The 72,089-nt window shown below is 41.8% G+C and overlaps 2 protein-coding genes across 4 annotated transcripts; one reads left to right on the top strand and one right to left on the bottom strand.

Annotated features, from left to right (window-relative positions):
• Positions 1-33,275: 33,275 nt before the first annotated feature.
• YTHDF3 (YTH N6-methyladenosine RNA binding protein F3) lies at positions 33,276-65,463 on the bottom strand. 3 transcript variants are annotated; one of them, XM_053243399.1, is made up of 7 exons: positions 65,078-65,463; positions 64,080-64,110; positions 63,276-63,300; positions 51,738-51,823; positions 49,246-49,312; positions 46,853-48,427; positions 33,276-34,412 (listed from the first exon to the last, which is right to left on the bottom strand). In XM_053243399.1, exons 5-7 carry the CDS (start codon positions 49,306-49,308, stop codon positions 34,389-34,391), a joined length of 1,662 nt encoding a protein of 553 aa, XP_053099374.1. In that variant the 5' UTR covers positions 49,309-49,312; positions 51,738-51,823; positions 63,276-63,300; positions 64,080-64,110; positions 65,078-65,463; the 3' UTR covers positions 33,276-34,388. The 3 variants fall into 3 exon arrangements, with proteins under 3 accessions (XP_053099374.1, XP_053099375.1, XP_053099373.1); XM_053243400.1 differs by lacking the exon at positions 49,246-49,312; XM_053243398.1 differs by lacking the exons at positions 49,246-49,312; positions 64,080-64,110 and having other exon boundaries at positions 65,078-65,462.
• Positions 65,464-65,497: 34 nt separating this feature from the next.
• LOC128322328 (E3 ubiquitin-protein ligase RNF4-like) lies at positions 65,498-70,338 on the top strand. The gene is made up of 2 exons (XM_053243401.1): positions 65,498-65,806; positions 66,195-70,338. The coding sequence occupies exon 2, from the start codon at positions 66,241-66,243 to the stop codon at positions 67,105-67,107; it is 867 nt and encodes a 288-aa protein (XP_053099376.1). The 5' UTR covers positions 65,498-65,806; positions 66,195-66,240; the 3' UTR covers positions 67,108-70,338.
• Positions 70,339-72,089: the final 1,751 nt, after the last annotated feature.

The raw sequence follows: 72,089 nt of genomic DNA, 5'->3' as shown, positions 1-72,089 counted from the left end.
CACGCACACACTCCTCTGCACGCACTTAGGCACTCCACAATTGGGAACTCTGCATTATTTGGCATTCCCAATTGTGTAGAACACCGTATGTGTTTCTGGGTGCTTTTTTCCAGTGTCCTGCATTGGGGTGAAGTCAACAGGCACAATCCTGCATCCCATTTACTCTACATATGGAGAGATCTTGGGAAGAGAGCTCAAGAACTGCAGTAACTATAAAATCTGAACTGTAGAATAAAAAACCTGGATAGAACCTGGGTGGTAGGTAGTTGCAGGATGCCTATGACTATCCTGCCCACCTCTCAAGAACTGGAGGAGAAGTTGGGAAGTATCCTGCTCTGAACTGCTACTTTTGTCTACATCCTTGCAGACAAAATAAAAATACAGCCCCTGGATTTTTGAGTATCTGGGAGTGAGCAAATAAAAAGCAGTGATAGTTAAAGAAACTTCGAGTGGCCCAAACCCCTTCTGGTCCCCTTGGCACAAGAAGCTTCAGACCCAGGGGCATAGCAAGCTTGGAGGGGGCCCAGAGACAAGATTTTAAAATGGGCCCCTCGCTGATATACACACACAAACACACTTCACAATAGATCGTGCACTCACACTGGCATCCCCATTATGAATACGGTGAATATCTAGTTCACATTGAATCTAGTTTTTTTACTCTCTGCTCCTGCCGATCTCCAAGAGACTCAACATAATTCATAGGGGGTGCAACATGGGCAGGTGGGGAGTCATGTGATGTGCCTCTGGGGGGCCCCTCGAGGCAGGGGGGGCCCCAAGACGACTGCCTTCCCTTGCCTAATGATAGTTACGCCCCTGTTCAGACATCTTCCCTAATTTGCTTTGTACAAGTATAATATCTATATTCTCATGAAAGGATATTCATTTTCACTGAAAGGATAGGTAAAACATCACCCACTGCCATTATTTCATAAGGACCTACTTATGCTAAGAAGACAGATGGTCTATCCTAGACTTGCTCAATCCCATTTTGTGCCTGGGGCAGATGATACTGAGCTTTGCCCCTTTATCTTCTTCCTGCTTTCCCCAATAGTTTTAAACAGTACAGAAATGAACAGTACAGAAATGAACACCCAGTGAAAAGTATAAAACAGAGGCAGATGATAATGTTAGAGAGCTTGGAGGGTAGATTTCTTTATCTCGCCCAGCTGCAGCAGAAGAGCATGAGAAAGGAGAGCACTGCTAATTAATATTGTCTGGAGACATGGAGTTGAAGTTCTAAATAAAGTAGTTTGTTTAGGAAATCCATCAGGGAAATAGATAAGCCTACATGCTTAGCTACACAGAGGAAGAGGGAAGGGAGAAGAAGGAAGTCTCTCTCTCCAGGGTGCTTTCCAGGCTAGCTGCTCAACAGCAGCAAAATGCCTCTGTTCAGGCAAGTCACATTGAAAACGTAAATAGTAGAGGGAGCAGTCTCAAGCAATTAACAACCCGAAGAAACAGCAACTTACTTACACCAGATATACAATGTCCTAGCTCTATATTGCAGCTATTAAATTCAAGACAAGGCATTGGCAATGAGAACGGCACCCTGCTGTCGGTGTAGGGACTGCGCTGTCACAACACAGGAAGTGTGGAAGTGAGATCCCGTTGCAAGAATCTGGAAAGCACCCTAGTGAGAGAATGGAACCTGAGGCTATTGGTCTAAGTATAGAAAGCATGGTCAGAGAGGGAATGCCCTTAGTGGTGGCCTCTAACCCCCTAGTGGTCAATAGGGCTGCTGGTGCTAAGAGTCGATGCCCTCAGGAGCTGCATCTCCAACAGATAACTGGGAGGGCTGTGCATTGCATCAAACCAATAATCAGGTCCAAGGTGATGTATGCGGTATAGGAGCATTTTTCTCCAGAAATGATTCCAGAGGCATTCTAATATTGGCGTTCTATTGGTATGGTCATATAGGATCAGTGTATGTGTGTGTAGTTGGGTGGGGCTTACCTTAAACATGGATCTGGATTCTGCAAAGAAGGCAGTTCTTCCAGCAACTGCAATGGCAGCATTTCAAATTGCCACTTTTCCCTCCACTGTACTGCCACAGAATGCAGGAAGCAACATCATGACATTGTGTCCTTTTCCTGATGCCTGACTGGGAACAAAATATCTGCTGCCTGCAACTATAGCATGCAGCTATCTTGCCCCAGCAGTGCACCAGGAGAGGGTACAACACCATGATGCTGCTTCCTGCCCTGGGGCATTCAAGGGCTATAGTGGAGGAAAAGGCTGCATTTTGAAATGCTCTCTCTGAGACTGCTGAAGACAGCCACTTTCTCTGCAGAAGCCAGCTCTTTGCTTAAGATAAGTCTAATCTAAAAAAGGGCATTGTAGAACTGGAAAAGGTGCAGAAGAGGGCAACCAAGATGATCAAGGGCCTAGAGCACCTTTCTTATGAGGAAAGGCTACAACACCTGGGGCTTTATAGTTTAGAAAAAAGATGACTGCGGGGAGACATAATAGAGATCTATAAAATCATGCATGGTGTGGAGAAAGTGGATTGAGAGAAATTCTTCTCCCTCTTCCATAACACTAGAACCAGGGGTCATCCCATGAAATTGATTGCCAGGAAATCTAGGACCAACAAACGGAAGTACTTTTTCACACAACGCATAATCCACTTGTGGAATTCTTGGCCACAAGATGTGGTGACAGCCAACAACCTGGATGGCTTTAAGAGGGGTTTGGATAACTTCATGGAGGAGACATCTATCATCGGCTACTAGTTGGGCTAAAGGCCACCTCCAGCCTCAAAGGCAGGATGCCTCTGAGTACCAGTTGCGGGGGAGTATCAGCAGGAGAGAGGGCATGCCCTCAACTTCTGCCTGTAGGCTTCCAGCGGCATCTGGTGGGCCACTGTGCGAACAGGATGCTGGACTAGATGGGCCTTGGGCCTGATCCAGCAGGACTGTTCTTATGTAAGTCCTCCAGCCTGATGCATCAAGCTGATACCAATTATTAATTGCGTTTTAATAGTTTTAACATTTTTAATTTTAATAGTTGAAATGCTTTAATCTTTTTATTGGTTGTTTTTATTGTCTTGTAAACTGCCCAGAGAACTTGCATTGTGGGAGATATATATATATATATATATATATATATATATATATATATATATATATATAATCAGCTCAAAGACCACCTTCTGCATCATTAGCACAATGAGAGACTGGCCAACTCAGCATGGAACAGCCCCTTGATGGGAACACTGACCCAAGGAGATGGGACTCAGGTCAAACCTACATCTCTGCAGGGTGCACCTTCCAAACTCAGGAGTGGTAAACAAGTAGGTCACCTTCATTTATTTATTTTTTGTCTGTGGACACAGAGATGATGTGACTTGCCAAAAAGCTCCAGTTTTGTCATTAAAAAGCCAGACTAGAATTTGCTAAAATGCATATTGACAAGCCACAATGCTTCTGGGAGAATGTCCTTTGGACAGATGAAACTAGAGCTTTTTTGCAAGTCACATCATCTCTATTTCCACAGACAAAAAATGAGGCTTTCAAAGAAAAGAACACCATACCTACTGTGATACATGGAGAAGGCTCGTTTATGTTTTGCAGCTGCTTTGATGCGTCTGGCACGGGATGCCTTGAGTCTGTGCAGGGAACAATGAAATACTCTAATTAAGACATTCTGGAGCAAAACGTACTGCCCAGTGTCAGAAAGCTCTGTCTCAGTCACAGGTCATGGATCGTCCAACAGAATAATGACCCAAACCACACAGCTAAAAGCACCCAAGAATGGCTAAGGACAAAACATTGAACTATTCTGAAGTGGCCTTCTATGAGCCCTGATTTGAATCCTATCAAACATTTATGGAAAGAACTGAAACATGCAGTCTGGAGAAGGCACCTTTCAAACCTGACACAGCTGGAGCAGTTTGCTCAGGAAGAGTGGGCCAAACTACCTGTTGACAGGTTCAGAAGGCTCATTGAGAGCTACAGGAATCGCTTGTTTGCAGTGATTGGCTCTAAAGGTTGTGAGACAAAATATTAGGTTAAGGGTCCCATCATTTTTGTCCATGCCATTTTCATTTGTGTTATTATTTGAAATATTCTGTTGCATCAAAACTCTAAAGCAAAGTCTGTTTTTTTTGTTAAATACGGAATAAACAATGATGGGTGCCAATTACTTTTGTCAGTTTCAAGTTATTTCAGAGACAATTGTGGGTTCTTCTTTTTTCGGCGAGGAGTACCAACACATTTGTCCATGTCTGTATATACATACTATATACTATATACATATTACATACTATTTACACTATATACTATTCCGATAGACTGGGAAACATACCAGTGTGGATTCGAACTGGCAACCCCTGGCTTGCTAGACAAGTCATTTCCCCACTGCGTCATTAGGTGGCTCCTATGTCTCTAGTTAAAGTCAAATTGAGTAAAATATTCTTAACATTGTTATCTGATAATCCTTTGCTGTTTTCACAAAAGACATTAGTGATTTGGTCATTACGGAGGGTTAGGGTGCAATTGCTGGAGAAAAGTAAAAGGGCTTCAGTGACAGCCAGGCTCTTTTCTCTTGCTTTCTCTTCAGCCTGGCCAGATAAATTGAAAGGAGTTCATTTCCTCTGTGAATCTGAAAAGGTTTTACCTTCTACCAGAATTTATCTTAAACTGTACCTTTTTCATTTGTTCATTGTTAAATTCAGAACTGTAATAATATATACCACTATATTATCCATTGTCGGTATTTCTGTCTGGCTTTTCTTTCTATTACCTATCTATTTTGATTGTAAGAGTTTAAAAATTTATTCTGAATTCATTGTACTCCAACAACTTGCAATATACAGTAAAATTATATACAACCTATTCCTGGTGTCAATCTATTACCTTACAATGCCAATCCAAACCTAAAAGGAGGAGTTCTAAAACCCTCAGTACTGAATTTGGGATTTCGTTTATTTGAATGGCATTTCCAAGTCGCTCTGCTTTTAATGGGCAAGATAAGCATGTCCTTAAATCTTCCTCATTCAAATCACAAGGGCTTCATAATCCTTAACTATGATAGGATGGTGCTTTTGGTGTTGTTTGAGTGCTTTATTGCACAAGACAGGATCAATGTACTCTCTGGTCGTTTTTATTTTCTAGACAGACATTTTTGACGTAGCCCTTTCAGTGATTATAGAAACTCTAGAACAGAAACTGTAGACAGCAATTCCCCTTTTTCTTGTTGTCTTGTTATTTAATGTAGCTGACAGGGGGGAAAATTATTTATATGTATGCATGTGTGTATACACACACACACACACACACACACACACACACACACACACATTTTATATCCCACTCTTCCTCCAAGGAGCCCAGAGTACTACAAGTACTACATACTTAAGTTTCTCCTCACAACTACCCTGTGAAGTAGGTTAGGCTGAGAGAGAAGTGGCTGGCCCAGAATCACCCACAGGAGCATAGCAAGGTTGGAGTGGGCCCAGAGACAAGATTTTAAAATGGGCCCCCCCTCACTGAAGCTCAGCTCATGAAGTAAAGAAATCTTAAATGAGGCTGAATAGTGGTAAAAAGCATATATATATCATTTAGGATGATGTTCTATTGTGGCACATAGGAGATATATATATTGTGGCGCGCGCGTGTGTGTGTGTGTGTGTGTGTGTGTGTGTGTGTGTGTGTGACAATAGAACATCATCCTAAATGATTTTTTTTAAGGTTTTGTAAATTGTGGACGATGCAAGTCATTTAATGGTACTAGAGAAAGACATGCTGTTCTGGTAGCTCCAGGTAACACTCACATCAATTTTGGAGGATGGATACAACTGAAGGAAGCCAGGGTGGGTGTGTGGCTGGGGGAGTCAGTCATGTGACTTGCCTCTGGGGAGGCCCCCAAAGAAGTGGGCCCCCAGACAACTGTTTCCCCTTGCCCTATTATAGTTACGCCCCTGGTCACCCAGCAAGTATCATGGCTGAATGGGGATTTGAACTCAGGTCTCCCCGGTCCTAGTCCAGCACTCTAACCACTACACCACACTGTCGTAAATCTGTTAGCTCGGCTACCCAACAAGATTTACAACCCCTTCAGCTCTCCCCCATGAGTTAAACAGAAAGTAGCAGCGAAGCTGCATGAAGGAAAACGAAAGACTCACAAAGAAAAATAGTAGTAAACAAAGTCCCCTGAACTCAACTAGGTACCCCCCTCTATGATAACTGAGTAATAACTGAAAAGAAAACAACAGAGCAAGGAATGAATAGAACAAGGGACAACAGAGCAAGGAAGTAATGGAACAAGGGACAACAGAGCATGTAAGAACAGAACAAGGGCAAACTGGAACTCGGAAGGTTAAGGAATTCTATATAGGAACACGGTCTGAGGTAAGTGAAAGTTGCTGACAGCAATCTGTGCAACTAACAGACTGCTTAATAAGGGCTCAAGATAACCAGCAGCCAATCAGGCTTTCCTGAGTCAGCACTTCTACTTCCTCTCCTGTGATATCCTGTGCCTGCATGTCTCCCTCTGAGCCTTCCTCTTGAGACGTCTTCTCAAGACAGGCGAAATCCCCGCCTCCTCCTGATCAGCCTCCTCAGACCTCTTCTGAGTCAGTCTGAGCCATGACACACACTGGCTTTCATCAGCGTAAATATCAGGAAATATCAGGAAATATCAGGAACTAATGAATGAAGTGAGATAAATAAAAGGTAAAGGTAATATGTAACATTTTATGATGCTGGAAGCAATAATTATTGGGCCGGTAAACTTAGCAATGAAATAGATTCTTCATAAAGTTAATCTCCAAATAGATATTAACAATTTATGAAAAGATTATATACAACATCGCTTAATTAAATCACCACCTGACATCCTAAGGAAGTGAGGACATGGTGGGATGAGGTTCCTAATGCATCCGGAAGCCCCCCCTTTTCCGCAGCATGCACGGGAGTAAGTTGCTTATCTTCCCTTCCAGAATTGCTTCTGTGCCTTCCCCCCCGCCAAAATGGAAATCCTTTGTAGATAGGGCAGCATCTCTTGGTGAATTTACTTGGATCCCAAACCAGATAATATAATTGGATGTAAGTATACTAGACCATCTCCTTCCAGATGAGGAGGGCAGAAAATTAGCCATGCAAGGAGAAATCATCTGTTTATGATCTGCTATGATCTATTTATGTTTGCTCATTCTATATGCCACTTTTCCATCTTATAGTCTGCAAAGCATTTCAGATAATAACATCCATGGGGATATTTAATTTAAAAATACTAAAACCTAGTTAATATAATCATAAACCTAGAAAGAAATAACAGCAGCAAATGAAATAGGACAAACAACCAATGCCATAAAGAACAGAATATTAAGAGTGGCAGCAGATCATTAAGTAGATAACAGTGGCAGTAACAGTGGCAGCAGATCATTGATCGGCAGGCACTAATGACAGTGACTCATGGCCTTGCCATCTCCCACTTAGATTACTGTAACGCGCTTTACCTAGGGTTACCTTTGAAGATGATCGGGAGGTTCAACGGGTCCAGAATTCAGCGGCTTGCCTACTTATGGGTGCCAAAAGATATGATAGGGTAACACCTCTCCTGCAGTCGCTGCACTGGTTACCCATTCGCTTCTGAATTCAATTCAAAGTCCTGGTTCTTACCTTCAGAGCCTTGTGGGGCTTGGCGCCTGTTTACCTACAGAACCACCTCTCCCATCCAGTTACATCCTGTCCTGTTCGATCATTTCAGATGGCCCTTTTGTCGGTCCCTGATTTTTGAGAGGCTCCGAGTTCTAGGACCCGTGAAAGGGCTTTTTCAGTTGCTGCCCCACTTCTTTGGAATTCTCTTCCCCTTCAGATTCATCTAGGCCCCTCTTTACTGGTCTTTAAATCCTTACTGAAGACTTTTCTTTTCCGCTGGGCATTTGCCCTGTAGTTTACTCTATTTCCTTTCCATTATCTATTTTAGTTTGCAATTTTTAATGTAATTTTTGATTGTAATCTTTAATGTTACCTTATTTACATGTCATTGTACACCGCCCGGAGTCTTTGGAGTGGGCGGTATATTAAATGCTTCTAATTAATTAATTAATTAATTAAGTGGTCATTCAAGGGCCTTCACTATCGTTTTAACCTGGTACATGAATGGTGCTAATGTAGATGCCTCCCTTGTCCAGAGAGGGCAGTCCACTGAAAGGGTTCTCTCCCCCATTACCAGCCATCTCACCTATAAAGGCAAAAGTATTTGGAGAAAGGCCTCTCTGGCAGATCTTAACAATCAAGAAAGTTCAAATTGAAAAGGAAGTCTTTAAACATCTATGTCCCACAATATTTGGGACTTCAAAGATTAAATCCAGCATTTTGAAATCCAGAAACAAATCTGTATCCAGTGCAGGTTTTCTTTTAAATCTGGGGAGAGAAGGTCAAAGTGGCAAGCCCCCACCAATATTCTGGCGGCTGTATTCTGAATGAATAACTTTCCAAACAATCAAAAGGCCAGCCATGTATAAGGCATTACCATATTCTAGCCTAGTTGAGGGTCTGGAAAGCAGTGTGTAGCCTGCTTAGAACTGAAGCAGAGCAATTTGCATAGGACCTAACTGACCAGAGAGAAAAAGATTTGACTTGAAATCCATGGAGATGGGAAAGTGTCAAGATTTTGAATCTTTGTCAAACTGGAGTAGAGACACAGAGAAGCTCTTCTCACAATCAGTGAGAAGAGCTTGGGGGCTAACTGCGGGAAAGGAGGGCTAACCTTCCCTTCCCCGCAGATGATCCGCTCTTGATCTCTGGGCGGGCGGATCTGGGGATTGGGTGCAGGGCACCCCTCTCCCCAGAGCCCCAATAATGCACCATGCAAGTGCACAGTGAATTACTGGGAGTTCCCCTCCCGCCCCCAAGTGCCCCTGCTGCAGCAGCAAGCAGCTGTGGCAGACACACGATCATTTAGCCCAGTTTTGGGGCAAGCTCGCACCCAAACCCAGGTTAAGCGGCTGGCTAATTAAGAGGGTCTCTGCTGCTAGCTACAGGGCTCCCAGTGGTTCTTACGTACAGTAAAAACCGGGCTGGGCTTCCCTAGCCCCGTTTTCACTGCTCATGAGAATAGCTTCTTTGTATAACTGATCCTCAGTACTTGCATATAACATTAAGATGTATACAGAGACAGAAAATCCAAGCTTTAGTTATCTGTTTGTTCCATCTTAGGAACATAGGAAACTGCCATATACCAAGTCAGACCATTTGTCCATATAGCTCAGTATTGTCTACACAGACTGGCAGCAGCTTCCCCAAAGTTTCAGGAGAAGGCAAGAGTCTCTCTCAGCCATATCTTGGAGTTGCCAGAGAGGGAACTTGAGACTTTCTGCATACAAGCACTCAGATGCTCCTCCCAGAGTGGCCCCATCCCATAAGGGAATATCTTACAATTGTCCCCCATAAGGGGACAATTCATGCTTGCTACCACAAGGCCAACTCTCCTCCCTAACACTTTCTAACACATGGATATTTTTATAAATATACTTTTCATATCTGGTGAGTTTTTAGCTTTTAGCTTTTTAAAATTTGTATCTGTTAAATGTGGTTTTAACTAGATCAATTTCTATTAATTTTGTTTTTTTGTTTGTTCTATTTCTATACCTCCCTTCCAAAAATGGCTCAGGGTGGTTTACACAGAGAAATACTGTAACAAACAAGATGGACCCCTGTCCCCAAAGGGCGCACAATCTAAAAATAAACATAAGATAGACACCAGCAACAGTCACTGGAGGTACTGTGCTGGGGATGGATAGGGCCAGTTACTCTCCCCCTGCTAAATAAAGAGAATCACCACATTAAAAGGTGCCTCTTTGCCAAGTTAGCAGGGGTTTATATTTAGCTTTATGTTTTATATGTTTTCCTAATTTTGTGAGCTACCAACTGTAGTAGTGTCTTGTAGAGGCGAGATAATAAATAAATAAAATAAATAATAAATAAAATATGCTTTTCTGTGTAAGGCTGTCCAAGAAAACTATTCCTTGTGAATCACAGTTTAGAGGATTTGACTGTAATTTGACATGCTATTCCCCTCAGATGTGAAAAAGACTTTAGACAGGGAGATTTAGCAAACTATGGTTGTAGGAGGCATTTTCTACAATTCCCATTGATGACGACAACAAAGATTATTAGCATTAATCTTACAGAAACATAAAGAGGAAATGTACCACTCTATTTATTTCCCGTTAGTAGTCAATTATGGTTTTCTTTACACTGCCAACAAAACATTCAAAAAGCTTGTACAATTATTCAGGTATTTTCCATCAAATAAGAAGTGATGGATTTTCCAAAGAAATCATCTATTATTTACAGCCAGAAACTAAGGCAAAGAAATGGCTACCATCAACATCTTTACAAAATCTCATATAAGAGGTTGTAAAAAGACAATCAAGTTAATGTGCCCATCTACTAACAAATTATTTAAAACTGCCCATGCAAAAAATGGTATGCTCTAAGATATTATCAGTGCAGCTGATGCTATCATAGCTCAAATTCTATCAGAGTCCAGCCATTTAATTGGGTAAGAGAGATTGCAACCTACTCAGCTGGGGAGAGAAGGCATCAATGCAGAAACAATAGGAGACACAACTTCTAAGGTGCATTTAATTGGGTAAGACAGATTGCAACCTACTCAGCTGGAGAGAGAAGGCATCAATGCAGAAACAATAGGACCCCCAAGGTAGCATTCTCAAAAATGCTACCTGTTCCACACACAGGTACAGTGAAACAGGCAGAGCTGAGAGGTTTCAATGCATGGATGAGACATTGATGCCAGGAGGAGGGGTTTAGATTTGTTAGGCAATGGGATACATTTGGGGGCAAGCAAGGCCTGTACAAAAGGGACGGGCTGCACTTGAACAAAGATGGAACCAGACTGCTGGCGCTTAAAATCAAAAGGTTGCAGAGGTTGCAGACACCAGGGAAGAGATTCAGTATATAGGTGCTTATATGCCAATGCTAGAAGCCTCCGAGCCAAGATGGGTGAGATGAGTGCTTGGCTGCTAACACAGAAATAGATATAGTGGGCATAACAGAAACATGGTGGAACAGTGAGAACCAGTGGGACACTGTTCTCTCTGGATATAAAAGCTATAGAAAGGACAGGGTGGGGCGCTTTGGAGGTGGAGTAGCACTGTATGTTAAAGAAGGGATAGAATCTAACAAAGCAGAAAACCCAGAGTCCTCCACAGAAACCCTGTGCATGACAATACAAGGCCTGAAAGGAAATGTGCTACTGGGGACATGCTATTGCCCTCTGGATCAAAATGCTGACAGTGACTGGGAGTTGCAGGAGGAAATCAGGGAGGCTTCAAAGAGAGGCAGGGCTGTAATAATGGTCGACTTCAATTACCCACACATAGACTGGGTAAATTCACAATCAGGTAATGACAAAGAAGTCAAATTTCTAGATAGGCTAAATGACTGTGCCCTAGAACAATTGGTCTTGGAACCAATCAGAGAGAAGGCGACCTTGGACTTAATTCTGAGTGGCACCGAGGACCTGGTGCATGATGTCAGTGTCATCTACCCTTTAGGAAACAGTGACTATAGTGCGATCAAATTCAGCATACATGTGAGGAGAGAATCACCAAAAAATTCTAACACAGACACTTTGAATTTCAGAAGAGGAAACTTCTCCAAAATGAGGAGTATGGTGAAAAGAAAGGTGAAAGGGAAAATCAGGAGAGTCACTTTGCTCCAAAATGCATGGAGTTTACTCAAAACCCCAATACTAGAAGCCCAGTTAGATTGTATACCCAAAGGGAGGAAAGGTACCACTAAGTCCAGGAGGATGTCAGCATGGCTAACAGGTAATGTCAAGGAAGCCATAAAAGGGAAAAAGACTTCCTTCCAAAATTGGAAGGCCTGCCCAAATGAGGAGAACAGAAAGGAACACAAACTCTGGCAAAATAAGTGCAAGGTGACAATAAGGGAGGCAAGAAGAGAGTTTAATGAACATTTAGCTAAAAGCATCAAGGGGAATAACAAAAACTTCTTCAAATACATCAGACTCAGGAAACCAGCCAGGAAGGCGGTTGGACCATTGGATAATGAGGGCGTGCAGGCTCAGAGCCTGACCGCCAGCAGTCCATGTGCCGCCGCGGCCCCGCTGACCCCTTCCCCCGCATCTGACGTCAAACCCGGGGGCTAGCCATGCCCCCACGGGGGCATGGTCTGGCTCCCAAATGGAGCCTTGAGGCTCCATTCGGGAGTTGGAATTCAACTCCTGAAGGAGCTGCACAGCCCCCGCTTGGGAGCTAAACCAGCACACCCATGTCTGATGTCAGACGTGGGCAGGGGGGGTGTTTGGGCTGTGAGGCACGGCCCCTGCCTGGTGGCTCAATGGTGGCTCCAACCCAGAGGGCGTGAAAGGGATTATTAAGGAAGATATGGAGGTTGCAGAGAAGCTAAATGAGTTCTTTGCGTCTGTCTTCATGGCACAGGATACTGAGTATATACCTGTTCCTGAACCAGCCTTTTCAGGGATGGAGGCTAAAGAACTGAGTGAGAGAGAAGTGACAAGAGATGATGTTCTAAACTGTCTGGAAAACTGAAAACTAGCAAATCACCAGGTCCAGACAGCATCCATCCAAAAGTCCTCAAAGAACTTAAATGTGAAATTGCTGACCTCCTTGCTAAAATATATAACTTATCCCTAAATCAGGCTCTGTACCAGAGGACTGGAAAGTAGAAAATGTAACACCGATTTTCATAAAGGAATCCAGGGGCGATCCAGGAAATTACAGGCCGGTTAGCTTAACGTCAGTTCCTGGCAAATTGATGGAAAGCATCCTCAAGGATAAAATTTTAAATCACATAGAAGAACAGGTCCTGCTGGGAGAGAACCAGCATGGCTTCTGCAAAGGAAAATCTTCCGCTCACACTACAAGCACGCTACTAAAGGTACAGTTTGCTGTCAAGTCAGTGTTGACTCCTGGCGACCACAGAGCACTGTGCTTGTCTTTGGTAGAATACAGGAGGGGTTTACCGTTGACATCTCCCACGCAGTATGAGATGATGCCTTTCAGCATCTTCCTATATCGCTTCTGCCCGATATAGGTGCTTCCCATAGGGAAACATACCAGCGGGGATTCGAACCGGCAACTTCTGACTTGCTAGTCAAGTCATTTCCCCACTGTGCCATTAGGTGCCTCCATTTCTGCTAACCATTACTTAATTACAGTCACAACACTACTTCCATTATTCACAGTGGGATGGACATCACAAGTGTAATTGTGCAACGGAACAGCCCAGTTCTGCAGATGTGCTTTGTAAAATCTCACAGCAGCACGTGGGGCTCTCCTCCTCCTATTTCTTCTTCTTCTTCTTCTTCTACTACTACTACTACTACTACTATGAATATTTATATACCGCTCTTCAACCAACATTCTCATAGAAAAATAAATAATACATAAATAAGATGGTCCCTGTCCCCAAATGGCTCACAATCTAAAATGAAACAGAAGATTGACCCCAGCAACAGCCACTGGAGGGATGCTGTGCTGGGGCTGGACAGGCCCGTTGCTCTCCCCCTGCTAAATAAAGAGAATCATCACTTCAAAAAGATGCCTCTTTGCTCAGTTGTTATGTAGCATGTAACTATTTCTTCCTTTGGGGTTACGCTGTGTCTTATTCCTTCCATTTCCTGATGCATTGAGTCTAAAAGATCCAAACACAAACTAGTGAGTATGTTCTAAGCAAGATTCAGCATGGTGTAGTGGTTAGTGTGTAGGACTAGGACCAGGGAGATCTGAGTTCAAATCCCCATTCAGCCATGAAACTCACTGTGTAACTCTGAGTTAGTCTCTTTTGTGAGCCCTAACTGCTGTGAGAATAAACAGAACCATCTACACCATTTTGGGCTCCTTGGAGGAAGAATGGGATGTAAATGTAAAAATAAATAAATAAATATTCTAAACAAAGATATGGCTATTATCTTACCTTTCTCCACAATTCTTATCATTTCAGCAAAAAAAAAAAAAAAAAAAAGAACATTCAAGACATTTCCAACATGGTGTATTAAGTGTGTTGGACTAGGAACTGGAAAAACTGCGATCAATCCCTTACTCAGCCATGAAATTCACAAGGTGACTTTGTCCAGTCACTATCTGTCAGCCTAACCTACTGTACCTCACAAGGTTGTGAAGAACACTTTATCTCCCTGGAGGAAGGGTGGGATATAAATGCAATAAATTTTCCAAAGTGTGTATAGGAATGACTTCTCTATTGCACTTTTAAAGTATGGTCTATCCAAATTTCCAAGTGTTTACTAACAGAAGTAGATGCTTTTATTCCCCCCACAGTGCAGTAGAAACACAGTGAACATCTATCTATCTATCTGTCTATCTATCTATATGGTAAGACACATAAAGGCTACAGAAATAAAATAAAGCCAATTTCCTTATTTCTTGAATATGCAAACATTCTTAGGCACAAACATTTACTTCAGCGAAAGGTATATTAATAATATTATTAGAATTAATGTAGCGCAATTTGTGCACATGGCACTTTATCTTGATGAGATGACAGTTGCTGACTCAAGGGGCTTACAACCTACAAATGAGACAGGAAGACAATAGAGGAAGTGGAGAGAAATTGAGGCAAGGAGGAAACAGGGGAAGAATACATGATTTATTTGTTTGTTTTTCCATTTATATCCCTCTCTTCCTCTGAGGAGTTCAGCACGGTGTACGTGGTTATTTTTATCCTCACAACAACCCTGTGAGGTAGGTTAGGCTGAGAGATGCATGACTGGCCCAGAGTCACCCAGTGAGTTTCATGGCTGAATGGGGATTCAAACAGGTCTTCCCGGTCCTAGTCCAACACTCTTACTACTACGCTGTTCTGGCTCTGTTTAAATTGCATAAGAATATAACAAGTGCTCTGCTCCATCACAGGTCTATCTAGTCCAGCATCCTGTTTCACACAGTGGCCTCTGGGAAGCCCAGAAGCTAGACCCGTAGGCAAATACCCCTTCTTCCACAGTGAATTCCCATCAACTGCTATTCAGAGTATACCAATTATGGCCCTGTAGCTTCCATTTACCCTGGGATGGAAGCTCATTGGCATCTACTGAAGCTTTTCTTCCACAACAAACAGCAGCTCTGCAGGGCCCAGATCCACATTTATTAAAACACAATCATGTAGAGCCAAACAGCACAATCAACATTTGGCCCTTAGTCTTCAGAGGATATCAAAGCAGGAATTTCAACCCTCCCTGTAACGGATTCTTTTTACTAACAATGACCAGTTTAAGAAGCCCAGTATAATTTTAGAAAGAGTAACCCAGTTTTGATAATATGACAGGGAAACACTGTTACCAGTTCTATAATCTTGATTTTTATTGCACTGCTAAAAATATACAAACAAAAAGAAGGAAATAGTGTCACAAGTCTTAGCATAAAGAAAAGAACCTGGAGTAAAACTGAGCAGATTAATCTTTTTGAGTAAGAGAGAAATTGAGAAAAGATGAATATTTAAATTCTGTTCCTTTCTTCTGTTATGCAGGACTTCAGCAGCAACAACCAGCAATTGAGGAGAGAGATACATTATTATACTTATTTATAGCATTAACTATTTTGCATTCATCTACACAAATGAAACTATAAAAGAAAAACATATATATAAAAGGAATGTGTAGTTCTTTCATTAGCTTGTCTGTAATGTTGGATTGGTCCATAAATTAATGTGTATAAGAGGATAAGAAAAAGGGTGGGGAGAGAATTCAAAGCTTTGCCATTGTAATTACAGCTCTTTAAATATCAAAAGACACAAAAGAAGATTTCTTTTGAAAAGAGTGCCGACATTCTTGGCAAGCTACTATTAAATACTTGCATAAATCTGCAGTTTGTAACCCCTCAGTGAGTATAGGTGACATTGCTATAATAGTGTATAGGTCTTTGTTAAGGTGACTAGGTGTGCTTCCCAGTTTCTTCTGTCTGCTCTGGTAAGAATTCCATTGTTCCTGTTGTTCTCAGTGCTTATGCTCTTCGAAACCAGAACCAAAGAATGGCAAGAGCAGGAAGTAGCCTCAGAGACCAGTTTTGTGTATTGGGTTAGGATTCAGCATACTTGAAAAATGCCTAATCTGGTAGCACTCACGTTGACTGAAGAACTGAGGCTGATTGGGGAGGAAAGCTGGTCTTGTGGTAAAGTGTTCCTTCGAATCGGGTGTCGTCTCCTGTCATAGATAGAATACAAGAGAGGTTTACCATTGCCTTGTCTTGGGCAGAATACAGGAAGTTTTAAAGACAGGGCTTCCCCCCCACCAATCCACTCCTGATTGAAGTGTGCCAGTCCACATATCCGCTGGATTTAACCCAACCTCCCTTCAGGCTATCAGTGAACAGGACAGACAGGGCTTTGTTTTTCTCTGGAAGGTCGGCTGCAAATTCTGGCTTAGCCGGAGTTATGTTGGGGGGGGGGGTAATCCTCTATTTCCAGCAGCTTTTGGGGGGAAACTCTGGGGCTTCTGCTTTTTCTGAAGGGGTTGATGGAGGTGCTGATGGCTAAATGGTCCATCTAATCCCTCAAATGAAAATGCCTCGAATCCACTGCGAAGCAGATTCACTCTTCATATACCCAGAGGCATAGAGCCATGTGTGAAAAACCTCCAGGAGAGGTTTACCATTACCTCTTCCTGTGCAGTATGAGATGATGCCTTTCAGCATCTTCCTATATTGCTGCTGCCTGATATAGGTGTTTCCTGGGAAACATACTAGCAGGGATTTGAACCGGCAACCTCTGGCTTGATAATCAAGTCATTTCCCCGCTGAGCCATTAGGTGGCTTGGTCTTGTGATAACAAGTGTGAATGGTCCCCTTTGCTAAGCAGGATCTGTTCTGGTTTGCATTTGCATGGGTGACTACAAGTGAGCGCTGCCTACTGCATGATGCTCCCTTGAATGCAGAAGGTCCAAGGTTTGTTCCCTGGTATCTCCAGGTAGGGTTGTGAAATACTTCAGCCCAAAAGTGTAGAAAGCCACTGCCAGTCAATTTTTTGTGGCTGGGGATGATGGGAGTTGTCGTGCCGCAACAATTTGAGCACCACAGGTTTGGGAAGCCCTGGTGTTGACAATACTGGCCTAGATGGACCAATGGTCTGTCTCTGTGTAATGCAGTTTTCTGTATTCTTATGATTTCCCCTTGAATCTAGGTCAGAAGTTCACAAACCTAGGCCCCCAGACATGTATGTATGTATGTATGTATGTATGTACGTATGTATTATATTTCTATCCTGCTCATCCTCCAAGGAGAACAGCAAAATGTGTTTCTTCATGAGAGGCCTGTGCAGTAGTTAGGCTGAGAGATAAGTGATTGGCCCAGAGTCACCCAGTGAGTTTCATGGCTGAGTGGAAATTTGAACTTGGGTCTCCCTGGTCCAAGTCCAGCACTCTAACCACTACACAACCCTAGCACCTCCCATTATCATAAGCCACAATTAGGCCACAGTTAGGAACATAGGCAGATGCCATATACCGAGTCAGACCATTGGTCCATCTAGCTCAGTATTGTCTACACAAATTGAAATTGGCTTCTCCAAGGTTGCAGGCAGGAGTCTGTCTCAGCCCTATCCTGGAGATGCCAGGATATTTGGAACCTTCTGCATGCAAGCATGCAGATGCTCTTCCCGGAACAGCCCTACCCCTAAGGGGAATTTCTTACAGTGCTCATATGTAAATTTCCATTCAAATACAACCAGGGTGGACCCTGCTAAGAAAAGGGGACAATACATCCTTGCTACCACAAGACCAGCTCTCCTCCTAGTCTAACAAAATCTGGGGACCCAAAGTGGGAACCTCTGATGAAGGTTCACATGCTATGAAGTGAGACTCTTGGGTGGGGAGCACAAGAAGCTTCAGAAATATTATAAGTATGGAGAATCTGGGAATAATGATTTGCTGCTGTTTGAAGAATGTTAGGGGCACCCTATATCTGGGAATATATCTGCTTATCTGATCATGAGTAAATCAGGTCTTGTGAATAGAAGATCAGGATTATGACATGTGGGTTATTCTTTTCTTTCTAGATTATTTTCTGATTAAAGTGCTCCCCAAAGTTGCTATTTGCCCCACATGGCAAAACATTTGTGTACTTGTCAGATAACTGTATTATTTTGGGACAAACAACATGAGACAAACAGCAGCTTGTGAATGATTTTCGCTGAGAAAACAGCACATGAGGGAACAGGTTCACTGCTCTCTCTCATAACTGCAGTTCCAAACTTAAATGATGTTCCTACGGCTGCTCTTAAAATGGGAGATCCTATTTCTAGGGAACAGGTATGTCCCGCATCACATCTAGTAGGGCTCTAAGTCTCTTGCTGTTAAAGGTGCTCCCTGTATCTACACACACACAGGATGTGCAAGAAAAATATTCATTTCATTTTTCTATTCATTTTCATTATTAATACACTTGGTCAATATAGCACAAGATTCATTTATTAAAATAACCATTTCATGACCATTTCCCACCTATTTTCATTATTTCTATTCATTTTCATTTCACACTGTGAGATGGCCATAAATCCAGGAGAGATTTCTCCTAGGCAGGTGAAGTTAGCCTTTTGCCAGTCAGGAAACCAGGTGACTTGCAATGCCTCTGGGCTTCTTGGCCATCAAAGGCTTTGCACTGCCTCTTTGAAAACTCCAGAGAGGGGACAGACACACTCCTACTGTGACCCCATTAACTTATCCTTATCGGGGATGGGGCTGCATGTGTCTACTCATCAGGGGTCTTCTTGGCTACAGCCTTGTTCTTTTCTCCATTAATTGAATGGAAAGAACCATTTCCATTAAAGATTGAAAAATTCTGGGGAGCATGGCACATGTACCCTTGCTGAAGAGCTTTAGGCCAACAGGGTCCTCATTAGGAGTTGTATGTGTTCCCACTATCAGGGTTTTTATGGGGCAGGGATTGTGAATCTTTGGACAGCTGTAGAACAGGGATGGGGACATTGGCTTGAAAGTCCAGTTTCCCTGGCTGTGAAAGGGTCCACATACGCAGGAAGGTTGCCTTCTGTGCATGCAAATACCTGTCTTCCTGAATGTGTAAGGTGTCATCAGTACATTATGATAGTGAACCCACTGGCAATTCATTTGGAGCTCATCATGGTTTTTCACAGTCTAATCCACCCATATTAATAAAAGAGTTATTTATTTATGTACTTTTACCCTTGTATAACACCTTTCATTAAAAGATCCCAAGACAATTACATCATAAAAACATAAAAGGTGTTAACATATCCACTTCTCAGGCCTCTGGTGTATACAGTGGCGCTCTTACCCCTGGACTTCAGGGCCAGAGTCCAGGGCCTCCACACCCCCTGGGGACTCCCAAATCCTCCTTAGTCTGTCCTGGTTGGTGTAAACGCCATTGGCCTGCACTGCGCTGGGCAGCCAAGTATGATTATGACCTGTGTCGGGTGATTTGGAGACAGAGTGGGGAGTGGGGAAAGAAATCTGTGAGATAAGAATAGGCAGGTGATGCTTAACTTGCAGTGAGCCTCCAAAGGCCTTTAGGACCAGGCTCCAAAATCACCTAGCTGCACCTCTGGGTGTATACACATATACCTGGGAACAACCCTATTTAATATTCAGTAGAGCTTATTTCAGTAGAGCTTATTTCTAAACATGCCTAGGATCACACTGTACAAGTCTGGAGGGGAAATGGCCTCTCTCACACACATTCCTGAGTAATAACTGATCTGGTCCAAAAAGCTTAAACCTTTGGTCTACTGTTACTCCCTAAATGGCTCTACTCTGGTCAAGGAATATACCACAGAGCAGAGCAGCATATGTTCATTTTCTTTGTTCAAGGATAAAATGTGGAAATATCCAAGAAAACTAAAATGCAGAGTTTCCTCTTATTATGTAAAAAGTATCGAGCCACCTTTAAATGTGGCCATAGCAGGAACATAGTAATAAACACTACAGGATTAACAACCTGAATGTGAATATACAGCATATACACTATTCTCTGCTGTGCCATAATAAGTTAATAACTATTTCCTTTTAATATGACAGAATTGTCAATTTTGTCTTTAAAAACTGAGTAGAAATGGTGCCTCTAAAATACATTGCTTCTAAATTTGCTACCTTAAAATATGCTGCTGGAGCAAACAAATTACCTAAGGGGACAAACAACAAAATTGTGGCTCTTTCTGATATAGCCTGAAACTCCTACAACTACTGCCATCTGCTGGTTAACCAAAACCTTTGTAAAGCTATTTCCCCACCCCAAAGAACAGCACGAAGATCCTTAATAAATTACTCTGTGGACATTTTCACAATAAGATCAGCCCTATTTACTAAAACAAAGTCATATTTGCATTGTTTGACTGGGAAAAATAATCAGTTAGAGTTTCCCTCTTAGGTGTTTAACCCCTGCTAACTTGGCAAAGAGGCACCTTTTAACGTGGTTATTCTCTTAATTTAGCAGGGGAAGAGTAACTGCTAAATTACTCTCTCACACACATTCCTGAGTAATAACTGATCTGGTCCAAAGGCTTAAACCTTTGGTCTACTGTTACTCCCTAAATGGCTCTACTCTGGTCAAGGAATATACCACAGAGCAGAGATATATCCCTCTATCCACCCCCAGCACAGTACCTCCAATGAGTGTTGCTGGTGTCTATCTTATGTTTCTTTTTAGATTGTGAGCCCTTTGGGGACAGAGATCCATCGTATTTATTTATTATTTCTCTGTGTAAACTGCTCTGAGCCATTTTTGGAAGGGCAGTATAGAAATCGAATAGATGAATAGATAGATAGATAGATAGATAGATAGATAGATAGATAGATAGATAGATAGATAGATAGATAATGTTTAATCAAAAGTTCCCCTGGAATACAGTATTATTATTGCAGCAAGAGACTTATGGGAATCAGTTACTGTTGTACATTTTTATCAAGATGGGATCTCATCCCAAAAGATAGTTAATAATTTCTCCTTATATGCTCATCATATGCATTTAGGGGGGAAGTTACATTTATATAGCTATACACAGGATTCTTTTTGTTGCAGGTTCCCACTTAAGGAACCATGAATTAAGTATAATCCACATCATCAGTAAACTAATGTCTAAATTGTCTAAACTTACCTGTTTAGATAAATAACAACCTTTGCTTGTTTAAGAGATCAGGGCACTCACAGGGAATTGGAGCCTCATCGCACCTACCCACCTGCCTCATTTATATAGCAGATAAATGAGAGAATGGTCAATGGAGGAACACCAACGTTTTGAATACAGGAAGCTGTTCTTCCAGATATGTTCTGTTGACAGTGATGTCTCCCAATCAAAGCTGTAGAGTACTGTGTACAGATTTGACATGGATGACTTGATATGCTGAAATCAGAAATCCGGAAGACATACGTGTATGCCTTGTATGTAATTTTAAAATGAATTATTCTCCATATTTGGTTTTGACTCATCTGTACATCTCACTTTTGTCATGAATCCCATGTAAAGTTTGGATTTGGAAATGTCAGTGGAACTGGTCTCTTTGAACAGAATGGGGCTGTAGCTTAGTGGTAAGAGCATCTGATTGCATGCAAAATGGCCAAGGCTCAATGTTGAGTCACCTTGCACACCCCTACTTGGAAGATATATATATATATATATATTGCAAATATGGAGGCTATTAATTAGACATAAGAATGAGAGAGATTATGAAAATAAAAGCAAGTGTCAAATGTTGTCAGCAGAGATCCTAAGGTTAGCCATCTGCTCTAGAATGACAAAGAAACATAATCCAGACCAATAGTTTGGGATTGGAGATTTGAAGGACCATCTTCTCCTATATGTTAAGATGTACCAGAGAGACTCTTCTCCACAACACATGAATGTCATGTTTGGTTGGATGCAGAAAAGGGACTTCGCTGTGTTACACTCAGAAAGAAAAAATTGCTTTCCAAGGAAGCCTTGCCTTGTCCCCTTCCTTGTTGAAATCCCATTGTTATCTTTGAAAATCTCCTTGGGATTATTGTCAAAAGGTAGGGTATACGCACTCTAAAACAAACCAACTCAAGCTGCAGCTATGCAGGTATACTTGATTCTCAATAAGTGGGTCACATAAGAACATGTTTAGCCCAATTTCATCCCTTTCAGCCTACTTTCCTGTAGGCTTACACCAATTACCCAGCATTCTGTGTGTGTATCTGTCCGTGTGTGTGTCCCCCACTATCAACTTGGCAATGCCTGGACCAATATGAACCAAATAGGGTACAGATGTAGGAACATATAGGGACACCTCAACAGCATAGTTTGTAATGATGTCATTCACACCAATGCAAGATGGCAGACATGGAAACATTTGAGGTGCAAGTGAGCTGACTTGTGAACCACCTAACTGATCTGAACCAAATTTGCTACACCTGTAGGGACACATAGGGACGCCTCAGTGGCATAGTCTGTGATGATGTCATCCACTCCGATTCAATATGGTGGACATGTTTGAGGCACAGTTTGACTAATTTGTTAACCATTTAACCATCTGAACCAAAATTTGGTACTGCTGTAGTGAGTGACACACAGGGTCACCTCAGTAATGTCATCCACCCCAATTCAAGGTGGAGGGCATGTGAGTGTTTGAGGTGCAAGTGGGCTAACTTGTGAACTGCCTAATTTGAAACAAATTTGCTATAGGTGTAGAGACGCATAGAGATGGCTCAAGGGCGTAATTTGTAATGATGTCATCCACCCTGATTCAAGATGGCAGACATGTGAACATTTGACGTGCAAGTGGAAACCGTTTTAGACCAAATTTGATACAGTTGTAGGGACACATAGGGACACCTCAACAAATTGTTTGTGATAATGTCATCTACCCCAATTCAAGGTGGCAGGAGCATGAATGTTTAAAGCATAATTGGGCTAACTTGTGAACTGCCTAACCGATCTGGATCAAATTTAATTCAGTTGTATGGATAGTGAAAGGAAAGTAGGCAGATTAGTTCTTACTAGAACAACTTGTACTTTCTCATGTGTGTGACAACTGCCATCCACTCTGCAGGGGAAAAGAAAGCTTTTCACTTGAGACATACTTGACAGTAAGAAATAAATCAAACCTGCCTTCCATTCCCACACTGAGTGGCTTGGACTTGCTAACAGGGATCCATAGAGAAGTGAAAAATGGCCCAGTTTTCAGACCTTCACTGTTCCTCAAGCATTTTATCCAATTATAATTTCTTTAACCACTCCATGTCCAAAGCTCTGACCCATTGGATACTCCCATCATATATGCATATACGTAGCAACCATTCTCCCTTTTTGATGTACACTTGAGCTTTATGCCAGTTAAAGAGCAGCTAAATGTGAGGACCTTGCAATGCAGATCTTTTCTCAAGAGTCGTGGAGTGATGGATCTGTGTCCATTGGTATTCTGACAGTTTGCTTTGCAGTTGTTCTTTCCACTCTATTACATTACCCAATCCAGCATCCAAGTACAAGCTTCTTAGCATCTTTTACATCATAGATACTGAGGCGAGTCACACAATCAATGAGACTCGCCGGGAAGGGGTTTGCGGGGAGAACAGGCTTAGCCCACACTCCCCGCAGATGAGCAGGAAAGCAGCCCTGGGTCACCAGATCGACCGCCCACATGACTGCTGTCTCCATGATGGAGCTGGCAAGGGTTGCAGGGATCAGGGGCTGCGTTGCTCCCGTAAGTTCCAGGATGCCCCGCGTGAGTGTGTGGGGCATCCTGGAGAGACCCCCAGGGCCGGGGGGCTTGTTTCAATCTCCTGGCGGGGATCTCCTTGTGTGTTGCTGTGGCGCGGAGCTGTACCATAGCAAGACACGATCGAAAAGACGGGGTTAGCAGAGTGCTTGCCCCACTAACCTCATCTAAGGGGAGGAGGAATTAGGAGGGTTTGCTGCCAGGAGCCGCACGGCTGCCACAGCAGCAGAAAATCGGGCAAAAGCGGGCTAGGCTCCCTTTGTGAGAATCCCCTCACAATCTCGTAAACTGCAGAAGTATTAAATGCCCAGTGGTTTTCTAGGCTGATTTCTTGAACCATCACCACCATGAACAATTCTTTGACTAAACATCAGTCAGTGTTTTCAGATGCCAATTACAGCCTATGGAGTAGAATATTGAACTGCAACCTTATACATTTGGATGTTGAGAGCGCCATACAAAGCATTTGGACATTTGTCTAGATAATGGAGTGCAACTTACAGCATCATGAGGGAATGTAAGCTTCGTATTGTAGTTCAGATGAACAAGGATTTGATTAACAGGTGTTCTATAGTACTGCGGGTGGACTCAGGACTTCCCAGGTGTTTTTGCACAGGTGTTTTGCATAGTTGGAAATATTTCAAAGCAATAAATCAGTTAAGTAAGACTCTACACCCTCAGAGAACTCTTGGTGTATCTGTCACCAAACCTGTGCACACTGATTTTTTAAAAATCATACTTTATTTTTTAGTATACTCAAGATATTCCAGTACTTACTCTGCTTTTCTGTGAAAATCAAGCCTGCTGGACCATCTGTAACACACTAATTGAGTGCATCCTAGAATTCCTCCAACCCTCCCCCAAGTTGCAAATCTGGCTTTTGATACCTTGTACACTATTCTCAGTCTTCACTAAAGGAATCCCTGATAAGATCCCAAGAAAAAGCTTGTAGCGTTACTACACATATAGGTTTGTGTTGTACACATAATTGTTGCTATTTCTACTTCTGGTCCATTGGCCACAATAAACTGAAGTAATAGGTTTGTGTTCTATTCGTGTAGTACCCAGGACACACACTCAAGTAGCTACTGGAATCTCTAAACTACTAGACAAGCTTATTGCATTTCATGTGTGATTTCCCAAACAGTAAGACCAAAGCAATTAGCTACATAATGAGAGGACAGGTTACAAAGCTACTTTCCCCTTCCTTTTATGCAGTGCCTGTCACAGGAACTATATTTACTCCATGAGTAATGTTTCTTAAAATTCTCATGCTTTTAAATTCCATCCTGTCTACAGCTATTAATACTCCCATCTGTGTCAACTGGAATCTCCTCTGTATTTATTGCACCCTACCATACACCACTCATGCGAGGAGGAGTAGGCATCTCAGCTCTTGTGGGGCATTGCTACAAGGCAGCATTTCTCCCCACTGCGCACACACGCACACACAACTGAGTCAGGTGGTATCAGGTACAAGCTTCCCTAATGTATGCTGTTTCTTCTTCACTATTCAGGCAAGTTGGTACTTAATTAACATTTCATTTGAATTTAAACAGATGGAGTCTGTTCAATAAGTAGCCTGCAGCTCTGTCTTCTTCAGTGTGATTAAAATGAATGGCTAGGTCAACATTTTATTGAATTAAATCTTTAATTTCTGAGAATATTTTCACAAATTATTTTGTAGTATATAGCCCATAGTCCATTCATACAAAGCAGCTCCATACAAGAATGTTAAAACCCCAAGATGGCCAAGATCTGGACAGTTAAATATATACAGCTGAAGTACCTTAGCACAATGATTCCACCCTGTCCCTCCCCACCGACCCCTGCCCCTGCCCCCCCACACCATGTTCCTTCTAACAGGGATTCCCAGATGTTGTTGACTACAACTCCCAGAATCCCCAGCCAAAGGCCACTGCAGCAAGGGATGCTGGGAATTGTAGTGAACATCTTGGAATCCGTTAGAGTAGGGGTGGGGAATCTTGGCCCTCCAGCTGTTTTTGAACTACAACTTCCACCATCCCCAGAGTTGTAGTTCAACAACAGCTGGAGGTCCAAGGTTCCCCACCCCTGCATTAGAAGGAACAGTGCCCCCCCACACACACATCTGGTTATAAGGCCCTTATTGTGTACCTGGTCATCATTAGCAGCTTTTGAGAGTAGAAATCAAATAGGTTGCTAAGGAGGCCTCAAAAGTCCAATGTGTAGGCAAGAATCACCCTATGGTTCCTTGGATCCCAGCCACTGACTTCAATTTTTCTTTACTTTAAAAGACAAGACTATTCCTATGGATACAATGTTCTGCTTATCTAGTACTGTATGGTTCATTTTATTCTTTAGGGACCTATGGACATGTACACAGTTGTGTTGTGAATTAGCCAATATTTAATCTTTACAAAAGTGTACTAAAGGAGGAGAGGATTAAAGCAAATAATGCCAGTAGTATTTGCTCAAAGAACATGAGTGTGTGGGGGGGCGGGGGGGGATGTAGGATAACTAGGGAGGAGCAAGCAGACTCAAAGAATGGGTTGATCTCTGCAAGAAGCTAATAACATGAGGGCAAAAGAGAAGCATAGAATGTACAGCATTTGCTTTCAGTTTGAACTAAGCCACAGTAGGTTGCATACAGGTGGCCCTCATTACCCACAGTTTCAACAACAGTGGTTTCGCATAGCCACTGACATACCTGCCCATGGGTATGTGAAACCACGGTTGTTGAAACCGTGGATAACAAGGGTCATTTCTTTATCCATGGTATAAAAATAGACTAACATTCAGCTATTCACAGGTTTGAGGGGCCAGAAATGACTTCCAATAACATTTCCGGCCACCATTTTACAGTGCAGAACTATTTTGTGGCTTAAAAAAAAAAAAATCCCACAATTTACCTACAGAAAAATCAGAGGGAGGGGAGCATTTCAAGAGAGCTGGACAGCAAGGTACAGTACTTTATTTTATTTCTGCCTCCTCACAGCTTATTTAGCCCTTTGTGTGTGTGTAGGAACCTAACCCCTGAATTCCCATAGGGGTAAGGTTTTGTTATTAACAGTTTCCGTATTCATGCCTACAGGCAAGAACAGAATGCCGGTGAATAACAAGGACCACCTGTATTGATATTTTCACAAGATGGCATCCACAAAGCTATTCTCACAGCTAAAGTGTGAAGTCCAACAATAATAAATGTGACTGTGCATCTTTGCAATAAAATAAAATATCACAATGTACCCAGAAAAATATTAACAGCAGCTCTATTTGAGAGCTTCTAAGCAGTGGTGAAAATAATGCATTTCTAGACAAGGTTGAGAAAGAGTGCAATAGGTCTGAGCAGGAGTTTCAGGTGCTATGAATTGTATTTTCTCTTTCCGCCAAATATGCTAAGAGATGGTAGATCATTTCAGCCAACCCACCCACCCCTAAAACACAACTGCAGGCATAGGTGGTCTACACCTGGGAATACTTAATATCAGAAAATCACACTCATGCAAGACTGCTGTTCATCTACTCTTCATCTACTGCCTACTCTTGCAAGTAGGCAAATCATGGCAGCTGTTATGGGTAGTGAGATGGAGTAGTAGGGTTAGTAAGTATCTGTATTGGCTCAGTGATCCCAGTCAGGATTTATTTGCGCCATAAGAACGCTGAAAATGTAAGTCCCACAGGAACAAACTGGTTTGTTTCAACCAGCAGTCCAACATGAAAAATTTGTAGAACATTTGCCAAATTTCTCTGACTTTAGCTAGATTTTGTGTTCCACTGCTTATATAGCCTGAGGCAAATGTAATCGGCACTTGAATCTGGAAAATCCAAAAATGCATGTGACAGTAAATCAAGTACAAAGCTTGGAGTCTTCTAGGGTTCTTTGTAGTACCACTGACTTCTGAAACCATCTTCCATAGTTCATAGCAGCCTGAGTATTCTTTAGGCAGAATTCTCCATCTTCACAGGAGTGCTCTTCAAGAGATTGCCCCAGAAGAGGGAAACTGAAAAGTTCCCATACACACTGAATGTAATATGCAGCACTTTGTATTCAAGCCAATATTTAAAAGTGTCAATGGTTAATAATGGGATAAAATCTTAAACTTGCATCAAGTCCAAATATAAGTAAAAGTCATTTTATTTTTCAGAAGGAGGCTGATGCACAACTCTCACAATAGTGTCTAGATCATTCTGGTGAAAAATTCTATTAATCCTTATGAAGCCATTATATAAAGTAACTGTTAGTGTTGCCTGTTAGTGATAGAGGCCTATCAACTGAAACAATTCCCCTCAAAAGGATTTCATTAAGAAATGCTTCTCAACCAAAATATTGTCCATACCATATCTAAAAATATGCAAGCTATAATTGTACTGATTTATAATGTCTACCGGTAATATGAAGCCAAATGCAACACCAAAAGAATTAGAGTTGTAATAATACAAAACCTATCAATCTGTTAGAGATACTGGAACAGACTAGACCAGGTGTTCCCAACCTTTTTAAAAACAAGTATTCCTCTTCTGTTGCAAACTTTCAGCTCAAGTACCACAGAGATTTTTATATAATGCATATACAAATCTAAATGTTACCATTATGATGAAGATAAGTTGACAATTTCATCAAGATGTGCCCGATAGATGACTTGACCTGGAAGGATCCATCTTAGGTAGCCCGTGTCAAGACTGACAATTCTGAGCCATTTTCCTTTAAAGCCAAATCAGCAGTTCGATGGAATGAGAACAATGTTGCATTTAACACTTGTGTATGGAAATTAGAGCCAGTGGAAAGATGATGACTATCTCATTCTGCCTGAACACAAGCTATCACGGGAAGAGTCTAGATAACCAGACTTTGATAGATTGCTTGTATCAATCTGAACTTGCTTGCATACCCACAATGGAAAATTTGAGAACAAAAAGGATCGTATTTGAAAATGCCCTGAGACATCATTACTCAATACAGAAGTTTTATTAATTAATATGAATATTGCTGGGTTGCCAGGAAAATGCAACCAATGTAAGGCCTGAAAAGTTAAGAGTAATTTGGCTGAGGTATAAAGAATGGAAGCCTGGTATGAAGAGGATTCCTTTTAGGGCCTTCGTTTGACTCATTTGCCTAAGATTGGTAGATATCAGAATGTATTTCTTTGAAAATAAATGTTGACTGTGAATTCTCTTTAATACTGCCTATTGCTGGGAAGCTTATCATATTGTATTGGAAATGTTTCTGTTTCTTTTCCATGCATACATCTAAATTCCTTGGTTTAATTTTCCTTATTTTCTCTGTAACACACTAATGCCTGAATAAACTGCTTTAATTCATTTCAGTAAAGCCAGTGAGTTTTCTGTGATTCAGGGTGTGTATTTTCCAGCCACATGTTCTCTCATCAGTTAGCCCACTAGGCAAATAGAGGACCTGATTTTCATATGGGACAGTCCATTCCAGTCATTTGCTTATATCAAGACTAAGTTACTCACGAGTGCTCCCAATGAAATTAATTAATTTCAATGGGAGTACAGTATTCAGTGCTAATTTCTTGCAGCCTGTCAGGCAGAGAGGAGTATGCTGAGCTTCAGCACATAGCAAGTCAATCAGGAGCAGAGAGGATTTACCCTTCTCCCTTCCCGTGTGCAGTGGACACATCAGCTTTAAGCCAGCGATCCTCAGATCTGGAACAAATAGTGCAGCTGTAGCAAGGAAAGGAAGGGGGTTCTGAGAACCCCCCTGGGGTAGTCCTTCAAATACTCTGTTGGGAACCCCTGCAGTAGATCATTCAAATTGGGAGACTTAAAGGCAAAACCACCAATTCTGTTTAACTTACAAAGCCTCGATACTTTAAATTGTTCAGAAGTCTACATGTTTGGCGTACAATGGCAATCTCTCCAGTACCTCAGACTAAGAATTAAGCATGTGAAACGTTTGGTAGCTTCTGTTCTCATCTTGCAAACTGGATACATTTCTGCAGTCCAAGATCCAATGCCAACTCCTTATGTTCATTCTAATTGTGAAATCTAAAAAGGTAGATTCAAGCAAGAAAACCAGTACAGTAGGACCTCGTTATTTGCTGTTTTGGCATCCGCGGTTGGGTAATTGGCACTCGGCCTCAGTATGCAAGGAGGAAAACAGCTTTAAAAGGGTTAAATCTGCGTATCTACAGCTGCTGGAAATGATCTCCAAGGTCTTAGAAAATAAAAGCTCATTTTCAACAAAAATTTTAAAAACCTGATCTCCTCCACTGCTCAAAATGGTGGTTTTAAGTCTGGACTGATGGGCACCCAAAGAGCACAGTAGGGCATTTTATTTGGGTTGTTTGTGTGTGTGTGTGGTGTTGCTGATGCCCAGGAACAAGTTTAAACAAAGAGACACTGCCATGACCCTGTAACTGCCTTGAGTAAGCTACACTTCCCTTCTCTCAACATGCAGTGAGCTTCTGTTGGAGTACCTCCAAAGTTCAGCATTCCCTCCTGTTTCACCACCAATAAAATGTAGGAGAAAGGGATTCAATCCAGCCATTGTTTGAATGCTGCTGCGTGTTTTTCAGTTAATTTAGAGCAAAAAGTTCGTCACCGAGGTAACCCTTGCACATCAGGAAACACTGGATGAACGACAGAAGAAGCAGATTGGAGAGTAGGGACAAGGTCCTCGCACCTATTCTGTCTTTCATGGACTGCCTGGTTTAACTTTTATCCCAGATGTGAATTTGTAAATACCCGAGTCTTGTTAAAAACAAGAATTTTGTTGAATTACTGATTTTGTCATTCAGTAACTATGCAAACTTGTGTTTGCTGCTGTTTGGATGTTCAGTACCATCCATTTTGAAGCATAGTACAGGACGACTTTGGTATTTGCAGGGGTTCTGTTCTGAGTGACTGCCGTGGATACTGAAACCACAGCATTGAGTCAATGGCTTGGAGGGATTAGATTCCAAACACCACAAACACCACCACCACCACCACCACATAAAGTGCCCTACTGTGCTCTGTGGGTGCCAATCAGTCCAGACTTAAATCCACTATTTGGTCGGGGCGGGGGGGGGGGGGGGGGATCAGGACTTAAAATTTTCTTTGCCTCCTGGCTGGCGCAATTTCATTTCCTGAAATGCATGGGTATGAAGGAAGGAGTAGGAATGATGCAACGTGATCCACCAATGTCCTCCAGGAAGTAAAGTGGAGCTGGTTGGGAGGTAAGCAGAGCATCTTGCACTGTTTTACCTTCTGTATCCACAGAGGTGGCAGTTGCTAGCTGAAACAAGGAAACACACTCTGCCACAAACCCACTACTGCCTCAGCAGGGAAAACCCATCCATTCTCAGTTTGAGAATCCTATGCTTCTCCCCCACAAAAATAGCATCTTCCCCCACCCCCATCACTAGTATTTCAGAAAACTGGACAGATTGGAAACTTCACCTACAGACCTAGTTAGCATTTTTATATCACACACATTCTGGAGTGTGGGATCCCAGGTTGCATGCCTAAAAATAATGTACACATTCATTCCAAAGCACACATCCACATGCACAATCACTACCTCTCAAATTTAGGGAGTAAATATGGTGAATCCAACGAGTTCAGTTCAATGCATTTAACATTGTGCTTAGCTGAAAAATGCCTTTTGTGATGAGGTACATATCTAAGTTAAAGTTCAACAGGTTAGGTGGCTCTTGAGAATTAAATAAAATATGCACTTGTTATTCCTTATGAGCTGAACAATGTGGCTGAAAAATGCAGGAAATTGTAGGAAGAGATAACCTGGCTGGAACTATCACTGCCCAAAACTATTTGTAAGATATGGAAAAGTTTATTACACAAAATAATGTTGGCATCACACTGAATGTATGTGTCAGGCTACACTTGACTCGTATGAATACAAATGTACCACTACCACTCATAGCACAGTAAAGTGGTCAGGGCTCCATTTAGTAACTCCTCACTCTATTCAGGCTGATTCTAGCAATACCCAACAATCCCTCTTTCAGGGTTTGCACTAATACAGTTGACATCCACAGAAAGAACCACTCACCCATCTAATGTGCTACTAACAGCCTCTTTCCAGACAGTTGCAAGTGGTGACCAATATTGGCTGCTGCATATCTGAATTAGGTCTCAGCAGCTTTCACATTTTGTGTTTCAAAATGACAAAAAAATTCCAGTACTGCAGTCTTTTGAAATATTGAGAGCAGTGCTCCCTCTAATTTTTCATCTGTGTGCAGAATGAGTTGTGTTCTGAGCAGTAGTATCAAGGTAGTGTGCACACATGTGCATTCAGAGTGGAGTCTTCCTGATTAAACCTGAGCAAGATCTAAAATTAACTGAGCAAACATCAAAAATGTGTGAATGTGCACACACGTTCCCTTAGAGGGAACACTAATTGGAAGGTAGATTCATTATTGCAATTTTCTTCTGAGGTAGGCTAAGAGTCCAATTCACACTATTATTTACTTTGCCATTGTTTCACGGCAGTTAACCAAATTCTTTATCTGGGAGCTATAAAAGCCTTAAACATTTTCTTGGAAGCAAATCCCATAGTACAATAAACCTTATATCCAAGTTTATGGAAGCAACCTTAATGCAGCAGAAAATTCATATAAGAATGTCTTTAATGGCAAAACGACTGCCTAAAATTGTTATTTCTTTCCAAAACTCGTGTACATGTGGCCCTCACTATTCATGGGGGTTCTGTTCTCACCTATAGGTACAAATATGGAAATCATAAATAACGAAACCTTGAGTCAATGGGAACTGAGCCTAAAGAGTGGCCTAAGGAGGGGAATAAAGCACAGTACCTTGCTCTCCAGGCCTCCAGCTCTCCAGAAAGCCCCCCCCCCAATCCACAAGTCCTCCAAGCTTGAGTTCCCTACACCCCCCCCCCCAAGAGCCACAAAATGGCTCCATGCTGCAAAATGGTGGCTGGAAATGGCATCACAAGTCATTTCCAGCCACTCAGGAACCACAGATATGTACATTTAGTCTATTTTTTGTGTACAGCAGAATCCCTATGAGGATTCGTTACACACCAAAGAGTAAACACCACAAAAATTCCTAAAATATAAACTGGCTTGTGGGGTAGTTGGAACATGGGATGCCACTAATTCCCCACCCCCACCTGCAAAGCAGTGGGGTCAAAATGAACAGAAGAAATGAAGGTGTGTAATGAAGAAACCAAAGAATCTAACCATTTCAAAAAAACCTAAAAAATAAACTGAGGGGTGTGTGTGTGTGTGTGTGTGTGTGTGTGTGTGTGTGTGTGTGTGTGTGTAGTTGACACATGGCAGTTGACAGTTGGCACTATCCAGTGACAGTCAAAATGAACAGAAGAAATGAAGGTGTGCCCATATATGCTTCAGAAACAGAGGTCAATGAAAGATTCCAGACATGATGTAAACATTTGAGTTTGACAGATATACTAAGCATTCATACAATAGCTATTTTAAACTTCGCTGTATGTGCCTTCTAGAGCAATCTTCTAAAAAGACAAAGCAAATCTTAACACCAGAGTGAGGATATTCAGTATGGTATGCAGCTACCATACATCAGTTTCAGGCCAGTATTCATGGTGTTGTGCATGAAGGAGAGCTAAAATAAAAGTATAATTTAAGAATTAGCATAGAAAGTATTCACGTGAATATGGTACCTAGGCTTTTATTATATAGCACTAACAGATAACATGTAAACACAGCCATGAGCATACAAACTGAAACCATGGATAAACGTTTATTTCCCAAAGTATTTTGAACTGAAAGAATACCAGACAATTATTCAGAGCTGGAAACAAACAAAATCTGAGAAAGAGTATATGCTTGCTAAAACAAGAATTATGTTTATTTAGCTAGTGAATCATCTAGAGGAGAGTAAATTTTCACTTCCATGATAGCAATCTTTTCAGGCTTGCAAACACCCAGAAATAGGAATTAAAGATTTTAAATGTAGTTATAAAGGTCATAAAAAGTCTGATTTAGACTGAGGTACATGTATTCAAAACTGAGATTGAGTGGTAGCAAACAAACAGTTCCTCAGACAAATGCACTTTTTTCGGTATACATGTTACAGAAAAAAAAGGAAATGTGCATTAACTGGTGCGGCCCACCAAGCTGCATATATTAATATTCTCTACACCAAACAGTTTGAAACAAGGGAAATGTCATTCTAATATAATTTCATGTTATAATTCATTTGGCTAAACTGCAGCTCAAAGTTGCTTTGCCATATTAAAAGTTTACTACAATAATTTTCACATGAACATTTAGACTTGAGTTTTACTCCAGGACTAAATATGGCATGATTTTGCTTTAATTCTGTTGAATAGCTAAAAACTGACAATTAAAAAACTACATCAAAGAAAAATAAGTTGAAGCATGTGAATCTCACATCATTGAACCACTTATGATGGTTAATTGTTAGTATTTAACAAATTCAAAGAGTTAATGAATCCTTGCATTCGTTCCATCTCCTGTGCCTTAGCTGGGATGCATAATTACAAAAGACAGCAGATACTGGTAAAAGCTTCAGGACAGAAAGTGCTTGACGAAGTTACAGTTCTCAAGTGTGTTTGGTGAGAGAGTATAGGGGTAGATGCACTGATGAGAACCATTACAAGAAAAGTCAATTTTGTGTTAAAGTGTTCAAAGATGTCACCTTAAGCAGGAAGAAAGCTTTAATAACGTCTTCTTAGACATATTAGGCATTTCCAGAGTCTACATCATTAGTGTTGTAATTCTAGCAGAACCGTTGCCATATAGTTATTGTTTGTTTCTATTCCTCTCCTGCAGAACAGAAGAAAGGAAAATTAGCACAGCAGTGTCACAAAATACTTGTGTTCGATGTAACAGAATATAGCAGCTGTTCAACTATAAATATTTCATAAACGCATGTAGTCAGCTTTACAGAAACATGGAGGCAATTAGTCAAGTGAAAAGTTCATTTCCATGCTCCAACCTGTGAAGCCCAGAAGTAGTTAACACAAATTTTAAGCATCTTAGCGAGACAGGTTCTTTGCCGTAGACGTAGAGGGAAAATACATACAGCTTGCAATGCTCTATATGGCAGAGAAACGAACTATAAACAATGCTTGCACTAGTGTACCATTTGTGAAATGAGGTTCATGGCACTAAAGTGAATGGAAGTTTTTCTAGTGATTCCAACAGTTTAGGATTACACTGCTTGTGAAAGTTTCAGGTGACAGTTTTAGCTACACAGTGAATGTTAAATGAGAGCTTACTACTTTATAAAGTTAATGCAAAAGGTACATGTCTGGTCATATCAGTTACACTTTGGACTCGCTGTAACTTAGCAGCATGCTTTTCTATGCTACAGGACAATTTACAAGAGGTAAATATCTAAGAGTAGCATTGTTGTCTTAAAATCTTCTAGATTACATTGGGAAGAACATTTTTTTTAAAGTAATTTTTGCTATCCTGAATAGATTTATTCCAATTTTTCATGTAAAATAAAGCTACGCAAGGAAATAATGTTTGGCTTTTAACATTATTCTCTGTTAAGTGACATGCCCTATGCACAAAATCAGATTACAGAATGTGTATGTACAAAGTGCATGATCTCCTAGAAAGTTATGCAAACTTCAGGCTGCAGCACGGACAAATGCAGGTATTAGCTGGCTGAACACAAGATATCTCTCAAGGATATATTGTTGCTTAGCAGTTCCACTGAATCACAGTACATTCCAGGCTGTACAAGAGTTTAGTTTAGAAGACCTTTCCCTTTGGTGCTTTTCAGTAGAAGGCAGACAGTTTTGGAACACTGACTTAAATTCTGGAAATGTAAAGAGAATCATTTATAGGCATTTATCTATGCTGTAGAAGAGTCGAGTAGTATAAATCTTCCTACATCACTTAACACAGTAGTATAAATCTTCCTACATCACTTAACACAGTATCTATAAGCCTTTATGCTTAATATGTCTATGGACTGCATGGAGGCCCAGAATATTTTTTTAAGATGCAAGATATTAAGATTGTACGTTCACTTTTGATTGATTGTGTCAAGTATGCCTTAAATAGTTCCCTCAGAATATGCTTTCACCTAACCTGGCCATGACGCTGAACCCTGAATTCAGCCAAACCCCTTGCCCCACACTGATAATCTGTGGGAAGGTAAGTAATTTGAATTTCGAAAATTCTGCCCACTTTTTCTAGGCAACTAGGCAACATTCACGTTGTCACTTCTCTTAGCAAACAGTATTGTATCTCATTGTGTATGTTTTCATATGTGGTTTTCCCGTTTTTCCAATATAGAATGCTACACATTCAATGTTATATACTACTCCTTTCACCTTGCTCCAACCTTCGTCGTCATGACAGATAGGACAATCCCTCCCTTCACATCATCATACAACCAGGATTTAACTAAATGCTCCTTTAAAGTTTTAGGTGCTGTACAAGCCACATTAGCCTTAACGCCATGGCAACTCAATGCTTTCTGTACTTGCCACACAAATCTGTTACAAAAGGTATTTTTAAAGCCAGCCATTCTTTCACAAACTTTACACACTGACTCTTACATTCTTGAATGTGTGCAGCATTCTATATATTGGAGAAACAGGAAGACCACTAATGAAACATATGAAGAATGTCTGGCTGTTGCTACTGAAGGGAATTTAATGTGCATAGGACAACTGGAACTTAATATTAATGTTAAGGAAGAGATGAAAGAAACCATGAGATGTGTCACTGAGAGTTAATATCTTCTCTGCAAAAGATCGGCTCTCTCCTCCATCATATGTTATCTATTAACATAGATAAGTGCCTTCAGCTGGCATGCTAATGAGCACAGAGGATGCTGTATTACACCGAAACATTTGCTTGGTTTTGCTTTAGCTTGCATGTTTTGTGGAAAAACCTGTAAGTTATTTTAATATATTTTACACATTAAGAGTTTTTGAAGCAGTGCAATGTGTATTTTCATCACTGGTATATCGTCTTTCCAAATAGACGAACTTTTCCCTATGCATTCAAAATTTCTCCCAGGGCAAGGAGTGTCACACGTGACTTTATTAGCAGCATATGAACAGTACTCCTTGAGAAATTTTTGTTAGTAGCAGACAGAGATGAAAAATCCAACAGCTGATTAGTTACTTCCAGCTATTGACCACCTGGTGAGAGGATTTAATACCTGCAAAGGGAGTCTTTTAAACATGCTAACCACATAAGAGATAAACCTCCAATCAGGTTTTTGAATCTATACATTAAGCCTATACATTAAGAATCTATACATCTCACTGGCCAATTTCAATCATCAGAGTTCATGTTCCATCTTTCAAATAAGGAAATCCTTCTTATGTTCAATTTTATGTACAGTTTGTAGGACTTCTGCCTTTTTGTGTGTGATCTACAATTAAGTATCAGCCAGTTTATTGCAGATGCAAATTAGCTCAAGTCTTCCCATGTGAAACTGAACCAAGCCAGATTAGGACTGCCAATTTTTTTCGGCCTAGGCCAGAACAAGTCTCACCTGAACTTGAAGAAAACTTTCTGGTTTGGTTTGGACTCCCTCCCTACATTACAAGAGGCTAACACCATGATTACTGCATGATCTAAAGGCATTCTTGGAAAGGAATAAGAGGTTTCCAGAGCAGCTTGGCATCAAGTGGCCAAACCCCTGTAGCAACAATGCAATATAATGTATGCACACAGGTCTGACAGAAACAACCTTGACAATTAGTATTTCTACTAGCTGACCCTGCACAGAGCATCTGTGCACTAGTTGGGGCCAAACTAGTTTTAAAACTGCTTTTAAAACTTTTAAACTTGTCGCTTGCCCTTTCTCTGTGCGCTTTCTCCCTCTTTCTCAAACCCCTTGCTCATCTAGGTCCTTGCACCACCTCCCCCGTCCCCCCATCCTTTGGGATGGCAGTGGAAATGACAAAACCTCCTTCCTCCCCTCCCTATACCACCCCACAGCGGCCATGGGGCGGGGGAGGACGGGCGGCCATTCTGCTTTCAGCAGGGCAATGGAACGCCCCCTCACTCTTCCCCGCATTCGACCCCCCTTCGTCATTCCTCCTTTTGCTCTCCCCCCATGTATCAATTGTTTCCCTTCCCTACTCGGCCTCCTGTCCCACCTCTTCCTGCCTTAAGCCACCCTATGGGTGGCAAGGAGAACAAGCAATCACGGGGTGCTGGCAGCAAAGACGGCGGCGGTACACCCTTCAACAGGCCCGCCATTTATATGGGCATGCTCCGCCCCCACATTTTTGGGCCCACGCCACCGCCACACCCTGCCTGTCACCGCCATTATTTCTCCCTGCCACCCGGGCATGTGGGCATCCTCCTCCCGGCTGACGGGGCTTCGCCTACTGCCACCTCCTCCTCCAGCCACCCATTCGCCTCGCCGCTTCTTGCCACCATTATTTTTCTCCATCACATTTCCCCACGCATCCAGCTAGTCCGGCTAAGAGAATTAATTAGATAGAAGACAGATGCTATGGACAGCTCTGTGCTACCCTTTTAAAAGTTCAATTCCCTTTTTCATCCTTCAACAGCAGGCCTATTTGTAAGACATGCAAATTTACATTAAAACAGAGAATCCTAGCTGAGCAACTTGGGTGATAGATTTTAGGGGTGTGCAATTCGGGAATTCGGTGATTCGGTTCGGGACCCGAACCGAATCACCCCTGTTCTGTTTTGTGCCCGAATATGGGCCACCCAAATCACCCCTGATTCGGTTCGGATTCGAAGTTTTTTCTGAGGTGTGAATTCTCATTCTATCATAGCAAATGAGATTTTTTTCAATTAGACAACTCTCATGACCCCACTTTCACTTTTTCACACTATCAATTACTATGAATATGAGGAAGTAATCAATTTAGCACACTTCACCTTATGAAGACAAACCTCAGAATTCACCAAAATTCACCCCTCTGCCCAATCACTCTGAAATTGGGGACGGGTGGTAGCCTCCACCCATTAGGCACTATCTACCAGCCCACCCCACTCCTTTGGGGCAGATCCACTTTCTGCCCCCAATCTGCCCCAAAGACACCAAAACTTCAAATATTCCCAAAAAATCAGGCCTCTGCCCAATCCCCCTGAAATTGGGTGGTAGCCTCCACCCATTAGGCACTACCACCCCACCCCACTCTTTTGGGGCAGATCCACTTTCTGCCCCCAAACTGCCCCAAAGTCACTAAAACTTCAAAAATTCTCAAAAAATCAGCCCTTTGCCCAATCCCCCTGAAATTGGGGTGGTAGCCTGCACCCATTAGGCACTACCACTCCACCCCACTCTTTTTGCCCAGATCCCATGCTATGCCCCCGAACTGCCCCAAAGTCACTAAAACTTCAAAAAAAACCCCAAATCAACCATGAACCGAATCACCCGAATTTTTCGTGCCCAAAATTCGGGTGATTCGGCTCGGGCCCGAAAAATATCGGGGGACATCGGGGGTGATTCGGTTCGGCCCCGAATCACCTGAAATTGCTCGTTTCAGGCACAGATCGTTCTGTGCCCGAAATTTTTTGCACATCCCTAATAGATTTAGACCAACTAAACTATGTGGGAATAAATTTGTTAAAATTCAACCATTTCAACCAGTTGTACATAGAACCAGTGCTACACCACACAATTTTTGGAAAGTTTTTTTGCATAAAAAAAGATGTTCCACTGGGTTATTAAAAATCCAACAAAATCCACAATGCAATAAGCACAAAGCAATAAATACATCCAAAACAGAAAATGTGATACACAAAACCAGGCATTAGAAATTGTTAAGTTTTCTGTGGCCAGGAGGTCAAAATAATATACTACTACGAAAACACTAGTTGCACAGACTTGAGGAAAGAGGTTGTACCAACAATAATCAGTAGGAAGTTAGATGTTGGGAAATGCTTAACGTTTTTGAAACTTCCTTACCCAACGTGAATACCAAAGAAAGAAACAGAACTTTGATAATTCAAACTGACTGAAAAGTATTTCAATAATACTGGAATTGAATTAGTGCTTTATATTAGATTGATTCAACGAACTTATAATGTATCTATTTTGAAGTTAAATATCTTCCTGAAGCAACACATGAAGTAGGCTATTTGTTTCATAATTCCAATTCTGTCTTTCAGCCTTATCTTGCATTCAAACTGTACATACTAACCAACATCCAGATTAATGCCATGCTGGCAGATGAGTGTTTTCTGTTGCATAAAGATAGAAGGGCAATTTTTGCCAATCTCACAACCTGCAGGGACACTTTTTGGAGGCAGAAGGTGGGGAGTCAAGTGAGGATTGCTCCTCTGCTCCTTGCGTGATAGAAAACACTCTTCCACAAGTGAGATGTTGGGCCAATATGTTTGAGAGCCAGTATGTCTGGCAATAAAAATTAAATTAGCAGTGCTAGATAAAGGTTTATGTTTATTTATAGACCATGTTTCAGAACCTTTACAAGACAAAACTGTCCCAATACCAGGGTGGATTTGATTTAAATCAAACTGATTTAAATCATGATTTAAATCAGTAGCAGGGTGGATAAAAATAAAAAAAATTGATTTAAATCAAAAAAATCCGATCTAAATTTTAAAAAATTTGATTTAAATAAAAAAATCCGATTTTTTTGATTTAAATTGGATTTTTTTATTTTTATCCACCCTGCTAGTGATTTAAATCGTGATTTAAATCGTAATTTAAATCAGTTTAATTTAAATCAAATCCACCCTGCCCAATACAGTGAGGGAAGTAAGTATTTGATCCCCTGCTGATTTTGTCCATTTGCCCTCTGACACAGAAATGACCAGGCTATAACTGGAATGGTAGGTTTATTGTAGCTGTGAGAGACAGAACAACAACAAACCAACCCTCAAAAGCCCAGTGCCCAAAAGTCAGCAATGGATTTGCATTGTAGTGAGGGAAATAAGTATTCGATCCCTTCACAAAAGATGTCTTAGTACTTGGTGGCAAAACCCTTGTTGGCAATCACAGAGGTCAGATGTTTCTTGTAGTTGGCCACCAGGTTTGCACACAACCCAGGAGGGATGTTGTCCCACTCCTCTTTGCAGATCCTCTCCAAGTCAGAAAGGCTTCGAGGCTGTTTGGCAACCCGAACCTTCAGCTCCCTCCACAGATTTTCTATGGGATTAAGGTCTGGAGACTGGCTGGGCCACTCCAGGACCTTCATGTGCTTCTTCTTGAGCCACTCCTTTGTTGCCTTGGCTGTCTGTTTTGGGTCATTGTCATGCTGGAATACCCATCCACGACCCATTCTCAATGCCCTGGCTGAGGGAAGGAGGTGCTCACCCAAGATCTGACGGTACATGGTCCCGTCCATCGTCCCTTCGATGCGGTGAAGGTGTCCTGTCCCCTTAGCAGAAAAACACCCCCAAAGCATAATGTGTCCACCTCCATGTTTGACGGTGGGGATGGTGCTCTTGGGCTCATAGGCAGCATTCCTCCTCCTCCACACACAGCGAGTTGAGTTGATGCCAAAGAGCTCGATTTTGGTCTCATCTGACCACAACACTTTCACCCAGTTCTCCTCTGGATCATTCAGATATGCATTGGCAAACTGCAGATGGGCCTGTACATGTGCTGCCTTGAGCAGGGGGACCTTGCGGGCACTGCAAGATTTCATTCCTTCACGGTGTAGTGTGTTACCAATTGTTTTCTTGGTGACTATGGTTCCAGCTGCCCTGAGATCATTGACAAGTTCCCCCAGTGTAGTTCTGGGCTGCTTTGTCACCGTTCTCATGATCATTGCAACTCCACGAGGTGAGATCTTGCATGGAGCCCCAGACCGAGGGAGATTGACAGTTATTTTGTGTTTCTTCCATTTGCGAGTTATCATGCCAACTGTAGTCACCTTCTCACCAAGCTGCTTGGCGATAGTCTTGTAGCCCAGTCCAGCCTTGTGCAGGTCTACAACCTTGTCCCTGACATCCTTCGACAGCTCTTTGGTCTTGGGCATGGTGGTGAGTTTGGAAGCTGAGTGATTGCTTGCTTCTATGGACAGGTGTCTTTTATACAGGTACTGTAACAAGCTGGGATTAGGAGCACTCCCTTACAGAGGGTGTTCCTCATCTCAGCTCGTTACCTGCATATAGTGAAAAGACACCTGGGAGCCTGAAATCTTGCTGGTTGATAGGGGATCGAATACTTATTTCCCTCACTACAATGCAAATCCATCGCTGACTTTTGGGCAGTGGGCTTTTGAGGGTTTGTTTGTTGTTATTCTGTCTCTCACAGCTACAATAAACCGACCATTCCAATTATAGCCTGGTCATTTCTGTGTCAGAGGGCAAACGGACAAAATCAGCAGGGGATCAAATACTTATTTCCCTCACTGTATTTATTTCAGTACTGGATGGCTGCATTGCTTCCAACAATGCCATCCGCAGCAGGGTCAAAAGAACTAGAGCTTTCATTTACTTTAGGACATGCCACATCTCCAGTTAAAGACCTGACTGAACATACTGTATCCCTTCTTAAGGTTAATAAGCTGTTGAAGGTAAATTTCCAGTCTAGCAATGCTTGGCTTTTACATTCACATGCAATGTAATCAGTTAAGTCAAAATTCACACAGACATTTCTGGGTATCAACTGGAAAAGTTTCTGCCTCCAAATTCCTCAATTACTAGCAAGTGTATTTATACATCTTTCAGAACTTCCAGTTGCTATTATTCATATAGAGCTGTGTGCATTTGCAAAGAATGAGGATGACAGATCTCTGAACCACGGGGCTCACAATCTAAACATAGATACATGGAAGACAACACTGGAAGGGAGGGTAGGGATAAACTGGGCAATAATAATGCAATTATTTCATGTAAACAGTAATAGGAAGTTGGAATAGGAAGCCAAAGGCTTCGTAAGAAAAGCTGAGGAGTTTGAAAGCGAGGTAGTTCTATGGAGGTGTTCTGGGAGGCAGTTCTAAGCATAAAGAACAGCAAGGGAGAAAAGGTCAAATGCTTTGACACCTCTGGAGACTAAGGGCAATAAGCCAAGTTCACAGTTAGGAATGTGCTGGGATAAGGAATGTAAGATCATGGCAGGTTTTGAAGGCAAGAACAAGACGTTTTTGCAGGATTTGGGACTGGACAAGAAGTCACTGTGATGATTTAAGAAAGGGTGTCGTGCATGATCAAAGAAATAGAAAGCAGAATGCTGGATAGAGGTAGGGGGATTGAGGTGAAACAATGGGAGACAAGAAAAAATGTAGTCAAGGTGAGAGATGACCACAGCATAGAACAAAGTTTGCTGACCTAGCAGAAAGGGAGGGTTTTAATTCTTGTAATGTTGTAAAGGAGAAGTTATAAGATTTGGAAACAGATTGAACAGAGAGAACAGGAGAAAAGAAAGGAAAAGAAAGCAGTCAATGAGAAAGCCAAAGGTATATGCCTGTTTAATACATGGAATACAATAAAGAGGCTCAATGAGGAAGATGCCGCTTTGGAGGAGCGAAAAAGAGATTGGTCTTGAATATGCCAAACTTAAAAATGCAGGATGGGATGGAAAAAGAAAGCTTCCAAGGTGGAGCTGGGTGTTATCCATGTATAGATGGGTACTACAAATCATGGGATGTAATGAGGCTACCTGGTATATATGGGGGGAAATTAGAGAGCTAAGAACAGAGCCCTGAAGGAACTCAATGGAGAGAAAGCAGTTCCCTGCATGGAGCAGAGCCCTGTTCCATGTAGGGAATTGACAGCAATTAGACAGGTAGAAAGAGAATCAGCCAAGGACAGGGTCACAGAGACCCAGGACAAGAAGGGACAAGAGAGTGGGGCTGACTGTATCAAAGTTCTCTTCACAAAAGATCTTTATTGCGTAAAAAAGCCCACTGTAGAAAGTTGGTATAAATCAGTTTAAAATGTTTCAGTGATCATCAGTTTACAGTCAAGCACAGAAAAAGACTTTTGTTCCCAGGCTGCTAAAGGGGGCCAAGAGAATGAGATCCAGCAGAGACTGTTCTCACCAAAAAAAAAAAAAAAAAAAAAAATCAATTTCAATGGAGTGTGTGTGGGAAGGGGGGATTGGAAGAGCTCAATGACCAATGTGCAGGAGAGGAACTGGGAGTAAACAGCATACTCCAGGTCAAGTCTGCACAACTTGGCCTTCTAGGTTTTAATGGACTGCAACTCCTATCATTCCAAGCTACAATAGCCAATTGTCAAGAATGGGGGGAGTCATAGGCCAACTGCAGGAGGAAAACGTTGTGTAGCCCTGCTAAAGTTAAAGGGTAGAATAGAAATTGTGTGATAGTAGCAAATGGAGAATGGGTCAAGAAGTTTTGTTAAAACAAGAGAGAAACAATGGCATGTTTGAAAGCAGTAGGGAGGAAGCCAGAAGAAAGCAAGAGGTGTATGTGGCCACATGGGATGATGGGGGGAAATGGCCACCAGAGGGGAATAGGAACAAAGGATCAAGTGCAGTATTAGGCAAGGCCATCAGGACCATCAACTCAAACAAGGGAAGGAGTTGAGGGGGATTTGGAAGAATAGACACAGAGTAGGAGCTTGAGGTAGACACACATATCACACCATTCCTGAGCAAAAACGGTTGTTGTAAACTGAACAGAGCCTTTGGACGGATAGGGTAGCATAGAAATAAATAAAATAAAAACTTTTTTTTTTTTAAGTAGAGGAGAAGAGTGAGCTAGGGTAGGTCTTTTCCATACTTTCTCCTTTTCAAATGTAGTGAACACTGGAAGACTAGGAGCAACTCAATGCATACTGCAGTTGATGCTGCCAACGAATCAAGTGGCAAGTGAAGGTGAGGAGGACAAATGTAGAATAATGGCAATCTGCCTTGAGGGGACCGCCTGGGCAGCCGATCATTACGGGTACAGCTACATTTGTGAAGGACAGAACCGTGCTGAGAAGAAAACTGGGGTCAGGAGTTGTAGTGAGTCTCTAAATAAAAGCCTGCATACATTTCTTCACTAACTTCTCTTTCCACGTGAACAGTCCAGGAGTGTTTGCAAAAATTCACTTTAATAAATCCACAAAGTTAACTGGACATAGCTCAAATACTGAACAATCCTCAGCAAACTGAGAATCAAAAGCATAATCCATTTCTACCTTTAACAGCAGCCATTAATGAGCATATTATTTCAAGCATGTCAACAGTGTTCAAAGTATTTGAAACAAAGATAGAAATGAAAAATATGACAGTTATGCGTAAATATGCTCTCATTTTAACCACATACACTTACTAGGATCAGAGTGAAGCATTTAAGGACTAACCTCTTCATTAAAATTAAAATGGTTTTTAATGTATAATGTACCACCACATGTGGCTTGCCACAAATGAGGACTCTATTACAGGGTTATGTCATCCGAACACTCCAGATAACCATTGTCACACTGTGGACATTTCACATGTATATGAAGAATATTTGTTTTCTTCCTTCTAGAATTTGGTGTAGCTGTCCCCCTCTGAGCAAGTAAACCCCACCAGTAGATACTACTACTATGGCTATTTATATACTGCTTTTCAACGCAGTTCCCAAAGTGGTTTACATAGAAATGTTTTTTTTAAATTAAGTTTAAAAATTTACCCTGCAGATACCAGGTCTGCAGCTGGCATGGGGAAGAGAATGCAAGATCCCAGTCACCTACCTGCCTGATACAACCACAACTCATCCCCAAGAGGGATACCTGATGGAGGATGGAATATACTCCATAAGTAGTCATTACTTAAATCCTATCCTAGTTCAAGGCAAGGTACCTTAGAAGCTTTCTGCCTTGGCAGGGACCATAAGCCATATTTCTCCCTGTGATGTACAAGTGAGAATCCCATGTGACTAAGTTTTAAGGGCAGGACTTGTCATTTAAAATAATCCGGGGGAGGAGGAGTTTCAAGTGAAGTAGATTTGGAAAAAGGTTTAACATTTTGAGGTATCCAAATGTGAAACCCCCAACTTGCATGGTTCTCAGCAAGAAATGGTTGTAAAGGCAAGAATTCAACAGGCAGTGCTTTTGCTTGTCTTGAGTGTAAGAAGTCTGCAAGAGGCTTAAAATTGAGTTTTTCCCCTCCATCAGCTAGAGAAAACCTTTTGTCTTATACAGCAATTACTCCACTTGAGCTGCACCAATAGGTTGAGAAACTATCTGCAGCCCAGCCAGGACAGCCATTTCTAGGGGCAAGGGGAAAGTTCAGGTCTCCCCTGTAATTCCCTGCACTTCTGTAAAAAAAAACCAGACAAAAACTAGAACATACCTTGAGCCACCAGAAATGGTTTAGCTCAATTTAAGTTCTACTTTCCTTTTCTCCTACCATGGCACATTTTACCAGAGAGACTGGGTTATAGTCAATCCCATTTGTGAAAGAGGCTTTCCTATTCAATCGCTGCTACAGCCATCTGTATTCCCTCAAAAGGTTCTCTTGCTGGGATATGGCACAGGGGACAGCGGGGAGGAGAGAGGAATGGAAACTGCAGAAAAATCAGGCAGAGGCAGCTTTCACAGGCAAGAGTTTGCAAGAGGACTTCCACTGGTGTAACTCTGCATACAATCCATTATGTCTAAAAAGGTAACATTTACAATGGGGCATGTTCAAGATAATTGTGTAATCTTATCACATGTTTAAAGTAGACATCGGAAATCCAGGTTTCAGAATGTCTAATTGTTTATGTAATTTTTTTCTTCTATAATGCAGAAGTGCAGGGGGCTGTATCCTCAACACATAGTGCAAGAAACTGTTCTTTCAACAATTCCCAATTCCAGCTGCAGCCCCTCGCATCATCTTCCTCCAGAGGGGTCCCTCCAACCCTCAGAAGCAGATTGCCACTGTAGAGGAAAGGGAGATTAGCAGAGATCAGCCCTTCTTTTGCGGGTGAAGTGTCTTCTCCTTGCACTAGAATAAAACCAAGCAACCTAATTTTTAAACCAAATGACAGTTTTAGTGTAGAGTTAACAGCAAGCATACTAAGATTGGAAAATTCAAACCTAATGAATGTGATTATAACTTGCTGGGAAACCAACCTTGGGCTAAACTCCACTGTCAGTAGCTCCTTCCACTAGCACAAGAATGGCACCTATGCAAAGTTTCCTTCCTCCTGCTAGCAGATGGAGGTTCTGACAATGGGGGACCACTCCACAAAACATTAATATTCAGACAGTTACACATGTTAAGATGGTAAAATCAGTTTTTAATCTTTTAAATGATATTATTTAATGCTAAGAGATTGGAGAAGACCAAGTTGCATTTAAAAAGAGCCAAGCTCTCCAAAACCATGAAGTTTAATGTAACATTGGGTTCTTACCCTACGCATGGCTTCCTCCTCCTCTTGACGCTTTTCATAATGTGCAAAGTCATCAAAGATTGAGGTGGTATGCTTGAAAGTAGCAATTATTTTAAGCACTTGCTTGGCTTTTTCTAGGGGTACTTCTTGAGTGTCCCTCGAATTGGTAACCGGTTTGTTGTCATTGTTTTCCAAGCGAATGTGCCGCAGCTGGTTGTTCGGAACGTCTTTAACAAAGATCCATTTAACATCGAACTTTCCCTTCCATTTATCCTGAGACCAGACACCAGCATATGCATTGTAGTCCACCACAGACTTCATCTCAGCCACTCCACAAAAGTGTCCACTGCCATTCACGCTGAAAAGTAAATAGAGTGGGCCTTTTCCATTCAGTGAACGGTATGCAGCATCCAAGCGCTTATTACCGTGTTCAGTACTACACCAGATAGAATACTTAATGGAACGATGTATATCATCCTCCGAATAACTTTTGATTATAAACACACGACCATTCTTCAGGTTCCAATCAAAGTCTTTGGGATTATAGTTATTTATGGCCTTTAGTTTCTCCAATACAGGGTGCACTTCTACACCAGAAGGTGAAGAACTAACTGGTATAACACCTATACCATAGTTTTCATTGCCAGCTCCATTGCTTTGATTGAAGCCTACACCCCTATTGCGAGGAGCTACCCAGCGGTTTTGCAGCTGCTGCTGCTGCAGCTGATGAGGCTGAGCCTGTTGCTGAGGTCCTTGTGGCTGCGGCTGCTGCGGAGGCAGTTGGCTTTGCACCATGGGTGGTGGCTGAATTAATGGCTGAGGCTGCTGAATTATAGTCTGAGGAGGCAGTACCGGCTGGGTTGGGGGAGCTTTTACCACAGACCCTTTGTCATCCCAAGTTCCAATATTCATGTTGTGTTTTATAGGGGGTGGTGGAACAGCAGGCCCCCCAATTCCCACATTACCTTTAGGCTTAAGTTTTGGCTGAGGCTTAGCAGGCTTCCGAGCAATGGCAGCCCATGAGGTTGGTTTAGGTGCTGAACTGCTAACCACAGGCACACTATTTGCTGCAATGCTCGTCATACCTGCACTGCTCAGAGCGGAACCAACCGTTTTTGTTACAGCAACTGTCATATCGCCACCAATTTTAAGTCCAGTCATGCCTTGCTCAATGCTACTAATACCAGGCACCTTGCTCAAGGTATCATTGCCAAACCCAGCCTGTCCATCAGCTATTGCTCTTCCAAGAGAGCTAGGTGGGTAGCCATAGCTGCTGCTATAAGCAGAGCTTTGGGTTGATTGCCCCTGAGATCCGCTTGTCCCCCACGTAGAGAAGTCTGCATTCCCAGGAAAAAAATTAAATCCATGCTGACCAAGAAATGGGGGAGTGTTTCCTAAAGCCCCGGGCTGACTAAATACACCATCAGGGATGTAGTGGTGTTCACCATTGCTCATCTGTCCGTACGTTGTCAAGTATGGCATTGGAGGATCTCCTGCTGTAGACCAGGCAGCTTCACCCAGAGAGTATGGAAATCCAATGGATGGAGCATAGTAACTAGGCATGTATGGGTCTGACATTGGTGGATAGCTATTACTCTGCAGGAAAACAAAAGTCAGCATCAGAAGAATCTGATTTTAGTGCCACATCTACAGTGTTAAAGTTGTATTTAAGGACATCTGAGGCAACCGTATCAAGCTAGCCACAGGAGATGAACAAACAGGACACACTAGTCAAGAGAAAAAAAATCTTTAAAAGAAAAGACATTTGCCACCCTAAAACTCGTACTCAGAACAATGCTTCTGGTGATAGCTAATAAGGTAAAGACCACTGGATTGTAAATAGGGCTGCAACATTAATTAAAAGGAGACAATTGCTTAAATGTTTTCCAAGAAGTTAGAAATGTAACACCACTTGATCTTGCTCTTACATTTTTCTTTTGATGAGCTGAGCCATGTAAGCTCTTAGTCCCCTATAAGCAGATTCCTGTAGGATTCCCCTCCTCCCTTCTAACTCAAACAAATGATTGATGCTATCAATGCTGACAGTGCTAACCATCTGTCCAGTGTGTATATACACACACTAACATTCTCCTGAGCAGTTCGTCTCTGGTCTGTGAATCAAGAACTGCATCTAGAATGTTTTAATAGCATCCTGTGTTTCTTGTCAAGTTGTGAATGAGACCATGCAAGGCAGATAGGAAGTTAACAGTGTTATAAATAGCCACTAACCTGGTTGCCAGTGGAGAATAAGAAGTTACCTTCATATAAGAAGGGAGGGATGTTTTTGTAAGTTACGAGAGCATAGGTTTTTTTTCTCTTTCAGTCTATGCGTCACAAATTACTAGTGGTGGGTATGGCTAATAATTTTTGTGAACTTATTTTGAACCATCATGCAGGTAGCCTAATTCGCCTACCTTTTTGCTCTGTTTGTTTCCAAACACAAAGGTGGGGGAAGAAGAGAGCATAGGAGTAGACATGCCCCTTGAAGGAGGAAGAGAAAAAAAGGGATGCAACAGCAAGGAGAAAGTTCACTGTATAAGTAATGTCTTAAAAATGGAAAGTTAATTCCTAAGAAAACCCAGACCCCCAAAATTATGCTTTCCACCAAAAGCCTAAAAGGCCTGTTACATAATGGATGGGTTGCAAACTACTACTGTGGTGCCCAAGCTCAAAAGAAAGATGTACAGCATGATGTTGGCAAATACCCACAGGGCCTCTAGCACTAAAAAATAAAACCCCTATTGTGTAGTGTGAGCATCATGTTTTCCATTCTTCATACTTACATATGCTGATATTCTGTTGCTTACTGACATTTGATGTTATCAGCAACTGACAGTCTTACTATTTTAGTCTCTTCATTAGTTTCTATCTAAATTTGTTACCAATATTTACACAGTAACAAATAGAAAATAAGAAAAGCAATATCTGCTACAGGCATACACAAAGATTTAACTTTTCATTGGGGAGAACACTTCGTTGTAACCTCCAAAGCATGCATAAAATGATGTCACCCTTGCCTTTAAGCAAAGCAAGTTTACCACCTACAACCATCTGTGGGACACAGCAGCTTGAGTGGCAGATCAAGGAAACTACTATGTTGACTGGTGACTAAATTCAAGGCTGTTCTATATCAACACAAACTGGCTCAATAAAAAAACCCAACTTATCTAATCTGCATGTCTTCTCTATGGTGTGCACATGCATGAGAGAGTGTGTGTGCACGCGAGTGTGCACACGCACACACCCCTCCCCTCACACATCACAGATACAGTATGTTATAATTGCAGTTTATTCCCCTGAACAGCCTCAATAGTCTAAATGACAAAACATATCTAAAGCAAACAAGGATTCCTCAGATGGAAGAACCCTTATTGGCAACAAGGATCATGTAAGAATTCAAAATGCAAGCAGGGAAACTGACCAATTAATCAAAGGTTGGATCCTAAGAACATGAGAATATCTGGTTGCAGAATGGGGTTTTCTTGCCACAGTCCTCACATTGTACAGTAGTCGTATTCAGACGTTAAGAGGAAAGAACTCTCAGAAACAGCATAGGATGTGCTTGGAGGGCTGAAGCTGGAAGTGGGGAAATCCATAGAAACTGGGGGCCTCCTGCTTAAGCAAACAGCCCCAAGGGTCCAACTCCAAGTTCTTGAGAAACCACCACATAATTTCAGGAACTTGAAGAGTTTCAGTTTTTGAAATTATGGTTCCACTATGAACTAATGGAATCACAACAAATTAACAAGGAAGTGGTAAATGACTTCATGCATCTGATGTAGCAGGCTATACCCATGAATGTTTATGACAACAGAAATTACAGTCATGAGGTGCCACAACATTCTTTGTTCTTTTGAGGAAATCATTCATGCATCCACTGACAGACAACTGCAACTCTATCGGACAATGTAATGCATGAACGTTATTTAGATTTGTTTACATTGCCAGTTACTTATTAATTAATAATTCATCAATTATTAAAGTTATCAATCAGCAACCAATACCTATGCCAATACTCTTTGTGGTGAAAAGCCAAATACTGGCAGATATAAGAAAAGCATTATGGAAATAGTGATGGAATTTACTGAACATCCATTTTGATCATCCTGTCCATATGGACTTGCTAGGCAGCAAATGTAAACATATAAAGGCAACAGCAATAGTAGCAACAGCAATGTGCAGTCAGTTATGACAGGCTGCCATCTTAAAAACACTAATGCTGTAGAATTGGAAACAGAACCACTGATTGAGCTGGTTAATCCTACAGGCAATGCTTCACAGATTTTCCCATCACTTCCATTTCCTCCATTTCCCTAAGAAAACCCTAGTTCTTAAATCTGGATTAATACAAACTTGGAATATTTTAATAATTATTTTTATTAATATAAATCATGGAAATTACAGCTATAAAAATATAATACATCTCTTGCTTAAAGACTTGTGAAGGCCAGATTATATTATCTGCTTAGGCATAAGTCATTTCACCAAGTTCTGGGATCACAGACAACATCCATACTAATACACACACAAGGACAAGATGGCCCACTCACTGGGGTGGGGGTTAAACCAATCCCCTTTCGTCTGCAGCCACGTGCCTCTAAATATTCTCATTGCAGTCCTCCAGACTCTGACACTTTTTTTGGGGGGGGGGCACAGGGATAGAAGAATCATCCCTCCCACCTTCTGGAGGCAGAATGTCTTCAGTTTATGCAAGTATTAGTCTGGATGTTTCCCAGCATGAGATTTTTAAAAACAGCAGAGGTATCCCTTTAAAGGTAACCAACTCCAAAGCTGATACAAGTTACAAGGAGATTCAAATATTATAGTGATTTGATACAACATTCTTAATTCAGGACTAACTAAAAATGCAATCTTGCTTACAAAAAATATTTTTATGTGTACTCACCTGATTTGTCTGGCTACTTAAATATGGCTCAAAATCATCATCATTTACTGCATCCTTTTGATGAATCGAACCGTTTTGCACTGAAACTGAAATACAACAAGAATCAGACATCTTTTAGAAGTGCTACTCTTAGCTTTACTTTTTAGAAAACCTGATGGAAACTGTAATGTTCTGGTTTTCAAGCCAGCACATTACTACTACCGGTATTGCAAGGAGCAATGCTAGAAACATTACAAACATCCTAGAATGCAGAACACAAACAGCAGAACTGTTGACAGTCCTACAAGAATATCTAATAAAAATATGAATTGAGTACTGCATAAAATAAAATGTTCGGAATGTAACCACTAAATACTCTGGCTGACATACTGCACAGAGATCCATCCAAAAGAAAGGTGCCCATGTTGCTGCGATTTGCTCTGCAGCCTACCAACACTACTTGTGGAGGCAGCGCTGCTCCGTGTCTACTAAGCTGTGCATCACTGCAGTTGCAACATGACTCCCATCTTTTCCAATTGGTATAGCATGGCAACTATGGTGGTGCGCTGCTTAGTAGGCACAGAGCAGTCTCACCTCCACAAGCAGCATTGGTGAGCTGCAGAGCAAATCACAGCAACACGGGCACCTTTCTAAGGATGGACCTCTGCATGGTATGTCAGCCACTCTCTTTTTAGGCTATACCCTACAATGTCATAATGTCAAGGAATGAATTACTACTACCTCCTTTAAGAAACCTACCAATGAAAAGGTAGGTTTCATTCACAAGAATACATTTTATTGTCTAGTTATGCATATTAGACTACAGATGTGAAGGCCCAGAGAAAAACCAGAAAATATAAGAAATGAACTGTTTCTCCCACCTCCCCCCAAGACCAGACCCATAAAACTGGAAATTTTGGGGGAACAGGGAAAAATCTTGAAATATTCTTAGAATTATGCATAAAGTGTTTTACAAGGTATTTTAAAATATCATCACTTCCTATTCATTGCTCTTTCAAAACACTGTCTAATACAGTGATTCTCAAACTTGGGTCCTCAGGTGTTATTGGACTTCAACTCCCATAATCCCCAACCAAAGGCCACTGAGGCTGGGGATTATGGGAGCTGAAGTCCAATAACACCTGAGGACCCAAGTTTGAGAATCCCTGGTCTAATAGGATTGTTTTATGTAAGATAATGAAAGACTACATAATTCTAATTCTAATATATGTATCATATTGAGTTTTATAGAAATCTCATCCAGATGTATGTCAGCCAATGACACATATCTAGGCCGATGTTCCCTCTAACAGAGATGCCCAGATGTTGTTGACTACAACTCCCAGAATCCCCAGCTATAATGGCTTTTGCTTGGGGAGTTTTAATCAAAAACATCTGGGCATCTCTGTTAGAGGGAATACTGATCTAGGCCTTTCTTTGCATGTGAACTATTGCCTGCTTTCCTCTGGTCTGCCTTCATTTCTGATCTGGAGAATGATGAATATACTATCCTCCTGACTTAGCCCCATGCTTCTCTCTGAGGAGGGATTAAACTTGTTCACACAACTACTGGCAGGGGAGAGGAAGCATCTTCATTCTTGATGTTCAGTTGTTTGCTTGCAAACATTAAGGGAGGAGGCAAGGAGAATGATCATGTGTGAGGTAGCAGCCAGGTAGGACAAGTGGGCCCTATCCAGATTTTATCCCCAGCTTTTTACCAAGGTTGAAGGAAAAGCTGTCTACACCACAGCCACCTTGCAAAAGATCATTCTCCCAGCTTATCTTAACATTTGTAAGCACATGACCGAAAAATCAAGAGCACCCCCGGCTCTCCTACCCTACCCGGAGTCATATGAGCAAGCCTATCCTCAGTTCTTAAATTGAGACACAATATTTTACTCCCCTACAAGAGAACAAGCTGTCTATTGCGCTGCCCGAGTGTGTGGAAAGAATTGAGAAAGTCAAAGGAGTCAGATGTTGCAAGAGACTTGCTGTGAGTAGGAACATTTCAGGAGAAATCTGATCATGTGAATGGGGTAGCTTGGAATCTGCTTCCTCCTGGTCCCATATCATGCAACCAAGTCCAGATGAAAGTACATAAATTGCATATAGTTCTACAGATTTACTTACATTTGTAACTATGACACTGAAAAATATAGACACCTTAGTTTTAATTTTTTAAGGAAATGTGATACAAAGTATAGTATATGTTTTAATTTCCCCCAAACTTGCATTTTTTTCTCCATTGCTTCAAAATTTCTTGAAATTTTACCTTGATATAACTGTCAAAAACCCATGGATTTATATGCAAGCACAAACACTACATGTCTGATCAGATAACTCCAATTTAAAACTCTCTCAAGTAATGCTACAAATTGTCTACAAGTATACTTAGTTAGCTTAATTTGCAGTACACCAACATAGCTAGCCATTTCCCCTGCAGTCTTAAGAGGACAAACAGTAAGTTCAATACAACAAATGGAAAGCCTATAGAGGAAACAGCTACATCATTCTTCGCTACATCACTCTTCAATGGTTAAAACTGGAACAGTTTAAATAATGAATAAAAGCACTTGGCTGTTTAAGTGTCACTTCTAATACAACTGAAGACAAGAGGCTATGTTTGCAATAAATCCTTCTTTCAAAAATGAGACTTCTACATATCTTTAACACATTTTAGCCATCTGCAAAAGAAAAAGAAAAGAAAAGAATAAAAATCCCCTATACAAGTTTAGCACCAGCTACCTGTAAAGTAGTTCCTGCTACATTCAATCCACCAGGCTTGCTCTACAGTTTGTGTATATATAAATAAAAATAAAATATCTAATTCCATTCCCTATCTCTGTGCATTGTTCTCTGCAACAGTACACTGGCATGATATTCAGGCAGACATGCACATACAAGCTATAGAATTGTGCCTGGCATAACTTGCTTTTCCACTATAGTGTACCATTTAAATCTGAGTTTTGTTTACACTGCCAGCAGTAGAGCTCTCACCACAGCCCAAAAAGCAATTCTAAATGCTAATAGTTTACTCAGTATCTACTTTTTTCTGCAAAAATCAATAATACTTTTCTCAAACATAAAAACAAAGCCCTGGACCTCCACAGATGAACTGCAGTCAAATGTAACAAGCTGCCATTTGGACAGAGTAAGTATCCACTTGTTACTTCTCTAATCTTTAATTAAGCCAAAAACAGATTTATATGCTCCAAACTTACACTTCTTCTAACAGTGGAAGAGATGGATATAGGACTTCTTAGGTTTCCAATTTCACTTTGCAAGCAGAAAACCTAGCAGTACTATGAAGCTATATAACCAATCACTGAGGTCAAAGGAACAACATGTGAACGGATATCAAGAATGTTGTTGGTTTAAGTTTGTTCTGGGGAGAATCACTTCTGTCTCTCTTTCTCTTTTACACACACACACACACACACACACACACACACACACACACACACAAAACTAAGGAAAAAGACTAAGAACAAAGAAGAGATAAATAAAATGGGCACCAAGACTTCCCAGCATTAAAGTCTTACCTTCAGCTCCATCACACCACATGCAAAGCAACTTGTGAAAGGTAATCTGTATTCTCAACTCCTTTTCACACAGGAGTTTGTTTTTTAGTTTGCTCAGGGGAAAAACAAGCATCTGTCTCATGCATTTCACAAAAATCTTCAAGGAATGAAAGTACCCAATACTGACATTTACATTTTGATGTGTTATGCTTTATTATGATTTGATATTTGAATATCATAGAAAAAGAGAACACAGGTGATTTGAAACTTTGAGATGTGGCTGCAAGCTGGTATCCAAACATTTGCTTCAGCTACTAAAAATATTTACAGCACAGAGCTGCATCCCAATTCTGCAGCACAGCAGGCCGATGAGTTCAGCCCTAATAAAACCACAGCTCTGTGAACATTCTTCCCTGTGCAAAAACTGCACTTCCCTTTGCACTATGCAAGAACCTCTGCTATAAGGGGCTGTGACTGAAAGAGACTGACTGTCATCCAGAGATGTAGAGTGGAAAGTCTTCCATGGAAAGTCTTCCATTTCTAAAGTTTCTACATGGCTACTTGAAAAACTTCTGATACGCACTGTGGAAAATTAAAATGGAAGAGGTTTTTAAATTTATTTTTGAACTGTATAGACAGGTCAAGCATGCCAAATCAGATCACAATCTATTTAGAACATCAGGAAAATGTGTACAGTAGCATTTGAGAAAAATTAATTCACATGAGGGAAAAATCTGCATGGGAATTTTCCCAGAATATGTTTACATTCTAAATTTTACAGAAAACCCACATCTCTGGTATCTTCTAAGAGTTGAGCATTTCCCTCTGCCCTATCTCATCCTCCTGCTCAAGAGCTTGAAAAGGAACATCAACATTTTGAAAGGATTAGAGGCCAAGGCCCAGAATTTCTGTTTAGCTCTTTGGTTCTCCTGCCCCTGCACCCCCAGGAGCTGAACTTTGTTTCTGTGGTGCAGCATAACCTCTTGCTTGGCGCTGGTTTGGATCACTAAAGATGTATCTTTCCTTTTCTGAAGTACACCTGGGGAGAAAGCTTTCGTTTGGAGGACTTTTAAATCTCCATGTACTGTTATTAATTTTAATATAATACAACTTTTGTAAAACCACCACAAATAGTAGTTTTTTGAGTTGGGAGCCTCATTAATCCCAGGGTGAAGCGTTCTTATACCTGATCAAAAAGCAAAAGTTCCCTTCCCCTATTGGAGGACTCCCCTTTGGTACAACTGAACAACTTTGTGAACTCTGCAGCAAGGCAATTTCCTCCAAGTCAATTATCTGACCCTGTAGATTGGCTTTTAGAGTTGAGTGCTTGGGAAATGCCAAGGCTTTTTGGCCTTCACAGATGAAAATGACACCCACTCTTGCGGATGGAAAGGTTGCAAATGAAATGAATTTTTAGAAGACACAGAAGCAGAGAAAAATTTAGTGCAAAAAGCATCTGCTACGGTGGGTGAGGTTCACCATCCAAGACCCACAAGAGGAATTCTATACGCAAATCCCGTTTCCTGCTACATGCAACAAATTCCCCCTTCCCTGCAAAATACATAAATAAAAATATGTATGTATGTATGTTTACTTACTCTCTGGAATTTCCTTATCACCCCAATATTTCAATTAGGCAGTGAATTCTCTTCTGCTTATACACCATTTCTTTCCCCATCTCCATCAAATTAGGAGAGAGAAAGGCTATATTTGCCAAATCTGCAGAACTATTTCAATGAGAAGCCAACAGTTTGGAAACATTCCCTAATAACAAGATGGCAAACTGCAAACAAGAAAGCAGCATCTCTTATTATAATTCCCTATGGTGTTTAGTAACTGTATCCAATAGCTACTAGACTTACCCCATCATCACTACCAAGCTCAACTCCACATCCTTTTCTCGCTGTATGTATTTCTTTACTCTCATATCTACGAATACTTTGCAAACCAGAAGCTGCAGGTGTTGTTTCTGGTTTACAAAAGCTTTGCATAGATGAGTTTTTTAAGGAAATACATATGGTGAGAAAATGATGTGGAGTTGAGTTAGCCAGTGATGAGTGACTAGAATGATGGCGATATGTATAGTCTAAAACATTAGCTTAAGGCTGCTAGAGACACTTAGAATATTGGTGGAAGTGGGGGGAGGGGAAGAGATGTTGCATTCGGCTACCTGCATATGAGTTTCCTAATGTGAGTTTGGACAGACACACAGGACTGGGGTGGGCAGGCGAGACGAATCACAAGCCATAAATGAGTATTGACAGGAATTCAACACTTCTCCCAGATTGCAGAGTAGTATGTTTTTTCCAGATTCTCTTGCACAGATCTATAACTTTTGAAAATACTAGTTAGAAAATTATTTGTTTCCATTAAAGCTTTTAATTAGAGAATCTTGGCAGAAAAATCTAAAATAAAACAAAGTAAATCTGGATAAAACATGCCAAATATGAAATTTCACTCAATTTGTACAATTCATTCTGGACAGAAAATTTGGCTAGAGGCGGAGGGAAGAGAGATCTTAAAGAGGCGGAGGGAAGAGAGATATGTGTTTCACTTGCTGCAAAATACTTAACAGCCCCTGAAATCTCAGCAGAAAGATGGCAACTGCTTCCTTTGTGGTTTGATAGTATGGTTCAACAGAGACCACCCTTGGCTTTAGAAGAGGGACAGCATCACATACCACTGGCTCAAATAATAAATCATACTTTTAAAAGAATGGTCAACTCAGCAAGTTATCTGCCAGTAGGGCAAAGACTTCGGAAAGTCCGGAAGTACAAGATCTGCTCAGACAACACAAATCTTCATCTTCACCTGCTTTTCTGAAGACATCAACTTTTTCATAAAACCTTGCATTGCAGAGCAAAGTTTTAAGATCTAACTAATAAAAATCAAGTCTTTCAAGGTCTGTGTTAGCTTTACACATTTCTTTTCTGGTGCTGAAAATACAGTAATAATGTCAAGGCACAACTTCCATTAATTCAAGACCATTGTCAGTAGTAAAACTCTTTAACCTCAGGAAGCACTGCCAACAACCCACATAACCTTACCTTACTCCTCTGCAATGCCAGGTCGGTTCAAAATAAATCAGAACTCATCCATGATTTGATTATGGATGAAGGGGCCAACCTGGTGTGTATTACCGAGACTTGGTTGGGGGAGGCTAGTGGCCCAGTCTGGTCCCAGCTTCTTCCTCCAGGGTATTTTGTAGAGGAGCGGGTAAGGGGATGTGGGTGGGGATGTGGAGTGGCTGTGGTTGTGGAACTTGCATAGGAGTCTCACAGAATTTTGGTACTGGGGGACTTCAATGTTCATTTTGGAACCAATATGTCCGGGGCAGCTCAGGAGTTCATAGCGGCCATGACAACTATGGGCCTATCCCAAGTGGTCTCTGGACTGACACATATTGCAGGTCACATGCTTGATCTGGTCTTTTACTCTGATCAGGGTGGTGTTCTGTGGGTGGGGACTCCTGTGATATCCCCATTGTCATGGACGGATTACCATCAGGTTAAGGTTTGACTTATAACCACTTCCTACCTCCGCAGGGGCGAGGGGTCTATTAGAATGGTTCACCCAAAGAGGTTATTGGATCCGGTAGGACTCGAAGAAGACTTAGAGGGATTTAATCTTGGCTCTGCCAGTGATCCTGTTGATGGCCTGTTGCTCACCAGGGCAGTAGACATGATTGCTCCTAAGCGTCCCCTCCAACCCGCTTCAAAACTGGCCCCTTGGTATACGGAAGATCTACGGGGGCCGATGCAGCAAGGTAGGCAGCTGGAGCGCAAGTGGAAAGAGACTCAACTTGAATCTGATGGATTATGTCATAGAGCACATTTAAAGATCTATGCTCAGGTGATACATGCGGCAAAGAAGCAGTTCTTTCCTGCCTGTATTGCTTCTGCAAACTCGCATCCGGCAGAGTTGTTCAGCGTTGTGAGGGGACTAGTATCTGACCCCCCTCCCTTGAACCAGAATTTGGAGTCATCAGTTATCCGCTGAGATGTGTTTAAAGAATTTTTCGCAGATAAAATCTCTCAAGATTCGGGCCGACTTAAACTCCACAATTAATTTGATGTCTGAATTGGAGGTGTCCGACAACTCCTCTTATGTGGTTCGACTGGATCAGTTTCAGTTTGTGACTCCTGAGGATGTGGACAAGCTGCTTGGAGTGGTGAGGCCTACCACTTGTTCTCTTGACCCTTGTCCAACATGGCTTGTTCTATCTAGCAGGGAGGCTGCTGTAGGCGGCCTGGTGGAAATCATAAATGCTTCTCTGAGAGAGGGCAGGATGCCTCCTTGTCTCAAGGAGGCAATCATTAGACCTCTTTTAAAGAAGCCTACATTAGATCCTTCAAAGTTGAGCAACTATAGGCCTGTCTCCAACCTCCCATGGCTGGGCAAGGTAATTGAGAGGGTGGTGGCCTCTCAGCTCCAGATGGTCTTGGAGGAAACTGATTATCTAGACCCATTCCAAACTGGCTTCCAGGCGGGCTATGGGGTGGAGACTGCCTTGCTCAGACTGATGGAGTCTGGGAGTACTTCTGGATCCACACCTCTCCCTGGTTTCTCAGGTTGAGGTGGTGGCCAGGGGTGCTTTCTATCAGCTCCGGCTGATACATCAACTGCGTCCGTTTCTCAAGATCAATGACCTCAAAACAGTGGTAAATTTGTTGGTAACCTCCAGACTGGTCTTCTGCAATGCGCTCTACGTGGGACTGCCTTTGTACGTAGTCCAGAAACTTCATTTGGTTCAGAATGCGGCAGCCAGGTTGATCTCTGGGTCATCTCGGAGAGACCACATTACTCCCTTGCTGATGGAGCAACAATGGCTGCCAATAGGTTTCCGGGCAGAATACAAAGTGCTAGTTATAACTTACAAAGCCCTAAACGGATTAGGCCCTGAGTATTTAAGAGAACCTCTTCTTCATTATGATCCCCACCGCCTATTGAGGTCACTTGAGGAGGTCTGTCTTCAGTTACTGCCAGCTCGTCTGGTGGCCACACGAAGACAGGCCTTCTCAATTGCTGCCCTGAGACTGTGGAATGTGCTCCCTGCTGAGATACGATCCTCCCCATCTCTGACTATTTTTAAAAAACATCTAAAGACCCATTTCTTCACCCAAGCTGTTTCAGCTTTTTTAAATTTGTAATTTTAATTTTATGCTGTTTTAAAACTGTTAAACTGTTTCAACCTTTTATATTTGTTTTAATTGTTTTTATGTCATTGTTAACCACCCAGAGGCGAAGGTTTGTGCAGTATAGAAGTTAAATAAATAATAAATAAAGTACACATTGTTATGAATATGCACCTATACAGAAATAAAATCCCACTGAACCCATAGGGCTTACTTCCAAGTAAATATACATACCTGAGATGCAAGACTTCAAAAGCACAACTCAGAGGTTACAAAATGTTGCATTACCAGTTATATTATCCTCTTATTAGCATTAAGCAGATTAATGGAAACAAATACATTATACACTAACAAATTTACTTCTGTGCTTCCCCTATTAGCAGTTTTTCTTTAGAAAATTAAACATACTATAAGGTGTCCTATTTGTAGTGTGCTTCAATATGTGCAAATGTAGCAACCAAAGTTTTAGGTGTCCAATAACTGAGCATTAAGTCAAGTGTTGAGACATTTAGATATTACAGTGATCCTAAAATGGCGCAGGAGGGAAGTAACTTGTCTAGGAAGCAAGAAGTTGCTGGTTCGAATCCCAGCTGGCTGGGCAGCAGTGATATAGGAAGATGCTGAAAAGCATCATCTCATACTGCATGGGAGATAACAATGGCAAATCCCTCCTGTATTCTATCAAAGAAAACCACATGGCTCTGTGGTCCCCAGGAGTCAACACCGACTCGACGACAACTTTACTTTAAAAATATCAATACAATTTCATCATTTGTCAACAGTACTAGGACTAGATAATGTTTAACAAGCTTTACCACCCACTTCTTTCAAACCTAGGTTTGCAACTATGTACATCTCATTATATTATACCTGTATGTCTATAAGTGCAAAGTTTCCATATTGTATAATAAACTGCCAATAACTTGTCCTAAGAAGCACACTACAGACTAAAACATACCTAACAGCTATCTTACATAAGGTATTCTAATATAGCCAAATTCCTATTGCTACAGTCACTTTTCCTCTTTCATCTGACTGTTCTTGGCAATGAAAAATGTAATTTTTCATGTTCAGATTATCCCTCCACCCCCCACCATCATTTTGACACTGGATACCCCACAATACTGACAATAGTGTCTGTATAAATATAGGAAAACTTTGTATAAGAGGTTTAAACTTTCTGAATTACTCTAAGACAGGGCTACACAACTTCAGCCCTCCAGCTGTCTTTCAATGACAACTTGCATAATCCCCAGCCATGGTCAGGGATTAAGCGAGTTGTAATCCAACAGCTGGGGGGCTGAGGTTGTGCAGCCCTGCTATACAAGTAATTTATTTATATTCCACTTTTCCTCCAAGGAGTTCAGAGCTGTGTACTACATACTTAAGTTTCTCCTCACAGCAACCCTGTGAAGTAGGTTAGGTTGAGAGATAAGTGACTGGCCCAGAGTCCACCCAGCAAATTTCTTGGCTGAACTGGGATTTGAACTCAGGTTTCCCCAGTCCTAGTCCAACACTCTAACCACTACACCACAGTGGCAACAATATATTATCACAATAACCCTCTCATCTTATCTTTGCAACAGATCCTTAGCCCTGTTAAATCAGTCACGCTAGGTACAGGGCTAACAAGAGAATGTCAGCTAGTAACACCTATCCATGTCCCTAGCTCTCTGGATACAGTGTATGCTACCTTCAGACAAGAGGAGCACAGATAGAGAGCACACCTGTGTGCTCACAATAGTCCTGCTCCTGGATACAGTGTACTCAGCTTCTGAATGACTAACAGGACTCCTACTGAACAAGTGCATGGATGGGTACTATCAACTTTGACAGATTTCATGACTTGCTGGGGTTGGAGGAGACAGACTAAGTCTCAGCATTCTCCCAGAATTTTATTGCTCTCAGAATTGACAGTAGTGACTACTGTGCATATGTACATGCTCACAAACAGTCCCAATCAACATGGGGCACTATGCAAACCATCTCAGTTGCTGGATGCAAGGGTTTGCCTATCTCAAATAGTATCTTTTTCAACATGCAAAGTCTAGATTGGAAGGCAACCCACATGTAAATCACGCTCACAGGATTTTGGTAAAAACCCACAGCCACACACACATACAAAAGAAAACAGAGAAAGAACAGTTGGTTATATATAAGGTTGCCCAAAGAAAAACCCATAACAGAATTATCAGAAATTGGAAAATGCAACTGAATTTGGCACAAGGCAACCTACAGGCTTTCAAAACCATTTAGAGATGATTATTTCAGAAATATGATTATGTGATTTTTCTAGCACCTCTGCTTTAGTTTTAAATGTACCCAATTTCTACTGGGAAGTAGGAAAGGAAGGAAAGAAAAAGGAGCCATGTCATTCCATTACTTGCTCATGACATTCACTTTCGTCAGCAAGATCAAGGTATTAACAGTGAAGTAATATTCGAAGTTTAAAAGACCGGCAGTTCTGCCAGTTCAAAGGTGGGTAAGGATTTCTTAAAGGATGGGGGAGGGTGCTCTTACCCCTCCCGCCACATTTCCCCCCACCAGCACTGCCTTTTAAAATGGTCAGGCGGCAACTTCCAGTCCCAGGAGGCACCAAGGTGGCAAGGAGGTACACTGCCACCTCACCAAACCATTTTAAAAGGCAGCACCGGTGGGAGAAATGCTGCGAGAGGGGTAAGAACACCCTCCCCATCTTTAAAGAGATTCCCCCCACCTTTGAACCGGCAGGCACCGGTTCTGTGCACACCACTAGAAGTTAATGACTACTCCAGTATACTCTACAATACACCAGCGTTAGTGGAGTGTCCCACAGCTACAATTCTAGAAATGAAGAATCAGGGAGTTACTGTAGTGTAGTGTCTTACTGACCAGGAGCCTAAAACATGGAGGAGTCAACTTACCTTTATTTCCCTGTCCTTTAGGTCTCTGTTGGTAATAAAGCAACAAAAAACAAAACAAAAAACAAAAAACCAGAGTTAGAAGAATCAAACATTAAAGCCAATTACATATGACAAATATATTCACCAATTTTAACAAACAACCAGGATTCAATCCTACAACATATATTTTTGTGTGACACAAATCCCATGATTGAGGTTCTACAAGACTAATGAATCTCAAACAAATTAAAATTATTTGGAATCTCAGTATTATTCCTCAAATTAAAAGCCACCTGCAGTGCAATACCATGCATGTTTACTCAGAAATATCAGTGTTCAATGGGGCTTACTCCCAGCATAGTATATATAGGATTGTACCTTAAATTAAGTTTTACCATTCAGAAATATAAAGCCACAGAGATCAAAAAGTCTTATGTTTGTCTGCCTAAGAGTATACCCAGGAAGACTTTTAGCATCATGTGACATTTCTAGGCAGACAGTCTAACAGTACTATATTCTCTCATCACTAAAAGCAGAGCTAAGTAATGACATCTCATCAGTTACAGGAAGTTTCTTGTAAAATGAAGTATATAGAGACTGGCACTGAGCTCCAAAACGATACTCAATTACATACTGTATTCTCAAGCCTGCTTCCATTCTGAGTAATAAAATCAGAACACTGATGCCAACTAGCCTTAAAAACATAATACCACATTGCAAAATAAATTTATCAAGAACCAAATGGGGGGGGGGAGAGAGTGTTCTGCCTATTTGCATACAATCCCCATGCTGTTACCTAAGATATGGATTGCTTTCATGACTGACCTTTTAATAATTTTCTCACAGCAGCCTCAAACTAAACAGAATGGAGAACAACTATTACTGATCTAGCTTTGGCTAGTACTATGGCAAAATACCTCACTTTCATCAGCAATATATGAGATTTAAAAAGGAAAGAAAAGGAGAGATTTGAAAAGGATCTTATGCGAAAACACGAACTTGCATGATGTAAACTTGGGAATTTTAGTCAATTTGGCATTCTACTGCTAATAAGACAAATATTTATATACCACTCTTCAGCCAAAATTCTCAAAACAGTTTACATAGAAGAATACATAAATAAGGTGGTCCCATCCCCAATGGGCTCACAATCTTGAGATTATGAAAATTCTGGGGACCCGCCCACAAGATAAGAAAAGGATGTTGAAAAATAAGGTCGCTTAAGCATGAAAAATGGGAAGACCAGAAAACAGAAAAGGAAAAGCACATAAAAGAAATATCACACACACCCCGGGGAGAATACTACTTAGGAACTCACATTTAAAGAGAAATATTACAAAAAACCAGTGTCACAAAACACGTACAAGCAAAGAGGTGGCTGCAAAGAAGCGGGGGAAGAGGGCTAAACTGTGGCAGCAAAGCGCCGTCAGAAAACATACGAAAGTGGTGAACCCTCAGAGCCGCAAACTCGCTTGAGGGTGAGAAAACGGGATGCAGCACCAGGAGAACTGGGGGCCGCCAGAGCGAAGCGGGGGGGGCAGAAGCAATTGCCGGAGCTCGCCAGCAACGGGCCTACTTGCAAGAGAAAGCAGCGGAACCACCGCACAGCTTAAGCGGGGAGGCCGCAGGCCGGAGCTGAGCGGCCTCCAGGCCTGCGAAGGGGGCGGTCCTGGGAGCAGGGGAGGAGTCCCACGGCCTGGGATGTAGCGGCCGCGGATCCCCGCTATACCCTGCGGAAGGAAGGCGGGAAGAGGAGAGGAGAGAAGCGAGACCGAGCCGCCGCCGCCACCACGCGCCCACGCGAGGCCCGGCCCAGTCGATACCTGGTCGACGCTGGTGGCTGACATTCTTCACGGGGAGCCGCGATCCCCCTCACCCCGCTCCGCTTGGGCCTCCTCCTCCGCCTCCTCAGGTCGCCGCCTCCGCTTTCGCCTCCGCTCTCCCCGCCGTCCTCGTTTGATTGTCTCCGCAGCCCGGGCGCTCCTGGCCTGCTCGGTACCTCCGAAGGCAACCCGCTGGACGCAGCACAGCTCGGCTCCCCTCCCCGACTCGCAGGCTCCGCGTCTCCACAATGGCGGACGCGCTCCGGCTTCGGCCCCCACTTCCGCTCGGTGGCGCCCTGACCTTCCGCTCTTCCCCCCTCCTCCACTGACGACGTCGTAGCGCCGACTTTCCTTTTCCGTCTCCAACTCATGTCACGTGAGAAAAGGAAGTTTTTTTTAAAAACTGGCCCGGCGCGCGCACTTCCCTTGTCCCCGTATGTAGGGGCGCCGCTAATGAAGCCGAACGGGAAGCGCAAGCGCAGTAGGACCTACAGTTGTTTGGGACGGATGAGGAAGTGACGCCCGCATTCTTAGCTTTCGGTTATATACAGCGCTAGAGAGTGTGGGGAGGGGAAAGGTATGTGGGTCTCTTTGAGGGAGGTTCCTCGAGACAAGTGCTCGCCTGCCGTTCTCAGCCAATTCGAGTAGAAGGCGACTCTTTGAGGGCCTGGCTGGAGGAGTGAAAAAGGGATCGAGGCTGTTTGGTGGTAGTTGGAACCCAGAGAGAGGGTGAGTGTCATGGTGAGGGTGGCCTCCTGTAAGGCTGCCATGATACAGGGTGGTGTTCTTGGTAAGCTCTGGATGCCGTCTCCGGAGCGCTTTCTCCAGGGGAAGCCTGTTTAATTCAGGGGCGCTCCTTAAAAGTAAACTTGAGCGGGGATCAAGAACTGGATTACTTCTAAAAGGGGAGGAGGAGGAAATGGGGGTGCCAAATCGGCGAAAGGTGACGTCGTGTGGACTGCTGGGAAGCAGGCTGTGGAGCTCGGAAATTAAGCAGAAACAGGAAGCGTAGGCGGGTGGAGTCTTGCTTTTGTGGCTCACCGTCGCCCTGAAGCATCTGCACTTCGGTTCTGGTCTTTGTGCGTCAGGATTTCTCAAACATGTCTCTTATTTCTAGAGCCTCAGTTTATTTGGGAGTTTACCCTTTCCTGCTTCAACAGACCATGAGCCCAACTGATGCCAAGCGTAGTGGTGCCAAGCGCAGGAAGAACAAGAGGGGTGCTGGCCTTGGCCCATCAAGCCTAGCTGGTGTCCTGGAGCAGCACCTGCTCTCTCAGTCTGCAGCACCTGCCTCCTCAGCCACTGTCTCCTCTTCCTCCTCGTCCCCATCCACTTCCTCTGTAGCTTTCTCCATACAGCCGGTTGCTGCCACTCCTTCTCCTAGCACCAGAAATGATCATATGGCAGCAACTGTCACAGCTGCCCCCTTGATTTCTAATGAGCGGGTGGGGAAGGCTGAGATTCAAAAAAAGCGCTGTGGAGGAACAATTAATTCTAGGCAAACTCGAAAGCAAAGTAGAATGGCCGTTCCAGCTGCAGAAGTAGCTTCACAAGTTGACCCAATTGACCTTGAAGAAAGTGGTTGTGAAGAAGTAGTAGATCTCACCTGTGAGTCTACAGAACCAATAGTGGTTGATCTGACACACAATGATTCTGTTGTGATTGTTGAAGAGAATGTTCAACATCGGCGAAATCAAGAATTAAACCAAAACCAGCCTGACAGCTGTGTGTTAAGCAGTGATGACGATGATCCAAGAGATAATGATGTGATGTTAACTAGTACGTTGTCCAAAGGACTAGAATTATTGGAAGATGGGATTGCAGGTTCAAGGCGTTCAGGAACTGTGAGTTGTCCAATTTGCATGGATGGCTACTCAGAGATAGTGCAGAGTGGACGGCTCATTGTATCAACCAAGTGTGGTCATGTCTTCTGTAGTCAATGCCTCTGTGATGCTCTAAGAAATGCTAGCTCCTGCCCAACATGTAGAAAGAAACTTGGTTACAAACAATATCATCCTATTTATATATGAAGCTTTATATTTGTCTCCAAAAGCCTAAATTGGACTTTGTGGCTGCTTCATAACTTTGTACTTCTGCAAACAATAAAGGATTACAGATTCCATTTATGCCCAAATGTGACAGTTGATTTGTGGACATTTTAGTTGGCCTCTTTATGGGTTTGCCCTGTTTAAACTTGTTTTTACTTGTTACATTGGCTTTAATGTGCATCACAGCCTATGTTCAAAGGACAAACAGAGTGTTCTTTTAACAAAAATAGTCTTGTTACACTTGAATGTGTCCTTTGCAAAATGTCTTTACTGCTCCAAGGAAAGTGAGGGGAGTCATGTGAACATGTGTTTGGAGTCATGGTGATGGTACAACTAAAAGTGACAGGCAACTAGAAAATCTGCTACTTTGTTCCACACTCTGTGAGACTTGAACCCAACCATTATTTGTCATTCCATGGAAAGCTTCTAGGGATGTATGGAACATTACATGGTCGGAACAGGCTGTTTCAAGTGTTCCAAGCTCAGAACAGAACGCCCTTCAAATGAAGGGCCTGTTCCGAACTTGGAACAGAATAGCCTGTTTCAAGTCAAAGTGTTCTGAGTGCCATTTGGATGGCCTGTGCGCATGCACAGTGGCTATTTGCATGGTCAGCACCACTATGCAAATGGCCATCATGCATGCAGAGGCCAGAATAGCGCCATTTTGGATTCCAAAATAGCACTTGGAACATTCCAACTCGAAATGGGCTGTTCCATTGGAACAACCGGTTGTTTCAACGGAATGTTTCGCAGATTTAACATTCCATTCCAGGCTCGGAACGGAACGCTAAATCCACATGTCTACAAGCTTTCCTTTATGTGGAAACTTGTGGATTTCCAAGACAACTGAAGTTTGTAATCACACTGCAATTCATTTTAAACATTAAATATGTAAATGTTTTATTGGAGGCATTCTGATGTTTTGAAATTTCTTTTTATCGTTTGAATCAATACAATAGACATGACATTTGTAAGAAGTACTTGATGTCTTACAGCTATAGTCAGTTGTAAACAAATGTATGTGCACCTACTTTCAAAAGAGTAAGCTGAAACATACTCCATACACTTTTTTCTTTTGGAGGTGAAGCTGAACTATGATAACAAGCTTATCTTGGCCATTTGAATATTCATTATGAAACACTAAATAGCTTTATATAAAACCTACAAATCTTACACAAAAATTTCAGTCTGTTGAATATAATTATTTGGCTGGTCAATTATTTGAGAAAGTGACTCTGAAAAGTTTGCATTCCAATAGGTCATATTTTCTTTTGCAAATATGAATTGCATATACTACCTGAGAAGTTTTCTTTTTACACAATAGTAACTCATACACAATAGTAATCGTTCTCTTACACAATAGTAACTGAAATGCAAAAGCTTGCATTTCAACAGGTCATATTCTCTTAGTATATATTGATGCAATGCTACCTAAATAATTTTCTTAAATGAGTATGTCATCAGCTGCACTTTTTCTTTCCAAATAGAAACTATTAGTCCACCATTTGACAAGGTTCAAAAATGAACATCTGGTTATAGAACCAAATTACATTGGTTCTACTTTATTCCTACATTGTAATAGTGTTGGGTGGTTTGCTGTCTTAACCAACAAAGCCTTAACCAACAAGACACGTATGTTTATGGTATTTCTTTCACTGATACTTGAACAATGTTTTCCTATTTGGCATAATACATCTTGGAATGTGTCCACAGGTCTATTTTCTGAGGTTCAGATTTTGATCTGTAGCACATATCTTGAAGCTTTGCAAAAGGTCAGTATCTGCATTATCGGTGAAATTGTGTAGCTTTCACAGCCCAACAAATCAGTAATATGCTCAAAACCAGAGGAAAAACATGAACATCTGACTATACCAATATATGACAAATCCATCCACACACATCATACAATTGCATAGGCTAATGTAATGTGAAGTATTTATGCTAATGCTGTTTTTCAAGCAATACATATTAAAATATGAAATCAGTCTTATCACTGCAGTGAGTGGTTTTAAAGTGATAACTTTAGACTATTTTCCCAATGTTACTTTATTAGGAGATTATAGTCAGTTTTAGATTCTTCTAACTATTTGAGTTAGAATAGGCAAAATATCAATTAATGTTTAGAATCTTTAATGTGCAGAAAGCTGCACAGATTGAGGAGTTGCCACTTCTGGCCTTGATCACAGAGTTGCCAAAAAGAGCGTAATTGTCCTTATTAACTTGTAAGTGTTCTTCAAATCTTCCCTCAACTTTACAGGAATTCTTTACCTATTAGCAATCTAATTATTCTGGATATTGTATCTCAGTGGATAACCAGTGGCCCTACCCATGTATTTAATTTGGGTTAATTAGATGTGATCCTTTAGCAGTAGATGAACTGCTCATAGATAAGCAGCCCCCAAGATGGAGACCCTATTATATAATGGAGGTTTAGAAATACTGCTCAGAAGCCTTTTTTTTCACTTCACTTCTCTCCTATAAATTGGGGGTACCTTTTGGAATATTTGAAGCAAAATTTAAAATAACAACATTAACTTGAAAATTTTGGGAATCTCCTCCTGGCAAGTAGACAAACCCATTCCAGTTAGAGAGATCTAGAAATGAGTACACATTCATCAAGTTAATCTGATTTTTTAAAAGAAGTATACAATATTGACATAGCTGGTAGCTATTTTGGAAAGGTAATACTAGTATATAGGAAGTAAGGTTGTACACTGTCACTTGGGCATAAGTCCCATTGAACATAATGGAGTTTTCTTTAGCAGACATAGAATTGGGCTATATATCAGGATTCATCTAGTTAATCAACATGCTCCCTTAGTCTGAAGAGAGGTTGTACAGTTTTGTTCATGATATTGCATTATAACTTTTCCACTGGTATATGACTAGTTGGATATAGAATACTTAGCAGAATTTGTGTGCTAGCTTCTGGGTGTTCTACCTGTCAGGCACACAGTTTGTAGCACTAACTTTTAAATGGTATATATAATCTACATCTTTTAAAAAATCTCAAAGCCATTTGGAGATTGTTTTTAGGGCAACTGGTTAATAAAGTGCATGGTTTTAAGGACTAATGATCAAATCTTTATGTTGCCTGTACTTTTCCATTTGTAAATGTGTTCATGTTTTTCTTATTTAAATATATCCATGTGTGTATATCAGATTTGCTTTTTGGAATCTTAATTAGGCAAATAAATTTTACTGCAGATGAAATCTAAGTGATCTGTGTAGTCATTCTTCTCACCCAAAACCTGGGTAGTTAAGAAACGGTGATGTTTATAATGTATAGTGCTTTCAAGCGTTTCAAGGGCTCCATAAGAATGATCTGATAGTCCTTACAACAACCCTTCAAGCCCCTCAGGGTCTGCAGCCATTCTGGGAAGAGCAGAAGGTTCCAAATCTCCCCCGCCCCCGAGCATCTCCAAGATAGGGCTGAGAGATTCCTGCCTACAGCCTTGGAAAAGCTGCTGCCAGTCTGTGTAGACAATACAATACTAGATAGACCAATGGTCTGACTACCAGTATATGGCAGCTTCCTGTATTCCTATGTTCCCCATATTGCAGGTGGGGGTGGGGGGTTGAAAGGGAGTAGCATGCCTAAGATCACCAAGTGAGTCCATGGCAGAGATTGAAATCGAGTCCAGATTTGTAGCTCAGTCTCATGGCCAAGGTTGAACAAAGTACAACTATGCCTGATAATTTTGAGAGAACATGTTGTTTGTAGTAGGCTTTGAAAAAGCTGGACTACTATTTCTGGCCATATGGGAGGTGGCTTCTATGCTATTGGACCTTCTGGCACAAGGACCAGAGAACTCTCGTGAGAGGAGAGATTTCTGGAGTCTCTTAGCAGCATATATTGGAGGGAGGCACACTGAGAGCATCTGGGAGATCAAAGAGAGAGAAGAGAGGAGGGGGTTAGATCTTGTCAGCTCCCTGACCTCTCCTGACAAACAGCCGTCTCACCCTGCCTGCGCATTCCTGTCTCGACCAAGGAGGTTTGTTTTTGCAGCCCAGACCTTCTGAAGGACCGGCTTGTGATTGCTGCCCTATTCCACCTGTGCCTTCTCACTGAGTGCTTGACTTGTTTCACCTGTCCCCAAGAACCAGAGAACTCTTGTGAGAGGAGAGATTTCTGGAGTCCCTTGGCAGCATATATTGGAGGGAGGCACACTAGAGGCGTAGCCGACAGCATAGCCGGTGGACTGCCTGTAGGCGGCCACCAAAGCCAGCCGCCAAAGGGGGGCAGCCTTTGGTGCCGGGACTGAGGTCTGGGGGCGGGGAGTTATAAGGTGGGGTTGGAGGTATGGGTTGTTTGTTGTTAGTTGTCCCTTTTATTGGGTTGTGCAAGGCCTCTGTTGTCATGTGTTTGGGTTTTCTTGGGCAGAATGATGTCGGGTGTGTGTCCAGTGGCTCAGGGGCAGCTATTCCTGTTGTGGTGAGGAATAGAAGAATTGGCGTTGGCAGAGCAGCTGGCCATTACAGGGGAAGGGAAACCAGTTATTTAGTAACTGTTTCCACTTCCGGCTGCCCTGTCAGCTCTCTGGCCTCAGGGAGCAGTTCCAGCTTCCCACAGAACCTAGTCTTGCTCCTTTGTAATGCCAGGTCGGTTCAGCATAAGACCGAAATCATCCATGACTTGATCATGGATGAGGGAGCCAACCTGGCTTGTATAATGGAGACTTAGATGGGGGAAGCTAGTGGCCCAGTTTGGGCTCTCAAAATTGGATGAATGGGCAACAAAATGGCAAATGCAATTCAATATAAGTCATAAGAACATAAGAACAGCCCTGCTGGATCAGGCCCAAGGCCCATCTAGTATAGCATTCTGTTTCACACAGTGGTCCACCAGATGCCACTGGAAGCCACAGGCAGGAGTTGTTACTGCCTGCTGTTACTGCCCTGCAACTGGTACTCAGAAGTATCCTGCCTTTGAGGCTGGAGGTGGCCCTCTGACTAGTAGCCGT

The sequence above is a fragment of the Hemicordylus capensis genome, chromosome 4, assembly GCF_027244095.1.
Source record: "Hemicordylus capensis ecotype Gifberg chromosome 4, rHemCap1.1.pri, whole genome shotgun sequence".
NCBI lineage: Eukaryota > Metazoa > Chordata > Lepidosauria > Squamata > Cordylidae > Hemicordylus > Hemicordylus capensis.
Note: the sequence above shows the minus strand (reverse complement) of the source record. Positions and strands in the feature narration are given on the sequence as shown.

Excerpts from the sequence above, each read along its gene's own strand:
- LOC128322328 (XM_053243401.1), top strand. The coding sequence starts at position 66,241 with ATGAGCCCAACTGATGCCAAGCGTAGTGGTGCCAAGCGCAGGAAGAAC.
- YTHDF3 (XM_053243398.1), bottom strand. The coding sequence starts at position 65,101 with ATGTCAGCCACCAGCGTCGACCAG. Across the intron at positions 48,428-51,737 it reads TAAGTAGCCAGACAAATCAG|AGTAATAGCTATCCACCAAT; the intron begins GTGAGTACACAT and ends GTTTTCCTGCAG. Across the intron at positions 34,413-46,852 it reads AGGAGGAAGCCATGCGTAGG|GAGAGGAATAGAAACAAACA; the intron begins GTAAGAACCCAA and ends TCTGTTCTGCAG.